This window comes from Nuphar pumila, chromosome 14 (genome assembly GCF_984573655.1).
Source record: "Nuphar pumila chromosome 14, dmNupPumi1.hap1.1, whole genome shotgun sequence".
Taxonomy (NCBI): Eukaryota; Viridiplantae; Streptophyta; class Magnoliopsida; order Nymphaeales; family Nymphaeaceae; genus Nuphar; species Nuphar pumila.
Window position 1 is genome coordinate 47,815,774 of NC_143262.1, and position 72,089 is coordinate 47,887,862.

Consider the following 72,089-nt stretch of genomic DNA (forward strand, 5'->3'; position numbering starts at 1 on the left):
GACTCAATCATGCATATATGTTTTCTAACATTGTCAAAAAGAATTCATACTGATTCAATAATTCATATATGTATCCTAAGGGTATAAAAAAAAAATTCAACGTGATTCAATCCTTCATATATGTGTCCTAAGGATGTAAAATAAATTCATAGTGATTCAATCATGCATATATGTGTTCTAAGGCTGTCAAAAAAATTTCATAAAGGCATAATCCTACATATATGTGTCCTAATTTTGTCAAAAAAAATTTATAGTGATTCTATCATACATATATGAGTTCTAAGGCTATCAAAAAAATGTCATAGTGATTTAGATGTGTTCTAAGGCGGTCAAAAAAATTTAATAGAGACTCAATCTTGCATATATGTGTTGTAACGTTGTCAAAAAAAATTTATAGTGATTCAATCATGGGTATATGTGCTCTAAGGTGTCAAAAAAATTTATATTGATTCAATCATGCATATTTGTGTTCTAAGGTTGCAAAAAAAAATTTAATCATGCTTATATGTGTTCTAAGTGCTTCAAAAAAAAATTAGTGATCCAATCATGCATATATGTGTTCTAAGGCTGTCAAAAAAATTTCTTAGTGGTTGAATCATGCATTTTTGTGTAATAAGTTTGTCAAAATTTTTTATAGAGATTCAATCAAGGAAACATGTGTTCTAAGGCTGTCAAAATAATTTCATAGTGACTCAATCATGCATATATGTGTTCTAACGTTGTCAAAAAAAATTACATCATGCATGAATATGTTCTAAGGATGTAAAAAAAAATTCATAATGATTCATTCAGGCATATATGATGAGGTCAAAAGTTGTTAAAAATTTCATAGTGATTTAATCGTGTATATATGTGTTCTAATGTTGTCAAAAAAGTTTCAGTGTGATTCAATCATGCACATATGTGTTCTAAGACTGTTAAAAAAAAATCAGACTGATTCAATCCAACATATATGTGTTCTAAGGATCTCAAAAAAATATTGTAGTGACTCAATCATTCATATATGTGTTCTAATGTTGTAAAAAAAAAATTCATACTGATTCAATCATGCTTATATGGGTTCTGAGGATGTTAAAAAAATTTCATAGTGATTCAATCATGTGTATGTGTTCTAAGGCTGTAAAAAAAAAATTAGAGTGACTCAATCATGCATATATGTATTCTATTATTGTAAAAAAAAATTCATAGTGATTCAATCCTTCATATATGAGTTCTAAGGCTGTTAAAAAAAATTCATAGGGATTCAATCATGCATATATATGTTCTAAAGCTCTCAAAAAAATTTAAATCATGCATACATTTGTTCTATGGCTGTAAAAAAAAATTCATAGTGATTCAATCATGCATATATGTTCTAAGGCTGTCAAAAAAAAATTATAGTGACTCAATCCAGCATATATATGTTCAAACGATGTCAAGAAAAAGTCATTGTGATTAAATCATGCATATATGTCTTCTAAGGCTGTAAAAAAAAAATCATAGTGATTCAATCATGCACATATGTGTTCTAAGGCTGTCAAAAAATTTGTATACTGACTCAATAATCCATATATGTATTGTAATATTGTAAAAAAAAAATCATACTGACACAATCATGCATATTAGTTCTCAGGCTGTTAAAAAAATTTCACAGTGATTCAATCATGCATATATGTGTTCTAAGGCAGTCAAAAAAATTTCAATCATTCATATATATATATATATATATATCTATGCATGTGTGTGTTCTAAGGTTTTCAAAGAAATTTCATAGTGATTCAATCGTACATATATGTGTTTCATGGCTGCCAAAAAAAAATCATAGTGATTCAATCATGCATATATGTATTCTAAGGCTATCAAAAAAGTTTCATGGAGATTCAATCATGCATACATGTATTCTAAGGCCGTTAAAAAAAATTCATAATGACTCAATCATGAATATATGTGTTCTCACATTGTCAAAAAAACTTCAATCATGCTTATATATGTTCTAAGGCTGTCAAAGAAATTTGATTGTGATTCAATCATGCATATATATGTTCTAAGGCTGTCCAAAAAATTTCATAGTGGTTCAATCATTTGTATATGTGCTCAAAGGTTGTCAAAAAAAAATCATAGTGATTCAATCATGTATATATGTGTTCTAAGTCTGTCAAAAAAATTCATAGAGACTCAATCATGCATATATGTGTTCCAACGTTGTCAAAACATTTGATAGGGATTCAATCATGCAGATATGTGTTCTAAGGTTGTTAAAAAAAATCAAAGTGATTCAATCATGCATATATGTGTTCTAATGCTGTCCAAAAAAATTTAATCATCCCTATGTGTTTTAAGGTTGTCAAAAAGTTCAATAGTGATTCAATCATGCATATATGTGTTCTATGTCAGTCAAAAAAATTTCATCATGGTTCAATCATGCATGTACATGTCCTAAGGCTGTCAAAAAAATTTGATAGTGACTCAAACCTACATATATGTGTTCTAAGGATGCCAAAAAAAATTAATGGTGACTCAATCATGCATATATATGTGTTAAGGTTGTCAAAATTTTTTTATAGAGATTCAATAATATGCATATATGTGTTCTAAGCCTGTCAAAAAGATTACATAGTGATTCAATCATGCATATATGTGTTCTAAGGCTGTCAGAAAAAAATCATAATTACTCAATCTTGCATATACGTGTTCTAATGTTGTCAAAAACTTTCTATAGGGATTCAATCGTGCATATATGTGTTCTAAGGTTGTCAAAAAGAATTCAATCATGCATATATATATGTGTTCTAAGGCTGTCAAAAAATTTCATAGTGAGTCAATCGTGCAAATATGTGTTGTAAGGCTGTCAAACAAATTTCATAGTGATTCAATCGTGCAAATATATGTTCTAAGGTTGTCCAAAAAAATTCTTAGTGATTCAATCTTGCAGACTGTCAAAATTTTTTTATAGTGATTCAAACATGGGTATATGTCTTCTTAGGTTGTCAAAAAAATCTCATAGTTACTCAATCATGCATATATGTGTTCTAAGGCTGTCATAAAAAATATATAGTGACTCAATCACCCATATATGTGTTCTAACGTTGTAAAAAAATATCATAATGATTCAATCATGCTTTACATGTGTTCGAAAGCTGTCAAAATTTTTTTAATCATGCATATATATATGTTATAAGGCTGTCAAAAAAAATTCATAGTGATTCAATCATGCATATATGTGTTCTAAGGCTGTCAAAAAAAATCATAGTGATTCAATCATGCATATATGTGTAATAAGGCTATCAAAAAAAAATTATAGAGATTCAATCATGCATACATGTTTTCTAAGGCTGTCAAAAAAATTTCATAGTGACTCAATCATGCATAGATGTGTTCTAACTTTGTCAAAAAAAATCAATCATAAATATATATTTTCTAAGGCTATATAAAAAAATTCATAATCATTCAATCATGCGTATATGTGTTCAATGGTTTTAAAAAAAAATAATAGTGATTCAATCATGCATATATGTGTTCTAAGGCAGTCAAATTTTTTTTATAGTGACTTAATCATGTATAGTTGACACTGATTCAATGATGCATATACGTGTTGTATGGCTGCTAAAAAAATCATACTGATTTAATCACGCATATGTGTTCAAAGGCTCTCAAAAAAATTTTATAGTGACTCAATCATGCATATATGCGTTCTAATGTTGTCAAAAAAATTTATAGTGATTCAATCATGCATATATGTGTTCTAAGGCTTTTAATAAAATTTCATACTTATTCAATCATGCACATATATGTTCTAACGCTGTCAAAAAAAAATCATAGTGACTCAATCATGCATATATGTGTTCTGATGTTGTAAAAAAAAATTCATAGTGATTCAATCATGCATATATGTGCTCTAAGGCTGTCAAAAAAATTTCATAGTGATTCAATCATGCATATATGTGCTCTAAGGCTCTCAAAAAAAATTCAATCATGCATATATGTGTTCTAAAGCTATCAAAAAAATTCCATGGTGATTCAATCATGTGTATATGTGTTCTAAGGCTTTCAAAAAAAAATTATAGTGACTCAATCATGCATATATGTGTTCAAAAGATGTCAAAAAAAATTCATAGTGATTCAATCATGCATATTTGTGTTCTATGGCTATCAAAATTTTTTTATAGTGATTCAATCATGCATATATGTGTTGTAAGGCTGTGAAAAAAATTTATAGTGACTCAATCACGCATATATGTATTCTAATGTTGTCAAAAAAAATTCATAGAGACTCAATCATGCATATATGTTCTAAGGCTGCACAAAAATTTCACAGTGATTCAATCATGTATATATGTGTTCTAAGGCTTTCAAAAAAAAATCAATCATGCATATATATAGATATAGATATAGATATAGATATATTTGTTTTAAGGCTGTCAAAAAAATTTCATAGTGATTCAATCATGCATATATGTGTTCTAAGGCTGTCAAAACAATTTCATAGTGATTTAATCATGCATATGTGTCGTAAGGCTGTAAAAAAAATTTCATAGTTACTCAATCATGCGTATATGTTTTCTAAGGCTGTCAAAAAGTGTTCATAGTGACTCAATCATGCATATATGCGTTCTAACGTTGTAAAAAAAAATTCAAAGTGATTTAATCATGAATATATGTGTTCTAAGGCTGTCAAAAAAAATTCAGTCATTGAATCATGCATATATGTCTTCAAAGACTGTAAAAAAAAATTTAATAAAGAATATATGTATTCTAAGGCTGTCAAAAAAAATTCATAGTGACTCAATAACTTTGTCAAAAAAAAAATCATAGTTATTCAATAATGCATATATGTGTTCTAGGGACATTAAAAAAAATCTTAGTTATTCAATCATGCATATATGTATTGTAAGCCTGTTATGAAAATTCTAATCATGCATATATGTGTTCTAATTCTATCAAAAAGATTCCAATCATGCATATATGTTTTTTAAGGGTGTCAAAAAAATTTACAGTGATTCAATCATGCATACATGTGTTTTAAGGCTGTAAAAAAAAATCATAGTGACTCAATCATTTGTATATAGTTTCTAATATTGTACAAAAAAATTCACAATGACTCAATCATTCATATATGTGTTCTAAGGCTGTCAAAAAAAATTCATAGTGATTCAATCATGCAAATGTGTTCTAAGGCTGTCAAAAAAAATTCATAGTGACTCAATCCTGCTAATAAGTGTTTTAATGTTGTAAAAAAAAAATCATAGTGACTCAATCATGCATATGTGTCTTCTAACGTTGTTAAAAAAAATTCAAAGTGACTCAATCATGCATATATGTGTTCTAAGGCTCTTAAAAAAAAATTCAGAGTGATTCAATCATGCATATATGTGTTCTAAGGCTATAAAAAAAAATTTATAATGAATTAACCCTACATATATGTGTTCGAATGTTGTAAAAAAAAATCATAGTGATTTAATCATGCATATATGTGTTCTAAAGTCGTCAAAAAAAATTCAATCTTGCATATATGTGTTCTATGGCTATAAAAAAAATTCAAAGTGGTTCACTCATGCATATATGTGTTCTAAGGTTGTCAAAAAAATTTCACATTGATCCAATCATGCATATATGTGTTCTAAGGCTGTAAAAAAAATTTCATAGTGATTCAATCTTGCATATTTGTGTTCTAAGGTTGTTAAAAAAAATTCATAGTGACTCAATCATTCATATATGTGTTCTAAGTCATTCTAAAAAATTTTATACTGATTCAATCGTGCATACATGTGCTCAAAGGCTACCAAAAAAATTTCATAGTGACTCAATCCTTGATATATGAGTTCTAACGTTGTCAAATTTTTTTTAAAGTGACTCAATCATGTGTATCTGTTTTGTAACATTGGTAAAAACATTTTATAGTGATTTTATCATTTATATATGTGTTCTAGGGCTGTAAAAAAAAATCGTAGTGATTTAATCAGGCATATGTGTGTTCTAAGGCTATAAAAAAAAATTCATAGTGATTCAATCATAAATATATGTGTTCTATGGCTGTCAAAAAAAAATTATAGTGATTCAATCATGCATACCTGTGTTCTAAGGCTGTAAAAAAAATTCATAGTGACCAAATCCTGCATATTTGTGTTCAAACGTTGTAAAAAAAAATTCATAATGACTTAATCATTCATATATGTGTTCTAACATTGTCAAAAAAAATTCATAGTGACTCAATCCTTCATATATGTGTTCTATTGTTGTAAAAAAAAATTCATTGTGACTTAATCATGCCTATATTTGTTCTAAGGTTGTCTAAAATGTTTTAATCATGAATATATGTGTCCTAAGGTTGTCAAAATTTTTTTATAGTGATTCAATCATAAATATATTTGATATAAGGCTGTCAAAAAAAATTCATAGTGATTCAATCATAAATATAAGTCTTCTAAGGCTTTCAAAAAAAAATTATAGAAACTCAATCTTGCATATATGTGTTCTAACATTGTAAAAAAAAATTCATAGTGATTCAATCATGCATATACATGTTATAAAGCTGTAAAAAAAAATTTATAGTGATTTAATCATGCATATGTGTATTTTGATGCAGTCAAAAAATTTAATCATGCATATATATGTTCTTAGGGTGTCAAAAAAAATTCATAGTGACTCAATCCTTCATATATGTGTTCTAACATTGTCAAAAAAAATCATAGTGATTTAATCCAGCATATATGTCTTGTAAGGATGTCAAAAAAAATTCAATCATGCATATATGTGTTCTAAGGCTGTGAAAGAATTTTTATAGTGATTCAATCATGCACATATGTGTTCTAAGGCTGTCAAAAAAAATTCATAGTAACTTAATCACGTATATATGTGTTCTAACGGTGTAAAAAAAAATCATAGTGATTCAATCTAGCATATATGTGTTCTAAGGATGTCAAAAAAATTTGAAACATGCTTATATATTCTAAGGCTGTCAAAAATATTTCATAGTGACTCAATCCAGCATATGTGTTCTAACTTTGTCACAAAAATTTTATAGTGATTCAATCATACATATATGTGTTTTAAGGCTATCAAAAAAATCTCACATTGATCCAATCATGCATATATCTATTCTAAGGCTGTCAAAAAAATTACAATCATGCATATATGTGTTCAAAGGTTGTAAAAAAAAAATCATAGTGATTCAATCATGCATACATGTCTTTTAAGGCTGTCAAAAAAATTTCATAGTGACTCAAACATACATATATGTGTTCTAACATTGTCAAAAAAAAATTCATAGCGATTCAATCATGCATATATGTTTTCAATGACTGTTAAAAGAAATTCATAGTCAATCAATCATTCATATATATGTTCTAAGGTTGTCAAAAAAACTTCTTAGTGATTTAATCTTGCATATATGTGTGCTAACATTGTCAAAAAAATGACATAGTGATTGAATCAAGCATATATGTGTTTGAAGGATGTTAAAAAATTTTCATTATGCTTTAATCATGCATATATGTGTTCAAAGGCTGTAAAAAAAGCTTCATAGTGGCTCAATCTTGCGTATATGTGTTCTATCAATGTAAAAAAAAAATCATAGTGATTTAATCATTCATATATGTGTTCTAAGCCTGTCAAAAAAATTTCAATCATGAATATGTGTATTTTAAGGTTGTCAATTTTTTTTTATAGTGATTCAATCTTGCATATATGTGTTCTAAGGCAGTCAAAAAAAATCATAGTGACTCAATCATGCATATATGTGTTCTAACATTGTCAAAAAAAATTTAATCATGAATATATGTGTTCTAAGGCTATCAAAAAAAATTCATAGTGACTCAATCATGCATGTGTGTTCTAACGTAGTAAAAAAAAAATCATAGTGATTTAATCATGCATGTATGTGTTCTAAGGTTGTCAAAAAAAAAATCATAGTGATTAAATCAAGCATACATGTGTTCTAAAGCGGTAAAAAAAATTATAGTGACTCAATCATGCATATATGTGTTCAAAAGTTATCAAAAAAAATTCAAACTCATTCAATCATTCATATATGTGTTCTAAGGTTGTCAAAAAAACTTCATAATGATTCAATCTTGCATATATAAGTTCTAAGGCTGTCAAAAAAAATTCAACCATGCATATATGTGTTCTAACGCTGTCAAAAAAATTTCTTAGTGAGTCAATCATTCCAATATATGTTCTAAGGGTGTCAAAAAAATTTCATAGTGACTCAATCCAGCATGTATGAGTTTTAACGCTGTCAAAAAAAATCATAGTGATTCAATCATGTATATATGTTTTCTAAGGCTCTCAACAAAATTTCAATCTTGCATATATGTCTTCTAAGGCTGTTAAAAAAAAATTATTGCGATTCAATCAAGCATATATGCGTTCTAAGGCTGTCAAAAAAAATTCATAGAGACTTAATCATGCTTATATGCATTCTAACGTTGTCAAAAAAAAATTTATAGTGATTCAATAAAGCATATTTGTTTTCTAAGGCAGTCAAAAAAATTTCAATCACGCATATATGTGTTCTATGTGTGTCAAAAAAAATTATAGTGATTCAATCATGCATATATGTATTCTAAGTTTGTTAAAAAAATTCCAATCAAGCATATATGTGTTCTAAGGAAGTCAAAAAAAAATTATAGTGATTTAATCTTGTATATATGTGTTCTAAGGCTGTCAAAAAAACTTCATAGTGATTCAATCATAAATATGTGTTCTAAGGCTGTCAAAAATTTTTTATAGTCGCTCAATCTTGCATATATGTTTATAACATTGTCAAAAAAATTTATAGTGATTCAATCATGCATATATGTGTTCTAAGGTGGTCAAAAAAAATTAATCATGCAGATATGTGTTCTAAGGCTGTCAAAAAAATTTTATAGTGATCCAATCATGCATATATGTTTACTAAGGCAGTCAAAAATATTTTATTGTGACTCAATCATGAATATGTGTTGTAACATTGTCAAAAAAATGTCATTATTATTCAATCATTCATATATGTGTTGTAAGGCTATCAAAAAATTTTAATATTGACTCAATCATGCATATATGTGTTACCTTTTAAAAAAAAAAATCATTGTGATTCAATCATGCATATATGTGTTATAAGGCTGTTAAAAAATTTTCAATCATGCATATTTGTGTTCTATGGTTGTCAAAAAAATTTGAATCATGCATATATGTGTTCTAAAAGTGTCAAAATTTTTTTATAGTGATTCAATCATTCATATATGTGTTCTAAGGCTGTCAAAAAAAAATTATAGTGATTCAATCATGCAGATTTGTATTCTAAGGCTGTCAAAAAAATTTTATAGTGATTCAATCATAAATATATGTGTTCTAAGGCTATCAAAAAAAATCATAGTGATTCAATTATAAATATATGTGTTCTAAGCCTGTCAAAAAAAATTTATAGTGACTCATTCTTTCATATATGTGTTCTAATGTTGTCAAAAAAAATTCATAGTAATTCAATCATGCACAAATGTTTTCTCAGGCTTTCAAAAATTTCACAGTGATTCAATCATGCATATATGTTTTCTAATGCTGTCAAAAAAATTTCATTGTGACTCAATCATGAATATGTGTTATAACATTTTCCATAAAATGTTATTATTCTTCAATCATTCATATATGTGTTCTAAGGCTCTCAAAAAGATTACATAGTGACTCAATCATGCATACATGTGTTTTAAGGCTGTCAAAAAAATTTCATATTGACTCAATCATGCATATATGTGTTCAAATGTTGTCTAAAATATTATATAGTGTTTCAATCATGCATATATGTGTTCTAAGACAATAAAAAACATTTCATAGTGATTCAATCATGCATACATTTGTGCTAAGGCTGTCAAAAAAATTACACACTGACTCAATCATGAATATATATGTTCTAATGTTCTCAAAAAAATTTCATCGTGATTCAATCATATATATAGGTGTTTTAGGGCTGTTAAAAAATTTTCATAGAGCTTCAATCATGCATATATGTGTTCTAAGGCTGTTAAATTTTTTTTACAGTGATTCATTCAAGCATACATGTGTTTTAAGGCTGTCAAAAAAAATCATAGTGACTCAATCATGCATATATGTTTTCTAACATTGTCAAAAAGAATTCATACTGATTCAATAATTCATATATGTATCCTAAGGCTATAAAAAAAATTCAGCGTGATTCAATCCTTCATATATGTGTCCTAAGGATGTAAAATAAATTCATAGTGATTCAATCATGCATATATGTGTTCTAAGGCTGTCAAAAAAATTTCATAAAGGCATAATCCTACATATATGTGTCCTAATTTTGTCAAAAAAAATTTATAGTGATTCTATCATACATATATGAGTTATAAGGCTATCAAAAAAATGTCATAGTGATTTAGATGTGTTCTAAGGCGGTCAAAAAAATTTAATAGAGACTTAATCTTGCATATATGTGTTGTAACGTTGTTAAAAAAAATTTATAGTGATTCAATCATGGGTATATGTGCTCTAAGGTGTCAAAAAAATTTATATTGATTCAATCATGCATATTTGTGTTCTAAGGTTGCAAAAAAAAATTCAATCATGCTTATATGTGTTCTAAGTGATTCAAAAAAAATTAGTGATCCAATCATGCATATATGTGTTCTAAGGCTGTCAAAAAAATTTCTTAGTGGTTGAATCATGCATTTTTGTGTAATAAGTTTGTCAAAAATTTTTATAGAGATTCAATCAAGGAAACATGTGTTTTAAGGCTGTCAAAATAATTTCATAGTGACTCAATCATGCATATATGTGTTCTAACATTGTCAAAAAAAATTACATCATGCATAAATATGTTCTAAGGATGTAAAAAAAAATTCATAATGATTCATTCAGGCATATATGATGAGGTCAAAAGTTGTTAAAAATTTCATAGTGATTTAATCGTGTATATATGTGTTCTAATGTTGTCAAAAAAGTTTCAGTGTGATTCAATCATGCACATATGTGTTCTAAGACTGTTAAAAAAAAATCAGACTGATTCAATCGAACATATATGTGTTCTAAGGATCTCAAAAAAATATTATAGTGACTCAATCATTCATATATGTGTTCTAATGTTGTAAAAAAAAAATTCATACTGATTCAATCATGCATATATGGGTTCTGAGGATGTTAAAAAAAATTCATAGTGATTCAATCATGTGTATGTGTTCTAAGGCTGTAAAAAAAAAATTAGAGTGACTCAATCATGCATATATGTATTCCATTATTGTAAAAAAAAATTCATAGTGATTCAATCCTGCATATATGAGTTCTAAGGCTGTTAAAAAAAATTCATAGGGATTCAATCATGCATATATATGTTCTAAAGCTCTCAAAAAAATTTAAATCATGCATATATTTGTTCTATGGCTGTAAAAAAAAATTCATAGTGATTCAATCATGCATATATGTTCTAAGACTGTCAAAAAAAATTATAGTGACTCAATCCTGCATATATATGTTCAAACGATGTCAAGAAAAAGTCATTGTGATTAAATCATGCATATATGTCTTCTAAGGCTGTCAAAAAAAATTCATAGTGATTCAATCATGCACATATGTGTTCTAAGGCTGTCAAAAAATTTGTATACTGACTCAATAATCCATATATGTATTGTAATATTGTCAAAAAAAAATCATACTGACACAATCATGCATATTAGTTCTCAGGCTGTTAAACAAATTTCACAGTGATTCAATCATGCATATATGTGTTCTAAGGCAGTCAAAAAAATTTCAATCATGCATATATATATATATATATATATATATATGTGTGTGTGTGTGTGTGTGTGTGTGTGTTCTAAGGTTTTCAAAAAAAATTCATAGTGATTCAATCGTCCATATATGTGTTTCATGGCTGCCAAAAAAAAATCATAGTGATTCAATCATACATATATGTATTCTAAGGCTGTCAAAAAAGTTTCATGGAGATTCAATCATGCATACATGTATTCTAAGGCCGTCAAAAAAAATTCATAATGACTCAATCATGAATATATGTGTTCTAACATTGTCAAAAAAACTTCAATCATGCTTATATATGTTCTAAGGCTGTCAAAAAAATTTGATTGTGATTCAATCATGCATATATATGTTCTAAGGCTGTCAAAAAAATTTCATAGTGGTTCAATCATTTGTATATGTGCTCAAAGGCTGTCAAAAAAAAATCATAGTGATTCAATCATGTATATATGTGTTCTAAGTCTGTCAAAAAAATTCATAGAGACTCAATCATGCATATATGTGTTCCAACGTTGTCAAAACATTTGATAGGGATTCAATCATGCAGATATGTGTTCTAAGGTTGTTAAAAAAAATCAAAGTGATTCAATCATGCATATATGTGTTCTAATGCTGTCCAAAAAAATTTAATCATCCCTATATGTTTTAAGGTTGTCAAAAAGTTCAATAGTGATTCAATCATGCATATATGTGTTCTATGGCAATCAAAAAAATTTCATCATGGTTCAATCATGCATGTACATGTCCTAAGGCTGTCAAAAAAATTTGATAGTGACTCAATCCTACATATATGTGTTCTAAGGATGCCAAAAAAAATTAATGGTGACTCAATCATGCATATATATGTGTTAAGGTTGTCAAATTTTTTTTATAGAGATTCAATAATATGCATATATGTGTTCTAAGCCTGTCAAAAAAATTACATAGTGATTCAATCATGCATATATGTGTTCTAAGGCTGTAAGAAAAAAATCATAATTACTCAATCTTGCATATACGTGTTCTAATGTTGTCAAAAACTTTCTATAGGGATTCAATCGTGCATATATGTGTTCTAAGGTTGTCAAAAAAAATTCAATCATGCATATATATGTGTTCTAAGGCTGTCAAAAAATTTCATAGTGAGTCAATCGTGCAAATATGTGTTGTAAGGCTGTCAAAAAAATTTCATAGTGATTCAATCGTGCAAATATATGTTCTAAGGTTGTCCAAAAAAATTCTTAGTGATTCAATCTTGCAGACTGTCAAAAATTTTTTATAGTGATTCAAACATGCGTATATGTCTTCTTAGGTTGTCAAAAAAATCTCATAGTTACTCAATCATGCATATATGTGTTCTAAGGCTGCCAAAAAAATATATAGTGACTCAATCACCCATATATGTGTTCTAACGTTGTAAAAAAATATCATAATGATTCAATCATGCTATACATGTGTTCGAAAGCTGTCAAAATTTTTTTAATCATGTATATATATGTTATAAGGCTGTCAAAAAAAATTCATAGTGATTCAATCATGCATATATGTGTTCTAAGGCTGTCAAAAAAAATCATAGTGATTCAATCATGCATATATGTGTAATAAGGCTATCAAAAAAAATTTATAGAGATTCAATCATGCATACATGTGTTCTAAGGCTGTCAAAAAAATTTCATAGTGACTCAATCATGCATATATGTGTTCTAACTTTGTCAAAAAAAAATCAATCATAAATATATATTTTCTAAGGCTATAAAAAAAATTCATAATCATTCAATCATGTGTATATGTGTTCAATGGTTTTAAAAAAAAAATAATAGTGATTCAATCATGCATATAAGTGTTCTAAGGCAGCCAAATTTTTTTTATAGTGACTCAATCATGTATATTTGACCCTGATTCAATGATGCATATATGTGTTGTATGGCTGCTAAAAAAATCATACTGATTTAATCACGCATATGTGTTCAAAGGCTCTCAAAAAATTTTTATAGTGACTCAATCATGCATATATGCGTTCTAATGTTGTCAAAAAAATTTTATAGTGATTCAATCATGCATATATGTGTTCTAAGGCTTTTAATAAAATTTCATACTTATTCAATCATGCACATATATGTTCTAACACTGTCAAAAAAAAAATCATAGTGACTCAATCATGCATATATGTGTTCTAATGTTGTAAAAAAAAATTCATAGTGATTCAATCATGCATATATGGGCTCTAAGGCTGTCAAAAAAATTTCATAGTGATTCAATCATGCATATATGTGCTCTAAGGCTCTAAAAAAAAATTCAATCATGCATATATGTGTTCTAAAGCTATCAAAAAAATTCCATGGTGATTTAATCATGTGTATATGTGTTCTAAGGCTTTCAAAAAAAAATTATAGTGACTCAATCATGCATATATGTGTTCAAAAGATGTCAAAAAAAATTCATAGTGATTCAATCATGCATATTTGTGTTCTATGGCTATCAAAAAAACTTTATAGTGATTCAATCACGCATATATGTGTTGTAAGGCTCTGAAAAAAATTTATAGTGACTCAATCATGCATATATGTATTCTAATGTTGTCAAAAAAATTTCATAGTGACTCAATCATGCATATATGTTCTAAGGCTGCACAAAAATTTCACAGTGATTCAATCATGTATATATGTGTTCTAAGGCTTTCAAAAAAAATCAATCATGCATATATATAGATATAGATATAGATATAGATATATTTGTTTTAAGGCTGTCAAAAAAATTTCATAGTGATTCAATCATGCATATATGTGTTCTAAGGCTGTCAAAACAATTTCATAGTGATTTAATCATGCATATGTGTCGTAAGGCTGTCAAAAAAATTTCATAGTTACTCAATCATGCGTATATGTTTTCTAAGGCTGTCAAAAAATGTTCATAGTGACTCAATCATGCATATATGTGTTCTAACGTTGTAAACAAAAATTCAAAGTGATTCAATCATGAATATATGTGTTCTAAGGCTGTCAAAAAAATTTCATAGTCATTGAATCATGCATATATGTCTTCAAAGACTGTAAAAAAAAACTTAATAAAGAATATATGTATTCTAAGGCTGTCAAAAAAAAATTCATAGTGACTCAACAACTTTGTCAAAAAAAATCATAGTGATTAAATCATGCATATATGTGTTCTAAGGCTGTTAAAAAAATTTCAAAGTGATTCAATCATGCATATATGTGTTCTAAGGCTGTCAAAAAAATTTCAATCAAGCATATATGTGTTATAAGGCTGTCAAAAAACTTTCATTGTGATTCAATCATGCATATATGTGTTCTAAGGCTGTCAAAAAAATTTCATAATGACTCAATCCAGCATATGTATGTTCTGACGATGCCGAAAAAAATTCATGGTGATTCAATCAAACTTATATGTGTTCTAAGGTTGTCAAAAAAAATTCAAAGTGATTCAATCATGCATATATGTGTTCTAAGGCTGTAGAAAATTTTTTATAGTGATTCAATCATGAATATATGTGTTCTAAGGCTGTAAAAAAAAATCATAGTGACTCAATCATGCTTATACCTGTTCTAACGTTGTAAAAAAAAATCATAATGATTCAATTATGCGTACATGTGTTGTAAGGCTATCAAAAAAATTTCATAGTAACTCAATTGTCCATATATGTTTTCTAAAATTGTCAAAAAGATTTCATAGTGACTCATTCATGCATATTTGTGTTCTAAGTCTTAAAAAAATTTCATAGTGACTCAATCCCGTATATATTTGTAGTAAGGCTGTAAAAAAAAGTTATAGTGACTCAAGCATGCATATATGTGTTCTAACGATGTCAAACAAAACTCATAGTGATTCAATCATCCAAATATGTATTCTAAGGTTGTTAAACAAACTCCATAGTGATTCAATCTTCCATATATGTGTTCTAAGGCTGTCAAAAAAAGTTCATAGTGATTCAATCATGCATATATGTCTTCTAAGACTGCCAAAAAAATCATAGTTACTCAATCATGTATCTATGTGTTCTAACCTTGTAAAAAAAATTTCAATCTTGCATATATATGTACTAAGGCTGTCAAAAAAATTTCATTGTGATTCAATCATGCATATATGTGTTCCAATGCTATACAAAAAATTCATAGTGGTTCAATCATGCATATATGATGTCAAAGAAATTTCATTGAGATTAAATCATGCATACAGGTGTACTAAGGCTGTCAAAAAAATTTCATAGTGATTCAATCATGCATATACGTGTTCTAAGGCTGTAAAAAAACATCATAGTGACTCAAACATACATATATGTCTTCTAACCTTGTCAAAAAAATTTCATAGTGATTCAAACATGCATATATGTTTTCTAAGGCTATTAAAAATATTTCAAAATGAATCATGTATATATGTGCTCTAAAGCTCTCAAAAAAAAATTAATCATGCATATATGTGTTCTAAGGCTTTCCAAAAAACACCATAGTGATTCAATAATGCATATATGTGTTCTAAGGCTATCAAAAAAATTTCATAGTGACTCAATCCTTTTTATATGTGTTCTAACGATGTAAAAAAAAAATCATGGTGATTCAATCATGCATATATATGCTCTTAACTTGTAAAAAAAAAAAATCATAGTGATTCAATCATCATATATATGTTCTAAGGCGGTAAAAAAAAATATTCATAGTGACTCAATCATGCATATATGTGTTTTAAGGCTGTCAAAAAAAATTCTAAGTTACTCAACCATGCATATATGTGTTCTAATGTTGTCATAAACAAATCCATAGTGATTCAATCATGCATGCATGTGTCTAAGGCTGTCAAAAAAAAATCATAGTTACTCAATCATGCATATATGTGTTCTGATATTGTTAAAAAGATTTGATAGTGATTCAATCATGCGTATGTGGGTTCTAAGGCTATCAAAAAAATGCCATATTGATTCAATCATGTAAATATGTGTTCTAAGGATGTCAAAAAAGTTTCTTAGTGACTCAATCCTTTTTATAAATGTTTTAACGATGTCAAAAAAATTTCTTGGTGATTCAATCATGCATATATGTGTCCTAAGGTTGTCAAAAAAAATTCATAGTGATTCAATCATTCATATATAAGTTCTAAGGCTGTAAAAAAAAATTCATAGTGATTCAATCATGCATATATGTGTTTTAACGCTGTCAAAAAAAATTTATAGTTACTCAATCATGCTTATATGTGTTCTAACATTGTCAAAAAATATCCATAGCGATTCAATCATGCATACATGTGTTCTAAGGCTGTCAAAAAAACTTCATAGTGACTCAATCATGCATATATGTGTTCAAACGTTGTTAAAAAGATTTCATAGTGATTCAATCATGCATATATGTGTTCTAAGGCTGTTAAAAAAAATCATAGTGATTCAATCATGCATATAATTTACTAAGGCTGTAAAAAAAAAATTATAGTGACTCAAGAATACATATATGTGTTCTAACGATGTCAAAAAAAATTATAGTGATTTAATCATGCATATATGTGTTCTAGGACGGTAAAAAAAAATTTATAATATTCAATGACGCATATATGTGTTCTAAGGCTGTCCAAAAAATTTCATAGTTACTCAATCATGCAATAATGTGTTTTAACCTTGTCAAAAAAAATTCATTATGATTCAATCTTGTGTATATGTGTTCTAAGGCTGTCAAAAAATGTTCATAATGATTCAATCATGCGTATATGTGTCTAAAGGATCTTAAAAAAAATTCAAAGTGATTCAACCATGCATATGTGTTCTAAGGCTGTCAAAAAAAATTTATAGTGACACAATCATGCATATATGAGTTCTAATGTTGTCAAAAAAAAATTATAGTGATTCAATCATGCATATATATGTTCTAATGTTGTCAAAAAAAAATTATAGTGATTCAATGATGCATATATGTGTTCTAAGGCGGTTATTAAATTTCGTACTGATTCAATCATGCATATATGTGTTCTAAGGCTCTCAAAAGAAATTCAATCATGTATATATGTTTTCTAAGTCTGTCAAAAAAATTCTATAGTGATTCAATCATGCATATATGTGTTCTACCGATGTAAAAAAATCATAGTGATTCAATCATGCAATTCATTCAATCATATATATGTTCTAAGGCTGTAAAAAAAATTCATAGTCACTCAGTCATGCATACATGTGTTCTATGGATGTCAAAAAAATTTCACAGTGACTGAATCATGCATATATATGTTCTAACATTGTAAAAAAAAAATCACAGTGATTCAATCATGCATATTTGTGCTCTAAGGCTCTAAAAAACATTTCATAGTGATTCAATCATGCATACATGTGCTCTAAGTTTTTCAAAAAAAAAATAGTGACAAAATTGTGAATATAAATATTCTAACATTGTCCAAAAAAATTCATAGTGAATTAATCATGCATATATGTGTTCTATGGCTATTAAAAAAATTTCATAGTGATTCAATCATGCATATATATATATATATATATATATATATATATATATATATATATATATATATATATATTCTAAGGCAATTAAAAATTTCCAATAATGCATATATGTGTTCTAAGGCTATAAAAAAAAATTCAATCATGCATATATGTCATCTAAGTCAATAAAAAAAAATTCATAGTGACTCAATCCTGCATATTTGTGTTCTAAGTTTGTCAAAAAAAAATCATAGTGATTCAATCATACATATATGTGTTCTAAGTCAATCAAAAAAATTTCATACTGATTCAATCAAGCATAAATGTGTTTTAACTTTGTAAAAAAAAAATCATAGTGATTCAATCATGCATATATGTGTCCTAAGGCCGTTAAAAAAAAAATCATAGTGATTCAATCATTCATATGTGTTCTAAGGCTGTCAAAATTTTTTTATAGTAATTCAATCGTGCATACATGTGTTCTAAGGCTGTCAAAAAATTTTTATAGTTACTCAATCCCGCATATATATGTTCTAACATTCTAAAAAAAATTCATAGTGACACAATCAGGAATATATGTTTTCTAACTTTGTCAAAAAATTTCATAGTGATTCAATCATGCATATATGTGTTCAAAGGCTAGTAAAAAAATTTCATAGTGATTCAATGATGCATATATGTGTTCAAAGGCTATCAATTTTTTTTTATACTGATTCAATCACTCATGTATGTGTCCTAAGACTGTCAAAAAAAATTCATAGTGATTCAATCATGCTTACATGTGCTCTAAGGCTGTCAAAAAAGTTTCATAGTGACTCAATCCTGCATATATGTGTTCCAATGTTGTCAAAAAATATTTATAGTGACTCAATCATGTATATCTATTTTCTAACGTCGGCAAAAAAATTTTATAGTGATTCAATCATGCATATTTTGGTTCTAAGACTATAAAAAAAATTCATAGTGATTCAATCATTCATATATGTGTTCTATGGTTGTAAAAAAAAAATCATAGTGACTCATCATGCATACCTATGTTATAAGGCTGTCAAAACAATTTTAATGTGACTCAATCATGAATATATGTGTTCTAACATTGTCAAAAAAAAAGGCATAGCGATTCATTCATTCATATATGTGTTCTATGGCTGTCAAAAATTTTTCTTAGTGACTGAGTCATGCATACATGTGTTCTAAGGCTGTCAAAAAAAACTCATAGTTACTGAATCATGCATATATGTGTTCTAACATTGTAAAAAAAAATCACAGTGATTCAATCATGCATATATGTGTTCTAAGGCTGTAAAAAACATTTCATTGTGATTCAATCAAGCACATATGTGTGCTAAGTTTTTTAAAAAAAATAATAGTGACTAAATTATGAATATAAATATTCTAACATTGTAAAAAAAAATTCATAGTGAATTAATCATGCATATATGTGTTCTAGGGCTGTTAAAAAATTTTCCTAATGATTCAATCATGCATATATATGTTCTAAGGCTGTTAAAAAAAATTCAATAATGTATATATGTGTTGTAAGGCTGTCAAAAAAATTTCAATCATGCATATATGTCTTTTAAGGCAATAAAAAAAAATTCATAGTGACTCAATCATGCATATATGTGTTCTAAGTTTGTCAAAAAAAAATTCAATCCTGCATATATGTGTTCTAAGGCTGTCAAAAAAATATTATATTGATTCAATCAAGCATACTTGTGCTTTAAGGCTGTCAAAAAAAATTTATAGTGACTCAATCATGCATATTTGTGTTCTAACATAGTAAAAAAAAAATCATAGTGATTTAATCACATATATATGTGTTTAAGGGCAATTAAAAAAATTCATAGTGATTCAATCATGCATATATGTGTTCTAAGGCTGTTAAAAAAAAATTCAGTGTGATTCAATCATTCATATGTGTTCTAAATCTGTAAAAAAAAATTTAAAGTGATTCAATCGTGCATACATGTGTTCAAAGACAGTAAAAAAAAATTCATAGTGACTCAATCTTGCATATATGTGTTCTAACATTGTAAAAAAAAAATCATAGTGACTCAATCATGCATATACGTTTTGTAACATTGTCAAAAAAATTCATAGTGATTCAATCATGCAGATATGTGTTCTAAGGCAGTCAATAAAATTTCATAGTGATTCAATCATGCATACATGTGCCCTAAGGCTATAAAAAAAAATTATAGTGACTCAATCCTGCATATATGTGTTCTAATATTGTCAAAAAATATTTATAGTGACTCAATCATGCATATCTATTTTCTAACATTTTCAAAAAAAATTTATAGTGATTCAATCTTGCATATATGTGTTCTAGCAGTAAAAAAAAAATTATAGTGATTCAATCATGCATATATGTGTTCTAAGACTATAAAAAAAAAATTCATAGTGATTCAATCATTCATATATGTGTTCTATGGCTGTCAAAAAAATTCATAGTGACTCAATCATGCATACCTGTGTTCTAAGGCTGTCAAAAAAAATTCATAGTGACTCAATCTTGCATATATGTGTTGTAATGTTGTAAAAAAAAATTCATGATGATTCAATCATGCATATATGTGTTCTAAGGCTATTAAAAAATTTTACAGTGATTGAATCATGCATATATGTGTTCTAAGGGTATAAAAAAAATTTATAGTGATTCAACCCTACATATATGTGTTCTCACATTGTCAAAAACATTTCAAAGTGATTTAATCATGCATATATTTTTACTAAGGTTGTCAAAAAACTTTCAATCTTGCATATAGGTGTTCTAAGGCTGGAAAAATTATTTTATAGTGACTGAATCATGCATATATGTGTTTTAACGTTGTCCAAAAAATTTTATAGTGATTCAATCATGCATATATGTGTTTTAAGGTTGTCAAAAAACTTTCACAATGTTCCAATCATGCATATATGTGTTCTAAGGTTGTTAAAAAAAAATCATAGTGATTCAATCATGAATATATGTGTTCTAAGGCTGTTAAAAAAATATCATAGTGACTCAATTATTCATATATGTGTTCTAAGGCAGTCAAAAAAATTTCATAGTGATTTAATCGTGCATACAGGTGCTCTAAGGCAGTAAAAAAAAATTCATAGTGACTCAATCCTGCATATATGAGTTCTAACATTGTCAAAAAAACATTATAGTGACTCAATCATGCATATCTATTTTCGAACATTGGCAAAAAAAAATTCATAGTGATTCAATCATGCATATATGTGTTCTAAGGCTGTCAAAAAAATTTCATAGTGATTCAATCATGCATATATGTGTTCTAAGACTATAAAAAAAAATCATAGTGATTCAATCATGCATATATGTGTTCTAAGGCTGTCAAAAAAATTTCATAGTGAGTCAATCATGGATATATGTGTTCTAGGACTATAAAAAAAAAACATAGTGACTCAATCATTCATTTATGTGTTCTATGGTTGTCAAAACAAATCATAGTGATTCAATCATGCATACCTGTGTTCTAAAGCTCTCAAAAAAATTCATGGTGACTCAATTCTGCATATATGTGTTCTAACGTTGTCAAAAAATTCATAGTAATTCAATCATCCATATATGTGTTCTAAGGCTGTCAAAAATATTTCATAGTTACTCAATTATGCATATATATTTGTTCTAACTTTGTCACAAAAATTTCATAGTGATTCAATCATACATATATGTGTTTTAAGCTATAAAAAAAATTACACATTGAACCAATCATGCATATATGTGTTCTAAGGCTTTAAAAAAAAAATCCATAGTGATTCAATCATGCATATATATGTTCTGACGCTGTCAAAGAATTTTTATAGTGATTCAATCATGCATATATGTGTCCTAAGGCTATCAAAAAAATTTCATAGTGACTTAATCATGCATATATGTGTTCTAAGGTTGTTAAAAAAAAATATAGTGATTCAATCATGCATATATGTGTTCTAAGGCGGTCAAAAAATTTGTAATCATGCATATGTATGTTCTAAGGCTATAAAAAAAAATTATAGTGACTCAATCATGAATATATATTTTCTAACATTGTAAAAAAAAAATCATATTGATTCCATCCTTCATATATGTGTTCTAAGGCTGTCAAAAAAAATTCATAGTGACTCAATCATACATACATCTGTTCTAAGGCTACCAAAAAAAAATTATAGTGACTCAATCATGCATAGATGTGTTCTAACATTGTCAAAAAAAAATTATAGTGACTCATTCATGCATATATGTGTTCTAAGGCTGTAAAAAAATTTCATGGTGATTCAATCTTGCATACATGTGTTCTAAGGCTGTCAAAAAAAATTTATAGTGACTCATTGTGAACACCCCAAATTTTTCAAAGTTTTGTAAAAATATCCTTTTTGCCCCTGACTCCATCTTCTGAGAAAACCAAAGCTAAAATTCAGTCATTCTGAATTAAATTCCATATTGATATATTCAAATTCAATCCTGAATCCGAATCCAGTGCTTTAAATCTATATTTCTTCAAAATCTAGATTCAAACCCATTTTCTGAAGAAATTTTCTCAAAAATCGCTTTGAGTTCTCAAAAAAACTCCCCTGTGTAAATATTTTACAAAAACACAAAAAAAAATTAGTTTTAATCTTTGTTTTCCCGTAAGATTTTAAGATTCTATTCCAAAAGATACAAAAAATGGAAAATAAACACAAAAACCCAAAAAACAAATTTGGAAAAATTACGAAGAAAACAAATGGTTTTGAAACTTTTTAAATTGACTTTTCTAAAAACCTCACTTTCTAACCATTTTACAAAAATTTCCTAAAAAGGGGACCTCCTTTTTGAAAAAGGGAATATTTTCAACGACTCCTTCCCGCGCGCCTCTCTCCTCCTCTCTCCATCATCCAATCCTTAACAAACCTTCTCCTCTCCACCCTTAATCTTCAACCATTTCCTCTCCCGAAGCCTCTACGATCCCTTTAAGACGAGACATCGATCCTCTGTTGAGGATCATCTATTTTTTTTCTCTGGTGCCGATCATCCATCTCTTCGGTAACGATCCATTACAATCCACCTTCATTCGAGCTCTCTCCTTCAAAAAGCTCTGCAAAACAGGCATCAGCCATTGAGTAGCGGACATCATCTCCTCTTTCACGATTACCTGAACCTAAGAGCAACCACCATCCATTTTTTTTCTTAACACCTCATACAACGATCATCCATCTTCACACAGCAAACCTCCCTCGCAAGATTCAGTAGAAAGGAGAAAAAGCCATTTCCCTTCCTTCAGAAATCCTGCGAACAGGAAGGTCGATCTACCTTCCCCTCTCAATCAGAAAAGGGACTAAGAAAGACTCTTCCTGATTCCTGCAAGCAATCGGGTAAGCCATCTATACCCTCCATCTCCGTTGTTTTACCTGAAATTCTTGTTTAGCTTCTTTTACCTTTTTTTTTATTTCATTTTTAACGCACCCTTGGCAGTGTTGATGTGCTCAGGCAACATCAACCTACCTTTGTGCCATAATAACGGGACATTTGTTCCTACAATTTCTTCTCATGTTTATTGATTTCTCTCTCATTTTAGTCGCAATATCTGTTTATACTCAGCTCCTTATTGGCATTGCAATTTCTTCTTTTTTTTATGCTCATTTCGATTAGGGGATTTACATTGGATCCTTATACTCTGAGTTCAGCATGCGTTGCATTGTCCATCTATATTTTACCTTTGGATTTTTTTTTTGTTTTTTTTATAACATCCGATCTGATTTAGTATCAGATCGAATTCCTTTTATAAAAGCTTCAAATCAATCTCATATTCCTTATAGCTATTTCCTCTGCTAATGGCATGGTTTAAAATTTTACCAGTCTGGCTCGTCTGTTGGTTCTCAATTTTATTTTCGTTTCGATCCTTGTTTTGTGATATTTGGTTTCCTGCTTCCGCCCTCATCAAGAACCTCACAGCCATTGAGGATGGAATCAGGTAGATCTTTAGGATTTTGATTTCGTATGTCTGAAGATTGAAATGGCGATTTGGGTAAGAGGATTCCGAAATTGGGATTCGAACTATGACATCATAATAATCTTTGTATCTTCATCCTTATAAGTGCTCTGCATTCATATCACAATATCTGTCAACATTCTTTATTTAAAATTTTTGATATATACATTCATTATCATCCCAGTGCATATGCTCTCTTTCCCTTGTTATGTTTTCGCCATGGATCATCACTGAATATGGTTTGAGGGCAGGTATTTTGCATCATTAATCCCCTGTTATGTGTTAGCACCCATGGAATTAAAATTTTGAAATATGTTGTCATTTTTATCTGTAGAAGAGGAGTTGTGACTGACACACTCTTTTATCATGCCTTTACTTGTTGGTCTTGCACATATATTTCCATATTCAGTTAAACTATGTCTGCATCTTCATAGTTGTATATCTTTCATACCTTTATCATCCGTGTGTTAAATATTGCATCATCATTTTCATGAGCTGGCTTTTAATATATATATCTATGTCCTTATGCCTTCATAATTCACCTTAACTCTGAGTTTCAAGGAAAAGATTCAGCGAAATGGCCTTTGGATTGACTGGTGGGAGATCAGCCGGTCACCTCACCTTGGCGCCATTGATAGTAAGTGTTGTTGGTAAAGATTGGGCAGGGGTCTGAGGAAAATTCAAACGCAGTGCTGATCCCAGCTAGAATAATTTTCTGGTTATTAAGATTCAAATCTTCGTTACATTTATAAGAGGGTCCATTTGAGCAAGACATTTTGGATTTTACTCATTCAGTCCAGCGTCCCTCTTTCTGAGGTAAGAAGGATCAAAAGATGATCCTCCAGCCCCTGTCTATCAGTTGGGGCTTCACTCGCATCCACTCACTTTTGCACATATATTCACTCATTCCCTGTATTTACCTACTGTAGTATATATAGTCACACCATTTACCTCACGTCAGCCCACCTTTTTGCATTATTTCATACCAGTGTGTGCTTCTGTAATTAAATCTATAGCATTTTTTTTTATGCTCACAACAAAACACTCCTGTAATGAACCCCAATCTTATTATCAGTTTAATATCTTGATTCCATAGGATTCCCTTATCCCCATAGGTTAATGTTTTATATCTCTGAGTTTCCTGTATACATCATCATATATCAGTCCAGGGCATAACACCCTGTATCCATATACTGATTATCTACACAGCATGGTATATCTCGTGTTAGGGTCATTTTTTTTTCCTTTCCCATCTCTGTCCGACGTGATATATCATCCTGTCTCAATCACATATAACCTGTAGATTTACCTGTAAGGCTGCTTGATTCATCTCCAATGAAGACACGATTATATTAATATCTGAGAGGAATCTGAGTCATGAGAGTAGAACCTTGTACAAAAGATTAATTATCTAAAAAAAAAGAAAATAAGGTAAGCATGATGATCTAATTTCTGAGATACTAATCATGATGTGATCATACATATATTTCAGGGTTATTTTATATAAAAAATATGCATGATTTTATAAAATAATGTTTCAAAAACCCAATTTTATGTTAGTTTTCGAGTAAATGTGCTAAAATGATTTAAAAATAGAAATGCATGAAAAATAGTTTTATTTTACATTTTTATGCCTATTTTAGTTTTTGTTATAGTCATAGTAGTTTAGTTTTAGTTTTTATTAAAAATAAAAATAAAAAATAAAAAAAAATGAAGAAAAATAGTTTTATATTTTAAGTGTTTGTTTTTTTTTTTTTTAGAAAAGAAAAAATATATAGTTAGAATAGTATTTGAGTTTCTTTATAAATAAATAGTTTTGTTTTTTTTAACTTTTGAAAATTTTCATAATAAACAGATTTATACGGTTTTCTTGACTTTTAAAAATGAAAAAAAAAAATCTGTAACAAACCGGTTTACACGGTTTGTTTTTTTTTTTTTAAACTAAAAAAAAAATAATAAGCAAACTGGCTTGAACCGGTTTGCATTTTTTCAAACTGAAAAAGTCTGTTTCAAACTGGTTCCAGCCGGTTTGGATTCTGTTAAAAAAACAAACAAACAGCAAACTGGTTCAAAACCGGTTTGCTTGTTTTTAAAACCCAAAAAAACGAAAAAGGGGGCGTCTTCACCCTGTACGCCAAACCCAATTCCTCTTTTTCCTCCCTTTTTCCACCGGATTTCCCCTTCCCTCTCTTTTTCTTTCTTTTCCCTTGCCTTTCCCTTCTTCCTCCTTATCTTCTTCCTCAGTCCGGTGGAGGTGCTTCAATCTGGCGGCGGCGTGTAGGTGGATGGCCATTCTTCCCTAATCCTTCCGGCTACGGTAAGTCAATCTTCTTCTTCTTCTTATTCTAATTCTGATCTTCTTCTTCTTCTACCGATTTGCATTTTGTTTAAAACTGAAAATCTTCTTTTTCTGGTTCGATTAATGAAGTTAGGTTATGTTCTGTATAATGAAAAATGAAAAAATGAAAAAAAAGAAAGAAAAGAAACTCGATTAGTGCTGTTTCTGATTTTTTTCCATCTGATGATCAATTTTGTGTTTGATGCTTTTGTTAGATGAAAATTGATTTTAAATTTTAGTTTACATTTTTGAATTCCATAGTTCCTGTGTTTAAAAATTTGTCGTCGGAATCCAATACATTTTTTTAAAATATCTGATCGATTATCTGAATCGATTTTTGATCTTGTCTTTGGATACAGATTTTCATTTTGATCATTAGACGTGTGATTTGTGAATATGAGCACTGATCGATATTTTGATCGATTGTCTGAGTTTTAGGATTAATTGATTACCGAATTACTGAGTTTCCAGTCTGGTTGGTTGATATATATTGATTTCTATGGTGAATAGTGATCGACTGATCTCAGTTTTATTGATTTCGGGTTTTATTGATTTCTATGGTTGATATATAATGGTTGGTTTGAGTAGCAGGATACTGATTTTCGGATCAGTTTTATTGATTGATCAACTAATCTCAGGAGTTCTGGATCAGGTTTGAGATCAAGATCTTAGTGAGTGATTCACTATTGGATTTCTAGGCATTATGCAATTTCCGATTTCATGTTTTTTTTTATAAAAAAATTCTTCCTGTTTTGCCTCATTCAATATTCTTTACAAATTAGTGGAAAACTTCGTGATCCTAAGTAACTGAAAACAGATACAAGTTGAAATGTTTGACTCTCATGTTATAAAGGTGAATGGAGTCACTTTTATGTCTTAGTTGATATCTTTTGGTATGTATTGAAAAAGTATAGAAGATATTGACATTGCACAAGGCATAAAAGCAGACCACACGCAAGCTATAAGAGAAGAATAAGTGCGCAAAAAGAAAAAGCGTGAAAAAAATGAAAAAATCGAGAAAAGAGCTGAAAAAGAGAGAAAAGTTCAGTGCTTGAGAAAACCTGTGCAGAAAACATATGAGTGAGGATAAGTAAATAATAACTTGTTTTTATTGGATTTTCTAAGAATAAAACATAAATAATTATGATATTTAGAAAAGTGAAAGAAATTTGTTTCTGTGGTGGTATATAAAAGACTCTAATTATGTTTTGATTTTGAAATAACAGGAAATATTTATGAAAATAAAGTCTTTGATTACCTACTGATTGTGAGGATGTGTAATATTATGCATACATGACAGAGATGTTTGTGGGTAGCATCACTGCAAACCCTCACGAGACCTTACTCGTCCACTGGGGTAACCCAGGGGTTGAAAGGGCTTGTTGCATGAGCTAAATGCAACCGTGATTCCTACGAAAGTGAGTTAGGTGATAGTTTGATTTCTTGCATTTTTCTAGTTTGCTCGAGGACTAGCAAAACATAAGCATGGGGGTATTTGATCATGCATATAATTCAGGGTTATTTTATATAAAAAATATGCATGATTTTATAAAATAATGTTTCAAAAACCCAATTTTATGTTAGTTTTCGAGTAAATGTGCTAAAATGATTTAAAAATAGAAAATGTATGAAAAAAAGTTTTATTTTACATTTTTATGCCTATTTTAGTTTTTGTTATAGTCATAGTAGTTTAGTTTTAGTTTTTATTAAAAATAAAAATAAAAAAATAAAAAAAAATGGAGAAAAATAGTTTTATATTTTAAGTGTTTTTTTTTTAGAAAAGAAAAAATATATAGTTAGAATAGTATTTGAGTTTCTTTATAAATAAATAGTTTTGTTTTTTTTAACTTTTGAAAATTTTCATAATAAACCGATTTATACAGTTTTCTTGACTTTTAAAAATGAAAAAAAAAAATCTGTAACAAACCGATTTACACAGTTTGTTTTTTTGAAAAAACTAAAAAAAAAATAATAAGCAAACCGGCTTGAACCGGTTTGCATTTTTTCAAACTGAAAAAGTCTGTTTCAAACCGGTTCCAGCCGGTTTGGATTCTGTTAAAAAAACAAACAAACAACAAACCGGTTCAAAACCGGTTTGCTAGTTTTTAAAACCCAGAAAAACGAAAAACGGGGCGTCTTCACCCTGTGCGCCAAACCCAATTCCTCTTTCCCCTCTGTTTATTCTCTTTTTCCTCCCTTTTTCCACCGGATTTCCCCTTCCCTCTCTTTTTCTTTCTTTTCCCTTGCCTTTCCCTTCTTCCTCCTTATCTTCTTCCTCAGTCCGGTGGAGGTGCTTCAGTCCGGCGGCGGCGTGTAGGTGGATGGCCATTCTTCCCTAATCCTTCCGGCTACGGTAAGTCAATCTTCTTCTTCTTATTATTCTAATTCTGATCTTCTTCTTCTTCTACCGATTTGCATTTTGTTTAAAACTGAAAATCTTCTTTTTCTGGTTCGATTAATGAAGTTAGGTTATGTTTTGTATAATGAAAAATGAAAAAATGAAAAAAAAGAAAGAAAAGAAACTCGATTAGTGTTGTTTTTGATTTTTTTCCATCTGATGATCAATTTTGTGTTTGATGCTTTAGTTAGATGAAAATTGATTTTAAATTTTAGTTTACATTTTTGAATTCCATAGTTTCTGTGTTTAAAAATTTGTCGTCGGAATCCAATACATTTTTTTCAAATATTTGATCGATTATCTGAATCGATTTTTGATCTTGTCTTTGGATACAGATTTTCATTTTGATCATTAGACGTGTGATTTGTGAATATGAGCACTGATTGATATTTTGATTGATTGTCTGAGTTTTAGGATTAATTGATTACCGAATTACTGAGTTTCCAGTCTGGTTGGTTGATATATATTGATTTATATGGTGAATAGTTATCGACTAATCTCAGTTTTATTGATTTCGGGTTTTATTGATTTCTATGGTTGATATATAATGGTTGGTTTGAGTAGCAGGATACTGATTTTCGGATCAGTTTTATTGATTGATCAACTAATCTCAGGAGTTTTGGATCAGGTTTGAGATCAAGATCTTAGTGAGTGATTCACTATTGGATTTCTAGGCATTATGCAATTTCCGATTTCATGTTTTTTTTTATAAAAAAATTCTTCCTGTTTTGCCTCATTCAATATTCTTTACAAATTAGTTTTTCCTTTGTCATTCTATGTAATTTTTCAGTTTGTTTGTTTTACATGTTTTTCTTATTGTTTTCAATACCTGAATTTCTGATTCTTCATTAGTCATTTCTTGATTTTTACAATTCTTGATTTTACTACTTTCAATTTTTTTAGTATTGTGTTTTTCAATAGTGTATGTTCATAGTTTGTTAATGAAGTGTTAGTGAATTGAAAGTTAGTTAATTCTGTTAGTTAATGTAGTTTTAATTGGCATTCGATTCTTTTGTTAATATCCTTCAGTGTTTTTAGCATTTAGCTATAGGTTTCTATTTCTATCTCTGGTACTGCTCGTGTTCATTTGATTTGTGCAGGATAGCACTAGACTGGAGCGGAAGCGATTACGTGACACGAAGTACGATGAATAAAGCTTCTTTTTACTTTTCAGTTTAGAATTAGGAATTTGATTTTTGGGTTTGTAATTATTGCACTTTACGCCCTCTGCGAAGGGTATTCTTTTGTTGTAATAGTTAGTTGTTTTTACCTTTCTTGAATATTTTACATTTTAATAATTCGGCAATAAAGATTAGTTTAGAATTGTGTGTTTGAATATGAAATATTCCCGTTCCCTGAGTTCGACCCGGTCTCATCCACTAGTGAGAACCGGTTTTTATTATTTGATGTCTGGTTTTCACATGTTTTACATATAAAAATCTTTTTGAAATTACAACGATTTAAAAGAAGACATCATGATGTTGTTAATAGCTTACAAAGTCTGGGATGACCCAGTTCTGCCTTCTTTTGGCAACAGGTTGCTGGAGCAACTATTGCCGATCAGCATGAATCCGAAGGAAGTTCTGATGTCATTTTCAAGGCATAGTCATGATACTGTTAATAGTTTATGAAGTCTGGAATGCTCCAGCTCTGCCTTTCTTTTTTTAATCTTGCAACAGGTTGTTGAGGACAACTATTGTCAATAAGCATGAGTATGAAGGAGGTTCCGATATCATCTTCAAGGCAAAATTAGGACACTGTGAACAGAACTGGGTCAAAAGCCCCATTACTAACAGTAATTTTTTTTTCTGTTCTGAGAATGTCTTTGCATAGATGTGTCTGATTTGTTGGCTGGCCTGCATTTTACATATAACATCTCTTGTACCCCTTCCATATTACTAGCTTCAAACATAGGGATAACCTCCATTTGCATCCCTACAATTGGTTAACATTCCATCTGCACCTATTGACACAACTTCACATTGCTGTATTCACTTCCTGTATCTTTGTATTCGTTTGTCACACCCCACACTCATCCTCACCCACAGCAGTGCTTGGCACTGCTGTAGCTTTTCATAGACTTACATCAGTGTTGATGCACCACTGTGATATCTCCCTTTGTATCTACGGCAGTGTCGAACACTGTTATAGCTTCTAAACATGCCCACAACAGTACCAAGGCACTGCTGTGGTTTATTTTTCAGATCTACTATACATCAGTTATCCTTATAACAGTTACTCTTTTAGCAAATTTTTGCACAAAATGCACAGTCTACCATCCTTTTATCTTTCAAAGTCTTGTATATACTTTCTTATATATGGATTTTTCGTTTGCTTATAGTATTTGCTTATATATACATGTATATATATATATATATATGTATACATCTATATGTATATATATATACATATGTATATATATATATATATATATATATGCATATATATACATATATATATGTATGTATACGTATATATATACATATGTACGTTTTCTCATAAAATATACAATGTGCCTCTTTTAGCTTGATGTAACATTTTAAGCTAGAATTAGCATAAACCATCTATATTTGCATTCACAGCCTAATTTCTATGGTCTTCTTTCTTGGCTTGGTACTAAATCCTTCTTTCTTGCATGAATCTCTAAAAATGTTGATGTCCTTCTCAGATTAGGATTTCAAATTCAGTTTAAATCATTGTAATAGTTAGATATAATGAGAATTCCTTATATTTCCAGTTTTAGATAGAATGAATGAGCATTGTAAACATCATGAATTGCTTGTTTTCATGCATTTTTTGCCTTTATTTCTCAAATTCTCACAAATGGCAACACGAATGGCACGTGCACCATTTCGTAAGAGGTAATTAATCCTAAGTTGATGATTTACATCAATGGCCATAGTCAGGATGTAAACAAGACTTAGCATTTTTATCTTTTATAAAATAACACTGGATCCACACTGGATCCTTTTCAAAATTCATCATATTTTCTTAAATATTTTCCTCTTTTATCAGAATTTAATTTAAAATTAATTCAATATATATATACCAATGGCCATAGTCAGGGTATACTGAGAGTTAATTTTATTTTAAATTCTTTAAAAGCACCAAAATGTATTTTATTCTTCACTTGAATTTAAATGTGGTTATTATATAATATATTCAATGACCATAGTCAGGGATATATTATATCTTCAATCTCATTTTTAATTCATTTAAAGAATGGTATAGCTTTTCAAAATCCAATTTCAAACCTTTTAAACTCATTCATCATTTAGGATAGAATTGCATCATATTTTAAAAAATTTCTTTTTCAAAATCCAAGTGATTGTGAATATCTTTTCTTCAATTTTTATTTCAATTTATCAATTCTATCTCATTTTCAAAGTCCAAATTTTGACTTTAAAATCAAATTCAAAGTTTCATTCAACTTAATTTACTCCAAAATTTCAACTCAAATTCAAAATTCCATTTCAAAGTTTAATTTAAACTTTGAAGTTTCTGATTCATTCTCAAAATCAAAATCAAGTTCATCTTATTATCTTAAAAAATCACAGTTTGAGGTTGATCTTAAAACTTGACTCTTCTTAAATTTTAAATTCAATCTGGGTTTTTAAAACCCAGATCTATCTTTAAAGGTCCTATTTGGACTCTTCAGAATCCAAATCCAAAGTTTGATCCTAATCCAAACTTGGATCCAGATTTCCAAGTACAATATCCACTTTTGGATCTCAGACTTCAGATCCAAATTCCATTTAGGATCCAGAATCCAACTTCACCTTGGATCTCAGACTTCAGATCCAAATTCCATTTAGGATCCCGAATCCAATTCCATATTGGATCTCAGACTTCAGATCCAAAATCCATTCTAGGATCCAGAAACCAACTTCACCTTGGATCTCAGACTTCATATTCAAAACTCATTTTAGGATCCAGAACCCAATTCCATCTTGGATCTCACATTCAAATCCAAAACCCATTTTAGGATCCAGAATCCAATTCCATTTTGGATCTCAAACTTCAGATCCAAATTCCATTCCAAATTTCAGATCCAATTCCACCTTGGATCTCAAACTTCAGATCCAAATTCCATCTTGGATCCAATTCCATTTAAAATTCAGAATTCAACATTATCATTGGATCTCAAATCTCATATTAAATTCCTATTTAGGATTCTAAAATTCAATTTCATCTTGGATTTCAACTCTATTGAGAATCCAAACCTTTGATTCAAATTCCATTCTGAACTCCAAATTTCAAATCAAATTCTATCTCCCAACCTAAATTCCATTTCAAGTTTATCTTGAATCCAAAAACCAACTCTATTTTTCAATTCTATTCAGATTTCCCAAATCCCCTTATGATTTCAAAACCAATGTTCAACCCCATTTCAGACATTCATCCAAGTTCAAAATTCTAAATTCAAAGTTCATTTATGACTTTGAAATTTCCTTTCTTCTCCCTTTCTCAAAGTCTAGATTATTTTCCCAAGCTCTGATTATTTCAAAAACTTAGAACTTTCAAATCTTAAGTTCTGAGTTAAAAAACCATCTCTTCACCCTATTTTTATCAGAAATACTTGGAGATTCCCAAAATCATTTTTCAAAAAGAGCATACATCCTTGCATTGCACAAGCAGGATTCTTTGTGCATTTAGACTTAGAATAAGTTCTTAGATGATTTCTTAGCAAAGCAAAAGGCATAAATTCGACCCTTGGTTCAATTACCTCTAGTAAAGGCGCTAGGAACGGTCGAACCTCGTACCGACGAGCGGATCCCGTCTCCCAGTTTTCCCGCAAATATTTTAAAATGGAGGCGAGTTATTTTCTCAAATATTTTCAAATTAAGGTCAAGTGAGACCCCGCAAAAGAGTTCATATTTCTCTTCTTTTCTTCTTCTTTTCTCTTCTCTCTTCTTTTTATGTCTTTTATTTTTCTTCCTTCAAAAAGGAGGAAAATAAGAGGTTAGAAAGGAAAAGAGAAGGAAGAGAGAGAATATACGAGAGGAAAAATTTTGCGATGATCACAGTTCTGGCGACTGTGATGGGACATGTCTTCGTCCGGTCGAATTTAATGCCTTTTCTTTTTTGCTTTGATATTATCTAAGTCTTTATTCTTCAAATGTCAGCTTCATTTTCATGCAAACCTTAGAAGCCTAGACTCTGTCCTAAGTTGGCATCATTTCATATAGGATTTAAGTATGGTTTGATAGGACCATATTGAGGAGATTATTCCATGTTCACATTAGACTTAGGTTTGAAATACAACTCTCCTCAATTCTAGGGAATGAATGCAAACAATGTGTGCAAGTGTATGCTTCTCTTTATTTTAATCTATCTCTTTAGGACTTGCATTAGAAACATCTGATTTATTGCATGTTGAACATATTTTTGAAAACATCTCTACCTATATTTTTCAGGTCTTCACGTTGCTGGGCTGTCTCACTAAACCATAGTTTGGGAGAGAGCGTCACAACTGGACCACTTATTTGGGTTCGTTCCCCCCTACCACGTACCTAACGGCCATAGTCCGAGGTATATCGGTAGGTGCTCAAGGATGTTGGGAAGCCATTACCTTAGAACCGGAGAAATATTTCTATGCCACGTACTTCGAGCTTTGGCTTGGGTATATCGGCATATCTTGATTGAAATCAGATGATATGGACCTTAGAGTTAGGATTAAGGTCCTACAAGCCATTTCAAATATTGCATTTAGAGTCAGCCTTTAGGGAGTGTTGTGTGTGCATCCTTGTTTATGCAACTTTGGTTGTGTGATATTTCTCTTATTCTCTCATATATATGTATCAAACTTTTTTCAAAAACCCTGGGTGTATTATTCAAAATTCCCCTTATTTTCGAAAACCCCAGGTGTGTATTTTTCTTTACCTACATTTCTTTTCTCCTTTTAGATCAGATTTTTCTCAAAACCCTGGAAAATTCCTTAAAATTTCCCCAATTTTTCAAAATTTCCAGGTTTGTATCTTCGAGAGTCTATCCATAAGTCCTGCATTCTATCTAATTTCCCTCATTCTTCTTTTCCCCAGTATCATTTTCAATGGCGTTTGATTCCCTCGATGTTGTCTTCCCTCGAGATCATGTCTTCTACCAGATACAGGATGGATCCCCGGATTATCGGGTCATCCAGTCTCGCCCTTTCTTCCCTCGGTGGTATTATTCTTGGTTCGCCACCTTCTCACGTATGTTCCCAGACCACTTGGATGACTGTGGGTTGGAGATGGCATCGGCAGTAGGCAAGCGAACTATCAACGGGGCTCTAATTCAGGCTATGGCAGAACGGTGGAATCCACGTACCTGCACATTCTGGTTTCCTTGGGGAGAGATGACTCTACTGATGGACGAATTCAATGATATTATGGGATTGCCCGAACCAGCTGGCCAACCAGATGATCCTGTCGAGCAACAGTTCTTGATCAACATCAAAGGGGTAGATGTTCGAGAAGCCTTGGCCAGAGCAACAGGGAGCAGATCCTGGCCTCTTACTGAAATCAATGGGAATCAATTCATCGACCTGTTCGGACTCTATCGCAAGTACGGAGCTTATGAAGAGGTTGACACTCTGTCTTGAGCAGCAAAAGACAGAATTCAACATGCCATGATCCTGTGCATAGTGGGATTAACTTTCTTCCAAGATGGCTAGAATTTCATAGATATCAGAGTTGCCCAGCTCTTTCGAAGATGGGAAAGCGAGCAGACCCGTCAGCTATCAGTTTCTATGGCAGCCTTAACTTTTCTTTACAAAGGCTTGGCTCGATTTGCTCTTGGGGAGACCATTCTGGTAGAAGGATGCACTTACGCCCTGCAGTCGTGGTTCCTGCGACACATTCCCTCGAAGGCCAGTTCTTTCAGGTTCAACAGTAAGCAGCCGAAGATAGTCATTCAGTGCCGAGCTTTGGTCGAGAAACTACATCAGGAGGAGATTGTTTGGGACTTCTTCGACAGAAGAGAGACCATTCCTCAATACACCTATGCTCGCAGCAAGCACTACAGATTGCTTGGCCCTTTCTTTTATGTTGATTACCAACCGGAACGATGTCTCAGGCAATTTTCGCAGCGGCAGGTTCGTGCCAACACCCGCTTCCCGACAGGCAACATGCCAGAATTCAACCTACAGTCGGATCAGTGGTCTGGGGCATACCATGTCACTAAATATACCTGGGACTCCTTTGTTTCTCTGTCTGTATTTCCTGGGCCAAATGTATCTTCTGAATATCAAGAGTGGTGGAAAACTGTTTGCCCACCCTCTCTTTGTCTTTGAATGATAACTATCAATAAAAATTACTTTTTGGCCAAAATTTTATTTCTTGTATTTTGTTTATAGCACAAATGGTCACAATTTTAGTGACGACCTCATCCCGGGTAAAAGGGATATTCCTTCCGCATTTCTTCAATATATTTTATCATGGTTGACAATCTCTCCTAGGTAACAAAGCACATTTCTCTATTATCATCAAATGGTAACACAATTATCACAAATCTTGTGATGACCCAATCCCGGGTAATGGGATAATCTCTTGAAATTGTCTGCCAAAATCCTTCATTCTTTTTTCCTCAAAAAGTTATGGTTTTCAAAAAGCTTCTCCATACTCTAACCATTCCTGTATCCTGCGGAAAAACTTTGGCATCCAAAGATGGTTCAGACAAGGCACAGTAAGCAGGCTGCTCAACGACACAGTGACAGCGAGCCAGAAGAAAGGAGATCTCCCAGATCATCTAAGAAGCATGACTCAGGGGACGAGAGTGATGTTGATCCGGCCATGTACCGGGTCTTTCAAAAGATGATGACCAAAATGATGGCCAAGCAGGCTAAAGCTGGTTCCAAGAAGGCGGCTTCTAAGAGCAAAGTTAAGAAGAAGCCCATGAAAAAGCCCGTCAAGATCAACAAACAAAAGGTACAGCGTGACAGTACTTTTGAGGATTCCGGGTCAGCATAAGAAGTCTCTGAAGAAGAAGAGCAGCTGATTTACATCCCAAAACATTTGCGGCAATCCAAGAGGCCAGTGGAAGAGCCATTGTCAGTGAACAAGCCCAAGTACGGGGCCCTCGCAGAGGATTCGATCCAAGCCTTGACCAAGATAGTCAAAGACCTGCAAATTCGTGACAAAGGAAAGAGGTCATACACCAGGCAAGATTTCTATCTCGGCTTGGAAGGGGATAACAATCTAGAGAACCTCCCCGAGAAATTCATTAAGTTTGATGGATTCGGCGATCCTAAGGCCCATCTTGCCATGTTTTTCGCAGAATGTGCCTGGTTCAGTGAAGATAATCGCGCCCTTTTCCTCTGTTTTCCCCGCAGCCTGGACGGGATAGCGGCCAAGTGGTACACTGAGCATGTCAATCCCATCGAATTGAGGGATTTTGATAAAGTTGTCAGCATGTTTGTTGAGTGCTTCCTGTTCAATACAGAAGCATTACCCACGCTCAATCATCTGTATAACCTCAAACAGGAGCCCAATGAGAAAGCCAGGGATTTCATCCATAAGTGGAGGAGCATTTGTAACAAGATGAGGAATCTCATTTCTGAGGAGCATGCCCTCCAAGTCATTCTCAACAACTTCTGTCAGCCCCTGAAAAGCCTCATTTTCCCATATCCCTCCAAATCATTTATCTAACTGACAGAACGAGCAGAATGGCTCGAGATGGGGGTAGAAAACAGAATGTACGAAGGTGTTGCTTTGGCCAAGAATATCCCGGACCCAAAAAAAAAGGCCCATTTTACCTACTCAGCTGATGTTTCCAAAGATAATCAGGGCTGTAGCAACAAAAATGACAGTGGCAGTGGCACGAAGCCTGAGCAGAATAGAGGTAGAAAGGGAAAGTTCTTTAAGAACAGTGATAAGCCTCTCCTCAGCAGTCCTCAACAAAAAGGGGACTTTCAGGAAAGACCTAAGCACATCAATTGGAGTAGGGATCGAAAATTCACTCCTTTGAACCAGCCTCTGGAAAAGGTGCTGGAATACCTATTGTCCCACGGGATGGTGAAACTGCCCAAAATCGCAGATCCTCCAGTAATCATGGGAAAGTACAGAGAGCAGTATTGCAAATTCCATAGAGCCATGGAGCATGATACAGAGCATTGCTTCGTCTTGAAGCACTTAGTCCAGGACTGTATCGACAAAAGCATTCTTGTAGAAGATGAAGAGGAAGGCAAACTGGAAATTTTATCTGCTCCATTCCCAAAACATTCCACATCAACCATTTCAGAACATTCATTCCTCCCACAAATCCATATACATCCATGCTCTAGTGAGGAACTAAATCTCCAACATCAGGTAATGGTTCTACATCAGGATCAGCCTGTATCTCAAAAGATGGATATCTTCTCGCTGCTTAACCAAGTGAGTATACCAGTTGAGAACGGAAGAACTCAAATTTTCCCAAGAAGATTCCTTAAGAAAGAAGCCTGCGCAGAGGAAGCAGAAACCTCTAAGGCAGCAGAAGAGCGGGCCGATGATTTCCAGAAGCCAATTACAGCGCTCTCCAACAATTTCATCTTTGAATTAACTCATGATTCTCCTAAGCATCAAGAAAATTTAGATGACTTACTGAAAAAAATTAAGGTGAAGCTGGGTACTACGCCAGAAGACATGGCGTAGATCGTAAATAAGGCGATGACAAATGCGCCTATCACCTTTTCTGATGAGGACTTGCCAAAACCTCATTCATTCCACAACAATGCACTATACATTGTGGTAAGGACCAGGGGCATGACTGTCCCGCATGTGCTTATTGATGGAGGCAGTAGCCTCAACATTTGCCCAGAGATGACAGCAAAGGCCTTGGGATTAAAGGAAGAAGAATACGTGCCTGATCCCATTACCATCTATGGCTTTGATAATCACGGGCAGACTGCAAAGGGCAAGATCTTCCTGGAAATTTTGATCAACTATTCAGTGCACACGGTTCTATTCCATGTCGTCAATGTGCCGCCAACTTATAATCTTTTGTTGGGACGAACATGGATCCATAACGCCAATGTCGTTTCATCAACTCTCCACCAGTGCATCAAGTGGTCCAAGGGTAGAATGATTACTACCATTTTGAGCGAAGACCCTGAAGAAAGGCTGCCACAGCCTATGATTCCCCGTCTAACATTTACAGTTGATATTCCAAGCATCCGAGAAGCGGATGAAATCAATCTCAGTGACAGCTTAGAGATGTTAAAGTTAAAAGATGTCATGGATGAAGAAAATATTACAGCTACGGTCCAATGGCAGGGACCTTGTTTCTTCAAGCTAGGAGGATGCATCAATTACACCTTCTTCAAAGATCATCCCTTATTTCCTCAGTTTTCTAAAACCAGAAAGGGATTCGATCTGTTGATAAAACATGGATATCAGCCATCCCAAGGCATGGGGAAAAATGAAGACGGCATGATAGAGCCCATCATTCCAATTCAGCATGCAGACAGTTTAGGGTTAGGGTTCACCGGCCAGGATTCTAGCAAAAAGACCATTTTTGTCAGAGGAAGCCAATGAAAAGATGATGCCTCGGTTTTCCTGCTTTTCTGTTCTCATTTCTTTTTTTAAATCTTGTAGGGACAACACAGTCCCATCTTTTGTCAGTATCTTGTAAATATTATATTTCAATCAATGAAAGATCAATCTTCTCTTCATATTCAGGCATCTATCATTCTTTTCTTATATTTTGTCTGTGTCATTATTCTTTGCTTTGTACAAAAGACTTGTTTTTTTACTTTCCCTTAAAAACCTCTTCTTGACATTTTCAGGACCATTAACTCCTGAATCAATGACAAAACTTGTTATCAATCCCAAGTATCTAAAATTAGCAAGGTTTCTTGAGATTAAAGACAGAGCAGAGGTCAGCCAGGCAGCAGAGCAGATCGAAGAGCTAGCAGAATTTGATTCCATCATTCAGGAATTGCCAGAATTTGCTCACACTCAGAAGCAGGATGAACCCTCATCTCTGGTTTAAAATCCAACTGAGGATATCAACATTGGGTCGGAAGATGATCCGAAAATTCTCAAAATCGGGTCGGGTCTAAGCGAAGTTGAAAAAGCCAGACTCATTAAATTCCTTAAGAAGCATCAAGAAGTATTTGCCTGGAGTTACGAAGATATGCCAGGATTAGATCCCAAGCTGGTTGAGCATCGACTCAAGTTGAAACCATAAGCCAGACCAATCAAGCAGAAACTGAGGAAGTTAGACCCTCGAATTGAGCAGCAAGTCAAGGAAGGACTTGAAGATTTGTTAAAAGCAGGCTTCATCTGGGCCATTGATTATCCAGACTGGTTAGTAAATATCGTAGCAGTCCCTAAAAAGAATGGAAAAGTTCAGATCTGCATTGATTTCAGGGATCTCAACAAAGCAACCCCGAAAGATGATTATCCACTTCCCAATATTGACCTGTTGATCGATAGCACAGCAGGTTATGCCATGTTTTCTTTCATGGATGGATATTCAGGCTATAATCAGATCAAGCTGGTCGTTCGTGATCAGTCCAAGACTTCATTTACTACCCCATGAGGAACCTTTTGCTACACTGTTATGCCATTTGGGCTAAAAAATGTTGGGGCAACTTATCAGAGGGCAATGGCCGTTATTTTCCATGATCAAATGCACAAGAATATGGATGCATATGTGGATGACATTTTGGTTAAGTCTAAAGAAGAAGAGGATCACCTTGATGCTCTTAGTCAAGTTTTTGAAAGACTTATCCTCTATAAGTTAAGACTTAATCCTCAAAAATGTGTTTTTGGAGTTGAGTCTGGCAAATTGCTCGGCTTCATTATCAGCAAGAAAGAAATCGAGGTGGATCCAGCCAAGGCAAAAGCCATTATTGATATGCCGCCTCCAACTAATCTCAGGAAACTGCGAAGCCTTCAAGGGCGTATTCAGTCTATTCACAGGTTCATCTCTAATTTGGCCATGAGATGTGAACCTTTTAATCAATTGCTAAGAAAAGGAGTTAAATTTGAATGGAGACCAGAATGTCAGCTCTCGTTTGAGCGCATCAAGCAGTATCTCCTTAATCCACTAGTTTTGAAGCCGCCAAAATTGGGGAAGCCTCTCCTACTATACATTTCTGTCAATCAGAATGCCTGCGGTGGATTCCTCGCACAGTATGAAGAAGGCAGCCTGATAGAGCACGCCATCTACTATGTGAGCAAAACTTTCATTGATTATGAGAAGAAGTATTCTCTGATGGAGAAAACTTGTCTAGCTCTGGTTTGGATGTGCCAGAAATTAAGACATTACTTATTGGCTTCTGAAATCAAGTTTCTATCAAAACTTAATCCTCTCAGATACATTTTGGAACAACCGTTTCTCACTGGACGGATTGCGAAGTGGCAAGTCCTTCTAATGCAATATGACTTAGAGTATGTTTCTCAAAAGTCGATTAAAGGCGAAGCGATCACAGATCAGTTGGCAAATTTTCCTTTGACAGAAGAAATTAAAGCAGAGGATGATTTTCCTGATGAGCACATATGCAATATCCAACAGCCCCCAGTTTGGAACTTGTTCTTCGATGGCTCTAAAAACATGTTTGGCATAGGGATTGGAGTCTTGTTAATCACTCCAGAAAAAAAAATGATCCCTTATTCTCTCAAGCTTGGTTTCCAATGCACTCACAATATGGCCGAGTATGAAGCTCTAATACAAGGCCTCAAAATTCTGCAAAATTTCAATGTCAAGAGAGTGCATGCCTTTGGCGATTCACTACTTGTTATCAGTCAAGTTAACACTGAATGGCAAGTGAAAGATTCCAAACTGATTCTGTATCAGAAGATCGTCTTAGCTCTTGTAGATGGCTTCAAAGAATTCCAGCTCAATCACATAAGAAGAGAGCACAATCAGATAGATGATGGCTTAGCCAGCTTGGGCTCCATTTTATCCTTCAAAGGCAGTGAATCATGTCGTTCTTTTGAAGTTGGCAGACTCGAGAAACCTGCTTTTATTTCAAATATACAAGTAAATCAGGTCAATTAGAAGGAGAAACCTTGGTATCAAAATATCAAAAATTTCATTAAGACTGGTGAATTTCTACCAGAAATGCCAAAAAGGGAGCAACGTGCAATTCAGCGTATGTCTACCCATTATTTCATTTTGGCCAATGTCCTCTACCGCTGTGGGTTCAGTTCTGAGTATGCAAGATGCTTAGACAAAGAAGAGGCTATGGAAATCATCCAAGAGGCACATGAGGGAATCTGTGGTGGCCATGTCGGCTATCAAACTCTCGTCAAGCAGATCGTTCGAGCAGGGTACTATTGGAATACCATGCAGCAGGACTGTCATCGATTTGTGAGGAAATGCGTCAAGTGTCAGATGCACGCACCTTCCATTCATGCACCGGCCATATATTTACAATCAGTTGTTTCTCCTTGGCCATTTTCTATGTGGGCATTCGACGTCGTAGGCCCGATTACTCCTTCTGCTTCCAACGGCCACAAGTACTTTCAGGCTGCGACAGAGTATTTCACCAAATGGGTTGAAGCTGTTACTCTACGCACAGTAGAAGGCTGCCATGTGGTTTCTTTCATTCACAAGAACATTCTTTGTTGCTTCGGCATACCACATGATATTGTCTCAGACAATGGAACTCATTTTAAAAATGAGAGGATGAAAACCTTTTGTTCTAAATTCAGAATTTTCTATTGTTACGACAATGAAGCCATACATGATACTTCAAGTACAAGGTGTTGATGATGAGCAAGTAGAATCAACTGCATTTTAGCTAAGGCTATGAAGAAATTGAAGAATTCGATAAAGAATCTTTGAAGACTAGTGTGCAAATGTTTAATTCATTAAAAGTCTTAGATTCTTGTAAGATCCTTACTTAGAGTGCATATTTAGGTTGCATTTCACCTTAAAAGTCTTTAGAAAAACTTTTCTAAAAGAAACACTCTTGAAAATCTTTTCAGAAAACTCTTTTCTTAAATTTTCATGTTTATTAGTCGACCAATAGACTTACCAGTCGACTAATCCTTTCGCGCCATATTTTCTAAAAAGTCATTCTTGTCAAATTAGTCGACCGAAGGTTTTATCAGTCGACTGGACAGAATGTCTGTTTTCTGGTAAATTAGCAGCAGTCGATTAATGATTTTATCAGTCGACTGAACAGAACATGTGTTTTCTGAAAATTTAGCAGTAGTCGACTAATGCTTTTTATCAGTCGACCGAACAGAATGTTTGTTTTTCTGAAGATTTTAGCAGCAGTCGACTAAAAGGTTTTTCAGTCTACTGATGACATTATCAGTCGACTAATTTTTCTCAAGTCGACTAAGTTTCAAAAGTTCAGATTTTCAAACGGCTCGATTAACAGATCAGTCGACCGACGATAACTGTCAGTCTACTAATAACTAACTATTAGTCGACTAACTGGTGTTTCAGTCGACTAATTTTGTCGTTTTCCTGAAACTTCAAAAAGGCGTGTCTTTTCATTTTTCAAACGTTTTGATTGTTCAAAATGGATAGTTTTGACACCCTTTCATACTCACAACGTATGAAAAACTTTAACTATAAATATGAGTGCATTTTACACTAAAAAACAACAGGAATTCAATCGATTTGAATCATTTACTTATTGCTTTTCACTCCTATTCATTCAAGTATTTGTTTTCTCACTCACTTGATATTTTCACTTCAGTTTTTCACTCAAATCACTTTGAGAGATAGTGAATTCATGAGTAGAGTATTTCAACAACCTCAAAAGTCAATTGCATCTCATTCGCATTCAAAAGAAAGGCTCATAGGTTGTATTGTAAGTTGTTACTTATTTTCTGTAAAAAGGACTCCTTGGTGTAAAGGAGTTGTTTGCTTTCAGTAGGATTGTTACTGAAAGTGGGACCGGTTTTGGTCTGTGTGATATTGTAGTTTACAAGGTTAATAGTGGAAATCTCAAGCGGGTTTTGCTTGGGGACTGGATGTAGGTCGGGATAGACCGAACCAGGATAAAATCTTGTGTTCTTTGTGTATTTTGCTTTTCAATTTGCAAAATCCTTCAATATTCCACATAAATTTTTAAAAGCACTATTCACTCCCCCTCTAGTGCTCGTTGCCTCGATCCTAGTGCACTTTTATTTGGTATCAGAGCAAGGTTAGCTATTACTTTGATTTGACCATCATCTAGCATGGCAACTACAACATCTCTGCACAAAGAAGAAAGCTCCTCTGTTCGTCCTCCTCTCTTCGACGGAACAAACTATGGTTACTGGAAAGTAAGAATGACAATATTCTTGCAATCCATGGATCTAGATATTTGGAGAGTTGTTTCAGAAAAGTACCAAACTCCATCAACTGATTTAAGCCGATGGACCGATGAAGAAAAGAAGACTGCTTCACTTAATGCCAAGGCAATGAATGCATTATATTGTAGCGTTGACAAGGTAGAGCTCAATCGCATCTCTCAATGCTCTACAGCTAATGAAATCTGGCATACTCTTCTCGTGACACACGAAGGTACGTCAAAGGTAAAGGAATCTAAAATTGCTTCTTTAGTTCATAAATTTGAATTGTTCAAAATAAAGCAAAATGAATCTATATCGGACATGGTAACTAGAATGATCGATATAACTAATACTTTGAAATCACTTGGAAAAGAATATTCACAAGTGGATTTAGTCAGAAAGATTCTAAGGTGTTTAACTCCTGAATGGGAGAGAAAAACCACTGCTATTGAAGAAGCAAATGATCTCAATACTCTTACTTGGGAAGATTTAGTTGGCAACTTAATGGCATATGAGGTCCAACTTCAAGACAGACAAGAAGAAGAGCCTAAGAAGAAATCTCTTGCTTTTAAGGCTACTTCTGACTTAGAAAATTCAGAAGAAGATGAAGATGAAGATATTGCCCTCATCACAAGGCAATTCAGAAGATTCATCAAAAATGAAAGATTTCAAAGAAAGGTAAAGAAAGCAGATTCTTCCAATCTCAATGAAGTCAAGTGCTTTAACTGCAAAAAGGCAGGACATATCAAGAAAGATTGTCCTCTCCTCAAAATCAAGCCCAAGGACCAATTCAAGAAGAAAAAGGCTTTTCAAGCATGTTGAGATGATAGTGATTCCTCTTCCGATGAAGAATCAAATGAAGAAGTCGCCAACATGTGTTTTGTATCACAAGAAAATTCGGTAAGCCAATTTGACTATGATGAGTTATTTGAAGCATTTAATGATTTATATGCTAAATTTAAGAGTCTTAGTTCTAAAAATAAAGAGTTAAACACTGAAAATTTAACTCTTGACTCTCAAAATAAAGTGTTACTTCAAGAGATAGAAGATCTCAAGAAGGAAAACTCTTGTCAAGCATTAGAGATAAAAGAAATTGGAGTTAGAACCAATCTCTTACAAAAAGAAATATCTAGTCTTAAAGAAAAGTCAAATGATCTTCTTTCTATAGTGACCAAATTCACAAATGGTCAAGAAAATCTAGAAAAACTTCTTGGTTCTCAAAGATGCTCGGTTAATAAAACCGGATTGAGATATAGCTTCTTTGATACTCAAAATAGACCAAACCATGTGGTGAAAATCAAAGACATTATTCTCAACCTTTTGTTCATAGATCAAATAGAAATGCATCTAATCATGGAAACTATAATGCTTATAAGCCTAGACATTATTCTAGACATGATTATTCTAGACATGATAAATCCTTTTATAGAAAGAATATTTATTATCAAAGGAAACCAAAATCCAAATGGATATGGGTTCCTAAGACTAACTCTCATGGACCCGAAAATAGAAAGGGGTCAAATGCTCTGTTTTCTGATTTTGTTATAGGTACACAACATAAGGAGCAAATGGCTATTGGACAACGACTGTTCCAAACATATGACTGGAAGGCCGGAATTATTTTCCACCCTCCAAAATAAGGATGGAGGAACCGTCACCTTTGGTGACAATAACAAGGAAAAAGTGATAGGTATTGGTAATATTGGTAATCCAAAATTTCCCTTGATAGAAAATGTTCTTTTAGTAGATGGTTTAATGCATAATTTAATATCTATTAGTCAATTATGTGATAAAGTTTTCATGTTTCTTTTGAAAATGATTTATGCTTAATTTCTGATTTTCAATCTAAAAAGATCATTTTTAAAGGTAAAAGAAGGAACAATGTGTATGAACTATATCTAGATGAATTACCCACTTTTAATGAAAAATGTCTTATTGTTTCAAATGAAATTCAATGGTTATGGCACAAGAGACTTGGACATGTTAACTTTAAAATTATTTCAAAGTTATCCAAGAATGATCTTGTAAGAGGCCTACCTAGAATACCATATAAGAAAGATCACCTATGTGATGCTTGCCAAAGGGGTAAACAAATCAAGAATTCTTTTAAAGCAAAAGATATAGTTTCAACAAAACGTCGTCTTGAACTTTTACATTTAGATCTATTTGGACCATCTAGAATTCAAAGTTTGAATGGTAGCAAGTATGCTTTTGTTATAGTAGATGATTATTCTCGTTTTACATGGGTAATTTTTCTAAAAAGCAAAAATGATGCTTTTTCGGAATTTTCTAAACTTTGTAGAAGAATTACAAATGAAAAATCTACATCTATTATTAAAATTCATAGTGATCATGGTGGTGAATTTGAAAATGAATCTTTTCTAAAGTTTTGTGATTTACATGGTATATCTCACAACTTTGCTTTTCCTAGAGCGGCTCTACAAAATGGAGTTGTTGAAAGAAAGAATAGAACTTTGCAAGAATGTGCTAGAACCATGCTTCAAGATAAAAATTTACCAAAATACTTTTTGGGTTGAAGCAATTAATACAACATGTTATGTTCTAAATCGTGTTCTTATTCGACCAATTTTACATAAAACATGTTTTGAATTGTATTATGATCGAATACCAAAGATCTCATATTTCAAAATTTTTGGTAGTAAATGTTATTTGTTAAATACCAAAGATAATCTTGATAAGTTTGATTCAAAATCAGATGAATCAATATTTCTTGGATATTCTTCTAGAAGTAAAGCATATCGTATTTTCAATAAAAGAACATCTTGTATTGAAGAATCTTTAGATGTTGCATTTGATGAGAATTGTGAGCAGGTTATACCTCTAAGCGAAGGAGAAGAAGTAATACTTCAAGAAGAACCCTTGATAGAGAGTACTTCCCAACAAAATATTCCTCTTCAACCTGTTTGGAAAGAAGTTCCTAATCATCCACATGAACAAGTTATTGGAGAAATAAAGAGTGGTGTCCAAACCAGAAGGCAATTAGAAAAATATATTGCAAATGTTGCTTTCATATCTAAATTAGAACCAAAGAATATCAATGAGGCTTGTGATGATGAATTTTGGCTTTTGGCCATGTCTGAAGAACTTAACCAATTTACTAGGAATGATGTTTGGGATCTAGTTGATAGACCTAAGGATCATCCAGTAATTGGAACAAGATGGGTCTTCCAAAATAAGCTGGATGAAAATGGTGAAGTCATTCGTAACAAAGCAAGGCTAGTGGCACAAGGCTATAATCAAGAAGGCATAGATTTTGATGAAACCTATGCACCAGTGGCTCGATTAGAGTCAATTCGAATGATGCTTGCTTTTGCTAGTTACATGAACTTCAAGTTATATCAAATTGATGTTAAGAGTGCATTCTTAAATGGACACATCAATGAAGAAGTTTATGTAGAGCAACCTCCAGGCTTTGAAAATGAGAAATATCCAGAAAAAGTCTACAAATTGAAAAGAGCTTTGTATGGACTCAAACAAGCACCAAGAGCGTGGTATGAAAGACTACGAAATTTTCTAGAACAATCTGGTTTTTCCATTGGTCGGGTAGACTCCACTTTATTTATTAAAAATCTTAATTCAGATATTCTTATTGTGCAAATTTATGTTGATGACATAATATTTGGTTCTACTAATGATTCTCTTTGTAAAGAATTTGCTAAAGCTATGCAGGAAGAGTTTGAAATGAGCTTGATGGGCGAATTAAACTACTTTCTTGGACTTCAAATAAAGCAAAATGAAGAAGGAATCTTCATCAATCAGGCTAAGTATACAAAAGAACTTCTCAAGAGATTTGGGATGGACTCATCTAAATCAAGAAGGAATCCTATGAGTACAACTACTTTTCTTGATAAAGATGAAAATGGTAAAAGTGTAGATACTAAGTTCTACAGAGGTATGATCGGATCTCTATTATACTTAACTGCTAGTCGACCTGACATTATGTTTAGTGTTTGTATGTGTGCAAGATTTGAAGCTAATCCAAAGGAATCTTATTTAATTGCAGTAAAACAAATTCTTCGTTATTTGAAAGATACTTCAGATTTCGGTTTGTTTTACCCAAAATCATCTTCTTTTGATTTAGTTTCATATAGTGATGCAGATTTTGCAGGAAGTAAATCTGATCGCAAGAGTACTAGTGGAACTTGTCATTTTTTAGGAAATTCCTTAGTCTCTTGGTTTAGTAAAAAGCAAAATTCAGTGTCACTCTCAACAACTGAAGCAGAATATATAGCGGCTAGTTTAGCATGTTCACAAGTACTATGGATGAAACAGAACTTAAAATTTTGGTTTGAATTACTCCACAACAACTATTTATTGTGATAACACTAGTGCTATAAATCTTTCTAAAAATCCTGTTCAGCACTCAAGAACTAAGCATATTGAAGTTAGACATCATTTTTTAAGAGATCATGTGTTAAAAGGAGATATTGCATTAAATTTTATTTCCACTAAAGAACAACATGCCGATATCTTCACTAAACCTCTTAAAAATGAAGATTTTATAAGAATTAGGAGAGAACTAGGTATTTGCTCATTTTTGGATTTGTAAAAATGTTGATTTTTGAACAAAATCTCAAAATCGCACTATATTAGTCGACCGATAAAATTCTAGTCGACTGATGTTTTAAAATTTTAGAATGAATCGCACCATATTAGTTGACCAATATATTTCTAGTCGACTGATGATATTTTTAGAATGAGTCACACTTTTTTAGTCGACCGATAAAGTTTTAGTCGACTAAATTTTTTTAAAATTTAAATGAAGGGACTCGATACCCCTTGAATTTTTTTTAACACTCATTTTTTTTAAAAAAAGGCATCGTTTCACTTCATTTTCGTACCTTTTCGTTTTTCTTAAAAACGAAACCCTTAAACCGAAAACCCTCTTTCTCTTTTGCCTCTCTCTCTTCCGAAAAACCCTCGGAGTGCCGTTCGATTCCATCTTCGCCGGGATTTTCTTGCCATAACAAGGAGACGCCGGAGTCTTCTGGCCGTGATCTTGAAACGCCAGAATCCTCTTGCAGTAACTGGCGCATCTTCAAAACACGCTGGAACTCTCTTGCCGTGACAGTGTATTTTCCGCCATTGCCGGAATCCCATTGTGGCCGACCTCTCACTCACCGTTAGCCATCGTATCCTCCTCTGTTTCTGTTTCACATCACCGGACAACATTTTCCTCTGCCGGAAATCGTTTGGAAGCCGACATTTTTTTTGGTAACTATATTTTTAACCATGCCTCGTACGAAGTCTGCATCTGCAAAAGGTTCAGGTTCTCCTCCTCCTACACCTACTTCAAGACATGGTTTTTCACTCAGATTACTCCAAAATCCTCTTTTGTATGATACTTTTGGATCAATTTCTGCACTACCTATTTTACAAGGCTGAAATGTTCTATTTCACTTATTTTCTCGTTACAACATAAGAGAATTATTTCCTGGAATTTCACATCTCTTTGATTCTTGTGCAGATACTCTTCACTATCCTTTTCTTATTCACTTCTTTTGCACAAATCTACAAATGGATCATGAAACCGGAATTTTGTCCTCTCTTGTTCGTGATGTTGAAATCGAGTTTGATTCGAAACTACTTGGAGAAATTCTTGAAATTCCACCTTCAGACACTCTTTTCAACACTATTGAATTAAATGATGAAAGAGTTTTTGAACAAATTCTTCTTCCAGGCGCACCTCACTGCCCTCCTTTCAAAAATACAAATCTTCAAACTCGTGCATGCATTGCTGGACGAATCCTTGCCCATAATGTTCTACCTAAAATTGGTTCTTTTGATTATTATTCCACAGATCTTTCTACGGCTCTTTATGTTTTTTTTGGAAATATTTCTATAAATTTGGCCAATGTGTATTTTATAAATTTATGGAAAAAAAAATCATTTCTTCCTTATGGTTGTCTTTTAACTCGTATTTTTAGACATTTCAAAGTTCCTTTAACAAATGAGAAATACATTGAGCAAAAAGAGTTCTTTGATCAAACAATTTTTAAAAGAATGAAAATTAAATATCTGCCTCCTTTAAATGTTGATCAAATTGAACCATCTGATCGTACTGAACCATCTATTTCTGAACCTTCACCTTCTGCGACACCTTCATCTCATGCAAAAAGAAAGAAATTTTTGACAAATCAAGACCATGATGAAGTTATGCAGAGACTTAAAGCTTTGGAGCTGCATCAACACACTTTTCGTGAAGATGTGACTCAACAACTTGCTTCAATTCAGAAGGATGTAACTGCCATTAAGGATTTGCTAAACTCTCTTTTCTGATCTTTGTTGTCTAAACTTTCATACTCTATGGGTTGTAATATTTTAAACTTGTATCTCTATTTTGCTATTTCTGCCCTTACTCTTTTTTATTCTGACAAAGGGGGAGAAAAGGATAAAGATAGCATTACATTGCAATTGCAGGAGATCTTGATCTTGCATGAGAAATGCAAAATTAAGAGTAAAAGAAAGCTTTGAATGAATGCATGAAGTAATGATGAATGGAAATGCAAACCAATCAATATGTGATATATGTGCTTTAAATGTGCTAACTTTTATTGTTTTGCAGCATATTGATAGGGGGAGTAAAATCTCCATCTATGCATCTAAATGTTTCATCTTTGATTAAGTTTGTCATCATAAAAAAGGAGGAGATTGTTACGACAATGAAGCCATACATGATACTTCAAGTACAAGGTTTTGATGATGAGCAAGTAGAATCAACTGCATTTCAGCTAAGGCTATAAAGAAATTGAAGAATTCGATGAAGAATCTTTGAAGACTAGTGTGCAAATGTTTAATTCATTAAAAGTCTTAGATTCTTGTAAGAGCCTTACTTAGAGTGCATATTTAGGTTGCATTTCACCTTAAAAGTCTTTAGAAAAACTTTTCTAAAAGAAACACTCTTGAAAATCTTTTCAGAAAACACTTTTCTTAAATTTTCATGTTTATTAGTCGACCAATAGACTTACCAGTCGACTAATCCTTTCGCGCCATATTTTCTAAAAAGTCATTCTTGTCAAATTAGTTGACCGAAGGTTTTATCAGTCGACTGGACAGAATGTCTGTTTTCTGGTAAATTAGCACCAGTCGACTAATGATTTTATCAGTCGACTGAACAGAACATGTGTTTTCTGAAAATTTAGCAGCAGTCGACTAATGCTTTTTATCAATCGACCGAACAGAATGTTTGTTTTTCTGAAGATTTTAGCAGCAGTCGACTAAAAGGTTTTTCAGTCTACTGATGACATTATCAGTCGACTAATTTTTCTCAAGTCGACTAAGTTTCAAAAGTTCAGATTTTCAAACGGCTCGATTAACAGATCAGTCGACCGACGATAACTGTCAGTCTACTAATAACTAACTTTTAGTCGACTAACTGATGTTTCAGTCGACTAATTTTGCCATTTTCCTGAAACTTCAAAAAGGCGTGTCTTTTCATTTTTCAAACGTTTTAATCGTTCAAAATGGACAGTTTTGACACCCTTTCATACTCTCAACGTATGGAAAACTTTAACTATAAATATGAGTGCATTTTACACTAGAAAACAACAAGAATTCAATCGATTTGAATCGTTTACTTATTGCTTTTCACTCTTATTCATTCAAGTATTTGTTTTCTCACTCACTTGATATTTTCACTTCAGTTTTTCACTCAAATCACTTTAAGAGATAGTGAATTCGTGAGTAGAGTATTTCAACAACCTCAAAAGCCAATTGCATCTCATTCGCATTCAAAAGAAAGGCTCATATGTTGTATTGTAAGTTGTTACTTATTTTCTGTAAAAAGGACTCCTTGGTGTAAAGGAGTTGTTTGCTTTCAGTAGGATTGTTACTAAAAGTGGGACCGGTTTTTGTCTGTGTGATCTTGTAGTTTACAAGGTTGATAGTGGAAATCTCAAGCCGGTTTTGCTTGGGGACTGAATGTAGGTCGGGATAGACCGAACCAGGATAAAATCTTGTGTTCTTTATGTATTTTGCTTTTCAATTTGCAAAATCCTTCAATACTCCGCAGAAATTTTTAAAAGCACTATTCACCCCCCCTCTAGTGCTCGTTGACTCGATCCTAGTGCACTTTCACCCATCATTTCTCAACTCCTTATTATCCTCAAGAGAACGACCAAGCAGAAGCCACCAATAAAATCTTGATCTGTATTCTGGAAAGGACTGTGAAAACAAGTCGAGACTGGCATGAGAAAATTCATGATGCACTCTGGGCGTACCAAACCACCATTCAGACTCCAACTAATGCCACTTCTTCAGAACTTGTTTACGGAACTGAAGTGGTGTTACCTCTCCATGTCCAGAAGCCCGCTCTCAAATTTGCTTCCCTTATAGAATTGTCACTTGATCAGTATCAGCAGCAGAGATTTGTGCAGCTAAATTTACTGGATGAAAAAAGGCTCAAGACAGCATAGCACACTCAAGCTTATCGACAAAGGATAGCTCGACACTATGCCAAGTCTGTCATTGAGAGAAAATTTTGAGTTAACGATTTGGTGCTCAGATCGACAACCCATCTCAAGCATCAACCACGGGGCAAGTGGTCACCCAATTGGGAAGGCCCTTATGTGGTTAAGGAAGCATTGACTCGCAATTCGTATCGTTTGATCAATGCAGACGGGGTGGAAATGCTAGATCCCATCAATGCTCTGCATTTGAAGAAGTTTTATACCTGAAATGTTCATTCTAAAACCTTTGTACTCTTCAAAGAGCCATTTCAATAAAATAATAATCTTCTATCAATTCTTACATTCTTCTCTATCATAATGGGGCATTTTTATTTTGATCTATAATCATCTTCTTTCATCATATGCAGGCAGGATCAGACGAAAGCTTTTTTTCTCAAAATTTAATTAATTCTTAATTGATCTTGTGATCTTTATTTCATTTGATTCACTTTTGGTTTGATTAAATTTTCTTCAAGCTATTGCTCATTGCTGTCAAGTTTTAACAAATTTTCAATCTTATTAAAATTTCATCTACCTTTATCTTTAAAATTTACCCTTTCAGGTTAAGGGATAAACCTGATGCCTCCTATCAATGAAGTATTCTCTTTGTTATTTCCCCCGTTCAGGACAAGGGGACGAAATCCTGAAAGTCGACCACATACAATTAAACTATGATGGTCCATTAATTTTTACCAAGAATCTTTATTTTCTAAAAAAATTCACTTTGTTTAGCTCATCTTTACAACCCAGTTCTCGCACTAGGGTATTTCTCAAAATCTTCAATCATATATTGAGCTCATTTGGAGGATCCGATCCTCGCACCAATAACTTTCTACATTCAATCTTTTGATCAAAATCTTTTCTTCTACAAAATTCAAGTTCTGACTTAAATCTCTCAAAATTTGATGTATTTCAAAAGATCCAACACTCGTTGGTCATGTATTTCAAAACGTTCCAGCTTTTTGCTGGTCAGGTATTTCAAACGTTCCAGCTTTGGCTGGTCAGGTATTTCAAAAAGATCCAACACTCGTTGGGCATGTATTTCAAATGTTCCAACCTTTTGCTGGTCAGGTATTTCAAACGTTCCAGCCTTTTGCTGGTCAAGTGTTTCCAAAAAGTTCCAACACTCGTTGGTTATGTATTTCAAACGTTCCAGCTTCTTGCTGGTCAGGTATTTCAAACGTTCCAGCTTTTGCTGGTCAGGTATTTCAAAAAGATCCAACACTCGTTGGGCATGTATTTCAAACGTTCCAGCTTCTTGCTAGTCAGGTATTTCAAACGTTCCAGCTTTTGCTGGTCAGGTATTTCAAAAAGATCCAACACTCGTTGGGCATGTATTTCAAACGTTCCAGCTTTTTGCTGGTCAGGTATTTCAAACGTTCCAGCTTTTTGCTGGTCAGGTATTTCCAAAAAAAGATCCAACACTCGTTGGTCATGTATTTCAAACGTTTCAGCTTCTTGCTGGTCAGGTATTTCAAATGTTCCAGCTTTTGCTGGTCAGGTATTTCAAAAGATCCAACACTCATTGGACATGTATTTCAAATGTTCCAACTATTGCTGGTCAAGTATTTCAAACGTTCCAGCTTTTCTCTGGTCATGCATTTCAAACGGTCCAGCTTTTGTTGGTCATGTATTTCCAAAAAACCCAGCTCTCGTTGGTCATATATCTTAAGAAGTCCCAACTCATAATTGTCGAGCTCCCAAATCAACCTATTCCATAAATCAAACCTTCAGGGTGCAATTTCTCCATTCTCTCATTTCCAAATCTTCGGGTTTCAATCTCTCAATTCTATCATTTTCAAACCTTCATATCTCCAAATCTCTCAATTTTATCAATTCTCCAACCTCCGGGTGCAATGTTTTCAAAATTTCATCATTTTTTCAACCCTCGGGTTATAATCTCCCAATTTCGATCATTCTCAAAACCTTCAGAACCTTTTTTATTAAAACCTAGTTTTTCATAACCAGTCATGTATTTCCCAAAAGATCCAACACTCGTTGGTCATGTATTTCAAACGTTTCAGCTTTCGCTGGTCAGATATTTCAAAAGATCTCAACATCTATTGGTCATGTATTTCAAAGGTTCCAGCTTTCGCTGGTCGTGTATTTCAAAAGGGTTCTAGCTTCTGCTAATTATGTATTTCAAAGGTTCCAGCCTTCGTTGGTCATGTATTTCAAAGGTTCCAGCTTTTGCTGGTCATGTATTTCCGAAATCAAAGATAGAGCTTGGGGTCGCATCAAAATTCATATTGAATGATTATTTCACAAAAAAATTCTGGAATGTTATGCCAATTTGCTAAAAACAGTTGTTGATTCCAATATTCTTACTACACAAAAGGATTTCCTCAGATTACCTCCAATATTTCTTTCTAAAAAGGTGAAACTTTTTGCGAAAAAGAGGTAAAATTCAAATCTTTTCCTGTTGATCAACCAAAAGGATGTAAGAAATGTCCTCGATATGATCAATGAAAGAAATCTTCAATGATGTTGAAAAGACAAAAGCGAATTGATATTGATCTTGGCTATGGAGCATGTTTAAAAAAAATGACTATATGGCAATTAGGCAGTTGAAATATCCTGAGCTATAAAAGAATCCACTCAATCCATATCTCCTTATCCATTTTTTAAGCTGCAATCAAATATCTGCAAAAGGGATCTCTCAATTGTCGTCGAGATAAAGACAAATAGGCGAACTAGACCCCCGGGGCCAAAGAAGATTTGGATCATCTCCGAGATGAAGGAGCTTGTGAAAGATCCTTCCAGGGAAAGTTCAGATCACCGTCGAGATGAAGGCGAGTGTGATGAACCTACCGACAAACCCTAAAAAGATATTTGATTTCTGCTATCATCTAAAGACCTTTTGAGCCAATATCATCAATAGAATCCTTGAGATAAAAAAGGATCGGAACATCTCCAAGATGAAGGAGTTTGTGACGTACCTTTCCTTGAAAAAAAGAGAAAAGTCAGGACATCTCCAAAATGAAGGATGATGAAAAAGCCCGAGAAAGTGCAATGACTCAAAAAGAGTGCAAAAGGATCATCATGGGAAAACACCCAGATATCAAACTGCCAAAGTTGACAGAAGTCATCTTTTCTCGTGCGAAATTCCTTTATCAGTATCTCTTCACTACTTGCTTTTATGAAATTAAGAATATTTCTTCTATTCTCATATCAGAGAAATGGACAGCTTCCTTGAAGAAAATCATCAGTGCTAAAATTTTGAATTTGACTCTTAGAACTGAGGAGTTAACCTCATTGGAGACAATACTCTAGGTAAAAGAGGGAATATCTTCGCACATACATGCATATTTTCAAGCATTTGAATCAGCTATAATTTTATCTTATTGGCAAAATTTTCTAGCTATTCCAAGAATGAAATAAATATTCAATATCCATTTTGATGCAACCTAGAGTTGTTTATATCTTTCAGAAGAGTTGCCTCATTCAGTTGATGTATTTCTTCCTGTCCCATCGCGGTTTCTTCAGTCAAGGATTCCATATGGTGGTTCCCACTCAGGTTAAGGGTCAAAATCTGAATTTTCTGCAAGAGGTCATTGATTTCAAAAAGTTATTTTAGTCTCAACAATGAGATGCCCAAAATCATCCCTTTTTCCAAGCTTTAGGGAACCCTATATTTCTCCTTTCGCAAAACCCCTTTCGGATTTGTTCGTCCAAGTTCCAAAGGTCCCATTATGGTTTCTCTGTTTGAAAAAACCCGTATGGTAGATTTCCTATTTTGGCTAAGAGTTAACCCGGAACCTCGCTTCACGAGGTATCTTTCTTTCAGGTTTGGGTTAAACTTGAGTCTCGTTCCAACAAAATTCTCTGTTTTGACAAGATGTTTTCTCCCAGTCCCATCATGGCTCTTCCCATTGAGGAATCCATGCTTTGTATATCCATCCAAGAAAGGATTTTACCTGAGCCGCATCTCACGAGGCATTTTTTAAAAATATCCCATCAAGGTCCTCATGTATTCCTTTTCTCATTTCAAATTCATCTTGATATATTTTCGCCCCATCCAGGTTAAGGGCTAAACCTGAATCATTCCAAAAAGTGTATCTTACCTGATCAAAATCTTTATTTCCACCATTTCAGGATTTTCACCCAAAGTCCCATCACGATTTCCTTATTTGTTGCTCAATCATATCATCTTAAAGGATTTCGTCTCTCTGTAAACACCCCAAATTTTTCAAAATCTTTTAAATATTCCCTTCTTGCCCCTAAATTCATTTTTTAGCAAAATGAGTCATTTTTAAATCTAAATTCCAGTTCATTTCTCAAATTTTACTGAAATTAAATTCATTTTATATGTCTAAATGGATTTTAGATCTGGATCCATTATCCAGACCCAAATCTAAGTCTCGTTGTCCAATTTTAAATTAAAATTACAGAAAATATCAAAAGTAGTTTGTAAATAGCTCAAACAGTCCATCCGACATCCATTTGAATCCATTGCGTTGTATTCCTCGATTCGAGTTTTAAAACTCAAACATTTTCTCAAAAACTTGGGTCCAAACCCACTTTCTGAAGAAATTTCCCCAAAATAGTCTGAAATTGTCGGAAAAACACTCTTTGTAAATATTTCTCAGAAAAATACAAAAATTTAGTATTTAAACTTTGTTTTTTTTATAAAATCTTAGTTTTCTATTACAAAAATACAAAAAAATGAAAAAAAAAACGATACAAAAATCAAAAAATTGAGGAAAACAAATGGTTTTAAAACTTGAAAAATTGAATTTTTGCCAAAAACCTCCTTTTGAACCATTTTTTTATAAAACTTCTTTCAAGGGGGCCTTCTTTTGGAAAATTGGAAAAGAGGCAACAGCCTCTTTCCCGTGCACTTCCCCTCTCAGCCCTACCCTCCGTCTTCAAACAAACTTCTTCTCCCTCAACCCCTGATCTTCAACCAACAACCTCTCTCGAATGCTCCTCTTCCCCTTTAAAAGGAGAGTACGCAGAAGGGAGAGGGGATCCGTCTTCTACCTCCCCATTAGCCATCCATTACACTTTGTCTTCACCCCTCTTGGCTTAGGCATTATCTGATCTTCATCCTCTAACCCATTCTTCATCCACTATCCTCTGCAAGCAAACCTGGGGGTCAATTTTCCTCTGGCGCCTCCTCTATAAGATCATCCCTCTCTTCGTTTCGAATCTTCTTCCCCAGCCAGTTGAAGAGGGTAGGTCATCCCTGCAGTCGGAAAGCGCCAGACTCCCCTTTCATCTAAGACCTTTGTAGAGCTGCAGGTAAGTGTCCAATCTCCCTCCTCTTTCCTTTATTTTGATGGATATTCCTTGTTGTTAGATTCTCTTTCTTTTTTTAATTTTTACAGCATTATGGAAGGGATCGACCTGCATATAGCAGGATCGACCCTCCATTGCTATAGCAAGTGGAAATCCACCTTCCAACATACTTTCCTGCATTCTTTTACTTTTTATTTTGTTTTATTTTTTTTATTTTTTATTTTTTTTGGTTTGGTGTTCTGTTTTTCCTTTCCCCTTCGTTTCTGAATAAAAATTTAATCTACAATGGATTTTTCCTTGGCTGTGTTTAATCTCCTGATTTGTTTTTAAATTTTTGTTTATATCCCAAGTGATAATGTTGGAATCGAAAGATCATAAGGGGCTGTCTAAAATAGTAATAAGATTATTAGATTTGAGATCTTCAAGTTCTGTTATTGGATTATTTTTTTTATATAGCAAATTTACTTTTCCTATATTTTTCTGAATGGGAGGGAAGGATAGATGGATGTTTCATTATTTTATAAACTTTGATCCATGCCATGCCATTGGTAGCGTCTCCTTTCCCAGCATTTCAGTTGTGCTCTGAATTGTTTGTTGGATCTAGATCCCTGTTCATCAATCCTACTGAAAGTTATTTGCTAAGTCTGATTCTAACGTTAGCTGTGATCATGAGAATGGATGTTAATTGGAGTCGGTGAGCCTGCTAAGAATCGATCAGCAGAGTCGATCTGCTGGGAGTCTGAGCAACAAATCTGAGATCCATGATAGTTGCGTTAATGGTCTTCTACTACAAAACCATCAGGCCAGATCATTAAGGAAAGATCTGTTATACCTCTGCAACGCCATCCCTTGTGACCCATTACAGTAGGATTAGGCCTGTTGCCATTTACATTTTACTACAGCACACCCAGGGTCATCACTTCTTGAGGATATGCTTCCTCGGTCATGGATATATCTGTTAATGGTTGCAGCAAAAATTTGGAGGAAACAAAGTGGATTTACAAATCCTTGTAATAATGTTGTGCAAAAAAAATAATTTTGATGTCCATTATAGGAATTACAACCGCTGTGCTCTAGTCTTCTTGTTGTTTACATTTAAAATGTATGCTTATCTTGCTATGTGAATCTATTAATAGAGGTACTTATCAGCATGTTTCGATATTTGAAAAAATTTGCATCATAATTAGCCTTTATTTACCTGTAGGATGTCAGGTTCAGTTTCTGCAACATGATTGCCCATCACATACTATCCCAACAATATCAACAATCCCTTATGCTTGTTTGTAGTGGATACTTCAGATTTCATTTCTTTTTATATATGTATATCAGATTTTGGGGTAGTTGTGTAACATAGCTGACTATGTGAATGGTAATTCTGATAAGCATGATACATTTGCTTATGAGATTCTATGTATATGGGTATTTTTTTTTTTGGAAAGAGAAAACTCTTGTGTATATATTCAGTGTACAATTTTTCCTGCTCCTTTTGAGTGGACAGTCAATGTAGGGGAATAGGTTATCTAGATTTCTGCAACAAGGGCAATGGTAACCAGGAGATCAACTGAACCACTACAGGAAAACTTGTACAAGTCCCACTTCTGTATTACTAATTGAGTGGTTGTTAATTTTTTCTTTGTTCTTCAATAACTTCCTCTCCTATGCAATGATAGAATTTATTAAAAAAAAAAAAAAGGTTTGGTTTGCAAAACCCCATGTTTGTTATAGGTTTAACCATATCATAGGGTATAAGGCATTGGATTTCTATAGACAGCCAATTTGTCATCCCCTCATTGTTTTGTTGCTGGATTCACAAGAAACTTTCTGATATACACAGAATGTGTGAGGACTGCTTTGTCTTCTCTGCCACCGAAAAGGAATCAAGTGCAGGAAAATATCGGTTGCTGATTTGGAAAATGGGAATAGGCTTTAGATTCCGGAGAGGGCATCAAAATAATACACCTATGAAAGATTTAAGCATTCGCTCCTACAATGAGACAGATGCCAATGTTGAAAAACTGTGAGATCATATTCCAAGTTATGAGTTTTCATTGGGGTCGAGGGTATGAGATACTGTACCCATTATGGCATGCCCATCAAAATTAGTCTAAATTCAATTAGCATATTCAATATCAGTTCCAAAAAAAAAAAGGGGTTTGGCATGTTTGGCATTTCTTACTCTTACTCTGTACTGTGTCATCACCATGATTTTTGGAGTGAGAAAAGTGTAAAGTCATCTGCAAAGAAGCACAAGCATGAGCTTTTAGCTCATTTTGGGTACTAAAAAAAAAAAAACTCAATTCCTTTGATTCAAAGCCCGAAGAATCTCTGTCAGAAAATCCTGACAGTGTCACCAACAAAGCTGGAAAGCCTGGGGGTTTCCACAAGCAGATTGAATCTCAACAGTCTGGGAAGAAGGTCTGATGTGAAGTAAGAAAAGAGAGTTTTTCCGACAAATATGATGAAAGCAGGTGAGCGTGAACATGCTTCAACTTCAGCACCTTCTGTCACTTTCGGTAGAGCCTTGGTCAACTGAATTGGTAAGAGGTCTCAAAAATACAACAGGGTATCTTAACCCCAGCACTCATTTGTATTACCATACTTCCCATCACAGCCTTCACTTACCTATACCCTGTTACACCCTTCTTCATTGCATCATACCCATGATATTTTCTGTGCAGACCCTACAACAGCTTCTTACTGCACCGCTTCCTTGTAGCTTATCACAATCATGTGATAACTTGGAACTACTTCATCACCTACACAGTCTCACCATGTTGTACCTATTAGATTCCTGCACTATTCCACCAACATTGGTACACCCACTCCATGCACGCACTTCATTTCTTGTGTATCCACCTGTCAAAAGCACTAATGCACTCATTCACAACCCTTGTGCATGCATGAGCACAACAGCTCAATGGTTGTTGTAGCTCATAACATCCCCAGTCACCCCTCTCTGTAGCACCATACAGCTACACCCCTTTCAATTGGCCATGACTCCTACCCATAACATCTATGTCACCATGCCTTCCCACCATCTTCTTCACACTCTCACACACCTTCAGCCATTTCAGTTTCATTAATACCTTGACACCTACACACTTAAGTATGTCACATGTACTGCATTCACCCGTTATTTGCAGCACTTTTACTCAGCACTCATCTATACATCACAATACTCCTACATGTTCACCTGCATAACAGCTCACATCAGTATTATTCATACCCTCACACTCACATCACAGCTTGTACCCTCACCTTTATGTCCCATCTTTGGGGAAATCCTGTCCCTACAAATGGTGCCAAGCACCTATCTTTCCCAAGTTTTCCAACAGCCAGTTCAGCTTTGTGCTCCATATATATGCTGCACCTTCATTCAATGCCTTCTTTAACACAGCCCCACAACCTTTTTCACTTCCACTAATATCATTTGCCTTCTCCATTTGTCAAATTTTTTTTTGTGCCCTCCACAACTCTTCATTTATCCTGTTATATTCTTTTGCACTTTCTTTACACAGTACATCCGTCTACAGCCCCTTTCATTACCTCTTTACATCAATATTTTTCACTACGTCTCCATCCTTCATTAGTTCGCAAGCATACTTCCACTACACAAACCACGACCACCAGTTCTCACTGCCAATCAATTCCAGCTATTCCCCTTTACTGCTGCAACTACCAGCAGTAGTTACACTCATTCCCAGTCACATCTGGCATCTTCATATATCACAGTATAGCTGCAGTCTCACTAACCTTCAATGTTATTTTCAATAGAAGGCTTCATTTGTATACCAGTTTGCATAAACCCTGTTATATTTCCTTCCCCCTTTTCTTTTTACAGCATATACACACCCAGTGAGTGCAATAGCTGCCTACATCCCCTACCATTTCTTAGACATTTAATTATATTATGTGCATGGTTGGCATGTTTCATCTACATGGTATATGGGCCATATGTATATATACTATATATATGCATATACACATATATACGTGTACATGTACGTATATACATATGTGCACAGAGGCATATATCACTTTCCATATGTTCATATGAACATCACATTTTGTATCTTTGAAATCAAGGTGACATTTTCTTCTGCTAACCAAGTGTTTTCGCAGGAAATGGGTGAAAAATATCATTATTTAGAGTTGTAAATTTAATTTCATGTATTGTATTAGCTAGATGTAATGAGAATTTACGTTTCCTGTTTTAGATAGAATGAATGAGCATTGTAAATATCATGAATTGCTTGTTTTCATGCATCTTTGTCTTTATTTCTTAAATTCTCACAAATGGCAACACGAATGGCACGTGCACCATTTCGTAAAAGGTAAATTAATCCTAAGTTGATGATTTACATCAACGGCCATAGTCGGGATGTAAACAAGACTTAGGATTGTTATCTTTTATAAAAAAACATTGGATCTACACTAGATCCTCTTCAAAAAATCATCATATCTTTCAAATATTTCCTTCTTTTATTAGAGTTAAACTTAAAATTGGCTCAAAATATATACCAATGGCCATAGTCAGGGTATATTGAGAGTTCATTTCATTTTAAATTCTATAAAAGCACCAAATGTATTTCATTTTTCTCTTGAATTTAAATATAGATTATTATATAATACATTCAATGACCATAGTCAAGGATGTATTATGTTTTCAATCTTATTTTAATTCATTTTAAGGATGAAATAGCTTTTCAAAATCCAAAATTCAAAAATTCAAATTCATTCATCATTTAGGATAGAAATGCATCATATTTTCAAAACTTCTTTTTCAAAAACTCCAAGTGATGTAAATATCTTCCTCAGACTATCTTCAATTCTTATAAAATCCAATTCATCCTTTCATTTTCAAATTCAATTTCATTTTCAATCTCAAAATTCAATTTAACTTTGAGATTTCAAAGTCATTTTTATATTCAAATTCAAATCAGATTTCAAAGTTCAATTTGACTTTGAAATTCCAAATTCATTTTATATTTAAAACTCTAATCAAACTCAAAGTTCAATTTTAACTTTGAGACTCTTGATTCATCTTCTAAATTCCAAATTCAAAAATTCAAGGTCTAATTTGACTTTGAAATTCGTTTGTATATTCAAAATTCAAAATTTTATTTTTTAAGTTCAATTTAAACTTGGAAGTTCTTGATTCATCTTCTGAATTTAACTCCAAATCCATTTTTAGGATCCAGGATTCAACACTCATATTGGATCTCAGACTTCAGATCCGATTCCTCTTTAGGATCCAGACTCCAATTTCACTTTGGATCTCAGACTTCAGATCCAATTCCTCTTTAGGATCCAGACTCCAATTTCACTTTGGATCTTAGACTTCAGATCCAATTCCTCTTTAGGACCCAGACTCCAATTTCACTTTGGATCTTAGACTTCAGATCCAATTCCTCTTTAGGATCCAGACTCCAATTTTACTTTGGATCTTAGACTTCAGATCCAATTTCCTTATAGGATCCAGAGTCCAACTCTACATTGGATCTCAGACTTCAGATCCAAATCCATCTTAGGATGCAGAGTCCAACTCTACATTTGGATCTCAGACTTTAGATCCACTTCATTTCAGGATCCAGAACCCAAAGTCCATCTTGGATTCCAAATCTCGGATCCCATTCTGTTTAGGATCCGGAATCCAATTCCAATTGTAGATTTCAATTCCATTTTCGGATCTAATCTGAATCTCTTAAATCCATTTCCATTTTTAAATACCATTTGATTTTCTCAGATCCATTCTAAGATTCAAATTCAATATCACTTTAAAATTTCATCTTCTTCTCCTAAATCCATGATTAAATTCAAAGTTCATTCCTGACTTTGGAACTTCATTTTCCTTTCATTTCAAGGCTTTAAATCATTCTTTCTCAAAGTCAAAAGATTTATTCTTCCAACTCTGATTTACTTCACAGACTTAGAACTTCTCTGATCTATCTCAAGTTCTAAGTTAGATTCAACCACTTCTTCACTCCCTTATCAAGTTCATCTCAGAATACTTGGAAATTTTCAAAACATCTTTTAAAAAGAGCATACATCCTTGCATTGCACAAGCATGATTCTTTGTGCATTTAGATCTTTAGGATAAATTCTTAGATGATATTTAGGCAAAGCAAAAGGCATAGATTCGATTCTTGGTTTGATTACCCCTGGTAAAGGCGTCAGGAACGGTCGAACCTCGTACCGACGAGCGAATCCTGTCTCTCCATTTTCCCGCAATATATTTCAAAACGGAGGCGAGTAATTTTCTAAATATTTTCAAATTAAGGTCAAGTGAGACTGCGCAAAATGGTTCCTCTTTTCTCTTCTCTCTTTCTTTTCTTTCTTTTATTTTACTCCCTTCAAAAAGGAGGAAAATAGAGGTTAGAAAAGGAAAAGAGAAGGAAGAGAGAGAAATACACAAGAGAGGAAAATTTTTGCGATGATCACAGTTTTGGCGACCGAGATGGGACCCGTCTTCGTCCGGTCGAATTATGCCTTTGCTTTGCTTTTATATAATCTAAGTCTTTATTCTAACATATGTCAGCTACATTTCCATGCAAACCTTAGGAGCCTAGACTCTGTCCTAAGCTGACATTATTTTCATATAGGATCTAAGTATGGTTTGGTAGGACCATATTGAGGAGATTATATCCATGTTCACATTAGACTTAGATCTTAAATACAACTCTCTTCAATTTTAGGGATTGAATGCAAAACAATGTATGCAAGTGTATGCTTCTCTTTATTTAAATCTATCTCTTTAGGACTTGCATTAAAGCCTTCAGATTTTATTGCATGTTGATCATATTTTGAAAACAACCTTACCTATATTTGTCCCGGTCTTCGGTTTGCTGGGCTGTCTCACTGAACCATAGTTCGGGAGAGAGCCTCACAACTGGACCACTTATTTGGGTTCACGCCCCCCTACCACGTACCTAAGGGCCATAGTCCGAGGTATATCGGTAGGTGCTCAAGGATGTTGGGAAGCCTTTACCTTAGAACCGAAGAGATATCTTTTCTGCCACGTACTTCAAGCTTCGGCTTGAGTATATCGGCATACCTTGATTGGAAACAGATGATATAAATCTTAGAGTTAGGATTAAGGTCCTACCAGCCATTTCAAATATTGCATATAGAGTCAGCTCTAGGGAGTGCTTGTTTGCACATCCTTGCTTGTATATCTGTGATTGTATGATATTTTATATCTTCCTTATATTTTCCAAAACCCTGGGTATATATTTCAAAATTTCCTTTTTTTATTTCTAAAAACCCAGGTGTATTTTCCTTTCTCTTCCTCTAAATTTCTTCAAAATTCTTCTGATCCTGCCTGCAAATTCTTCAAATTTTAAATCTTTATCATTTATTCTCAAATTCCATTTTTCCTCTTATTTTCTTCTGATTTTATATTCGTGTTTATATTTTCATAAAAATCTCTTTCCGTCAAGAGATATCCTTTTCAAAATGGTAATTTCTTTCATATTTTTAGTTGGTTACTCTCCCTCGTAGAGTAAAACAACGCAATTGTCATAAAATTTTGTGACGACTCAATCCCTAGTAATGGGATACAATTGTTTAGATTTCAACCTAAATCCTCCCTCTTGTCAAAACTTCTCCAAAAAAGTTTCTTTGGTCTAAAAACCTCCACTTTTCTTCCACAGAAGGAGCACTGATATTTCAAAAATGCTCACGACAAGAGCGGGAAAAGAAACAGTTCCTCAAATGAGCGATAGTGAGGCGGAAGAGATGAGCTCTCCTAAATCAGTCAGGGGACAAGGTCAGAACAAGAAAGATGACATCGACCTCGCTATGTATGATATGTTCCAAAAGATGATGTCGAGGATGATGTCGGAACAAGCCGAGGCCAAGCTGAAAGAGGCAGTTCCTAAAAGCAGGCTGAGAAAGAAGCCTGTGAAAAAGCAAATCCGAATCATCAGGAAGAAGGTACAGCCAGACACTACTTCTGAGGAATCAGAGTCAGTCGAGGAAGAGTCAGAAGAGGAAGAGCAGATTGTCTACAAACAGAATCTTCCACGGCAGTCCGTAAAGATAGCTGCAAAAAAGCCCGAATCCATCAACAAACCCAAGCCTGGGGCTCCAGCAGAGGACCTGATGAGCAAGCAGATGAAGGAAATGAATCGGGCTATCAAGGATATTCAGGCCAAAAGCAAGGACAAGCAGACCTACACTGGCAAAGATTTTTACGATGGTCTAGATGGGGATGATAATCTGGAGAACCTTCCTCATAAATTTCTCAAGTTTGATGGAACTGGCAACCCTAAAGCCCATTTAGCCACATTTTATGCAGAATGCAGCCGTTTCAGAAAAGACAACCGAGTGTTGTTCATTTGCTTTCCCCGCAGTCTGGAAGGTATAGCAGCCAAGTGGTATGCTGACCACATCAATCCTATCAAACTACGAGAGTTCGATAAGGTAGTCAATTTATTCATTGAGCGCTTCCTATTCAATACTGAGGTTTCAGCTACGCTCAATCACCTTTACAACCTAAAGTAGAATGAGACTGAAAGAGCAGGAGAGTTCATCCACAGGTGGAGAAGTACCTGCAACAAGATGAAAGTTCCCATTCCAGAGGAACATGCATTGCAAATAATCCTCAGCAATTTCTCTCAGCCCTTGAGAAGCCTCATTGCCACTTCTCCAGCAAAATCCTTTATCAAATTGATTGAGCGAGCCGAATGGCTCGAGGCAGAAATAGAAAGCGGGCTTTACGAGGGCATGCCTCTGACCAAAAATATCCAAGACCAAAAGAAGAAAGCGTAGTTCACTCATACAACTGATACCTCTAGCAATGATCTTGATAGCAGCAGAAGAAACAGAAATGACAGCAAGAATGGCCAGAACCACGGCGCAGCTCAAAGGGAGAAGTCTTCCAAGCAGAATAACAAGCCGTCTCAGTCTAACTTTCCGCAAAAAGAAAAGATAAAGCGCGAAGGTTGGAGTAATGATTGTGAATTCACTCCTCTGAAGCAAACGCTCGAAGAAGCCCTTGAATTCATGCTGGCAAAAGGATTGGTTAAACTCCCGAAAGTCGCGGATCCTCCCACGGTCATGGGAAGATTCACAAATCAGTTCTGTAAGTTCCATCGAGCAGTGGGGCATGACACCGATCACTGCTTCGTCTTCAAAAATATTATTCAGGATTGCGTCGACAAGAGTCTCTTTGTTGAAGACGAAGAGGAAGATGACCTAGCCGTCATGACCAAGTCTCTCCCGGGCTACTCAGAAAACTGAAGATGTCAGAATTCTCCTACTTTTCTCCCCTTTTGCCAGTCACCTTATAGGGGGCCAGTCAGCCCAGTCCTTTCATGACCTTTTGGTCAAAATACTTGTAAATATTTCAGTTCTTTGTTATCAGTTTTGCTCATCAATGAAATGGCAATTTTCCTTTATATCTCTGATATCACAATACTTTCTTCCTCTGCCACATAGGGGCATTTGCTTTTGAAAATCTATATTTCAAAAATCTCTTCATCGGCTTCTATTAAAACCACATTTAAATTCCTGTTCTTTTCATAATGTGGGACAATCTTGACATCATTCATGAGAGAAATGATATTACCTATGAGTTTTTTTTCAAAAATCATGAAATTTTGAAAGTCTTCATAAACAAAAAGCTCAAATATTCTTTTATCCAAGTTTTGCCAAAGATCAACCCACGTGTTGATCGTATTTTCCAAAAATAGGTTTTGAACCATTGCATTGAAAAATCAACCCTCGTGTTGATCATGTTTTCCAAAATAGGTTTTTGAACCATTGCATTGAAGGATCAACCCTTGTGTTGGCCTTATCTTCCAAAATAGGTCTCAAATCTTGTGTTGATCATATTTTCCAAAAGTGGTTTTTCAAAACGTTATATTCAGAGATCAATCCTGGCATTGGTCTCATCTTCCTAAAATTGATTTTAAATCATTATAGTCAAAGATCAACCCCTGTGTTGGTCTTGTCTTCCAAGATTGGTTTTTCAAATCGTCGTATTCAAAGATCAATCCTTGCATTGATCTTATCTTCCAAAATGGGTTATCAATCATCATATTCAAAGATCAATCCTTGCATTGGTCTTATCTTCCAAAAATGGGTTTTAAATCATTATATTCAAAGATCAACCCCTGTGTTGGTCTTATCTTCCAAGATTGATTTTTAAACATTATCTTCAAAGATCAACCCTTGTATTGATCTTATTATCAGTCTCAAACTGTTGTTTTAGAAATCAGATCTATTGTTGATCTTCTTTTTTCAAAAATATTTTCAAACCATTGCCTTCAAAAATTGACCCTCATGATGATCTCTTATGTTTGATTTGAAGGATCAGTTCTCGCACTGATCATTCTTTTTATGGTAGATTTTCTTCCCAAAAATGATTTCTCACCTATCTTTTAAATAAACATTTTTCTTTCAAGATCCCATATGCAGGCAAGATCAGAAAAACTCCTTTTTCTCAAATCTTATAAATTTTGGTATCTTTATCTGTTTCATTCATTTTATTCATATTTTTATCAAGTTTACATTAATATATTTTATCAAATCTTATATTACCCTTTCAGGTCAAGGGATAAACCTGATGCCTTTTTCCCATGAGGTATTTTTTTTATTCTTATTTTCCCCCTCAGGTTAAGGAATAAACCTGACCCTCGTTTTCCGAGGTGTTCCCATTCAGGATGAGGGATAATCCTGAAATCCCTCATAGGAGCGATAATGCTACCTATGAGGATTCTTTTGTAAAGACTATTTTTCAAATTTTCTCGATTTTTATCTATCAATTTCTCTTTATTAAATTTCCCCCCAAAATTCTATTCTTTCATATTTCCCTTTCAGGTTAAGGGATAAACCTGATGCCTCTTTCCCATGAGGTATTTCCTTTATTCTTACTTTCTGTGATCATCGCAAAATTTTTCCTCTCTCTGGTTGGTTTCTCTCTCTTCCTTCTCTTTTCCTTTTCTAACCTCTATTTTCCTCCTTTTTTGAAGGGAGGAAAAATAAAAAGAAAGAAAAGAGAAAGAGAAGAGAAAAGAAAGAAAGAGAGAGAGAAGAACTATTTTGCGGGTTTTCACTTGACCTTGATTTGAAAAGAATTTAGAAATTTAACTCGTCTCCATTTTTGAAAATATTGCGAGAAAATGGAGAGACGGGATTCGCTCGTCGGTACGAGGTTCGATCGTTCCTGGCGCCTTTACCAGGGGTAATCGAACCAAGGATCGAATCTATGCCTTTTGCTTTGCCTAAATATAATCTAAGAATTTATCCTAAGAATCTAAATGCACAAAGAATCATACTTGTGCAATGCAAGGATGTATGCTCTTTTGAAAAGAATGTTTTGAAAATTTCCAAGTATTCTGAGATGAACTTGGTAAGGGAGTGAAGAAATATTTGAATTTAACTTAGAACTTGAGATAGATCAGAGGAATTCTAAGTTCTTTGAAGTAAATCAGAATTGGAAGAATAAATGAGAAAGAATAACTTAAAGCTTTGAAATGAAAGGAAATGAAATTTCAAAGTCAAAATCGACTTTGAATTTTAGATTTGAATTTAGAAAAGGAAATGAATACTTGAGATGGAATTGAATTTGGATTTTTAAGTTTGAAATTAGAATGGATTGAGAAACTCAAATGGTATTTAAGAATAGAAATTGATTTAAGAGATTCAGATTAGATCCGAAAATGGAATTGAAATCTAAAATTGGAATTGGATTCTGGATCCTAATATGGATTTGGATCTGAAGTCTGAGATCCAATGTAGAGTTGGACTCTGGATCCTAAGATGGATTTGGATCTGAAATCTGAAATTGGAGTCTGGATCTAAAGAGCGATTGGATCTGAAGTCTGAGACCCAATGTAAAATTGGATTCTGGATCCTAAAGAGAAATTGGATCTGAAGTCTGAGATCCAATGTAAAATTGGATTCTGGATCCTAAAGGGAAATTTGGATCTGAAATCTAAGATCCAAATGTGAAATTAGGTCTTGGATCCTAAAGAGGAATTGGGTCTGAAGTCTAAGATCCGAAGTGAAATTGGAGTCTGGATCCTAAAGAGGAATTGGATCTGAAGTCTGAGATCCAATATGAGTGTTGGATTCTGGATCCTAACATGGATTTGGATCTGTGGTCTGAGATCCAATATGAGTGTTGAATCTTGGATCTTAAAATGGATTTGGAGTTTAAACTCAGAAGATGAATCAAGAATTTCTAAGTCTGATTTGAATTTGGGAAAAGGAATTTTGAATATACAGATGAATCCCAAAGTCAATTGGGACCTTGGATTTGAAGTTTGAATTTGAAAAATGAATCAAGAATCTCAAAGTTAAATTGAACTTTGAGTTTGATTAGAGCTTTTGAAAATGAATTTGAAATTTCAAAGTCAAATTGAACTTTGAAATCTGATTTAAATTTGAATATATAAAAATGAACTTGAAATCTCAAAGTTGAATTGAGCTTTGAGATTAAAAATAGAATTTCGAAAAATGAAAGGATGAATTGGATTTGAGAAGGATTGAAGATAGATTGAGGAAGATTTTTACATTACTTGGAGTTTTGAAAAAGGAATTTTGGAAAATATGATGCAATTTTATCCTAAATGATGAATGAATTTAAAGAATTTTGAAATTGGATTTTGAAAAAGCTATCTTATTCTTAAACTGAATTAAAATAAGATTGAAGATATAATACATCCTTGACTATGGTCATTGGATGTATTATATAATAATCTATATTTAGATTCAAGTGAAGAATAAAATACATTTTGGTGCTTTTATAGAGTTTAAAATGAAATTAACTCTCAATATACCCTGACTATGGCCATTGGTCTATATATTGAATTAATTCCAAGTTAAACTCTAATAAAAGAAGGAAATATTTGAAAATATGATGATTTTTGAAGAGGTTCCAGTGTGGATCCACTGTTATTTTATAAAAGATAAAAATCCTAAATCTTGTTTACATCCCGACTATGGCCGTTGATGTAAATCATCAACTTAGGACTAGTTTACCTCTTATGAAATGGTGCACGTGCCATTCGTGTTGCCATTTGTGAGAATTTTGAGAAATAAAGGAAAAATGCATGAAGAACAAGTAATTCATGATATTTACAATGCTCATTCATTCTATTAAAATCAAACTTATTACAACATATAAAACTAAATTTACAACTCCGAATAATGACATTTTCCTCATATTCCCTGCAAAACACTTGATTAGTATGAAAATGAAGAAAAATTGCATATATCATATGAATATTAACGGCAAAAATGTTCACATGCCAAGGTATTTAAGATCTAAAGTGTGGAAAAGATGATATATATCTATGTACATATATACATGCGTATATATATATATGAACATATATATATATATATATATATATGTATAAGTGGAATGGTGATATAGATGACATTTATGAAACTGATACCTAAAGGATGGGTATGATACTGTGCAACAGTGAAAACATATACAGGGGGTAACGGAAGGCAAAGGATGAAGTGCAAAAGATACTATATCTATATGTACGGACAACAATGTGCAAGTGATGCTGCAAGTGACACTACAAGTGTTATGCACAAATGTCACAAGCATGATGTGTATGAAATACTGCATTATAGTGTAATGGATGATATTGGCAGGTATAAATTTTGTTACAGGTGCAGTAATGAAGGTGTCATTTCAATTAATATCAGCAGCCAATAAATGAATGATGGTGAAAGGTACCGAACACTGCAAGTGACTCTACAGCAGGTGCTATGAATATAGAAGCTAAAGGGGTTGTGGATGTCAGCAAAGTGCAGAATTTGCTGCTGTAATAGAAGCAGATGGATGAAATGAAGGGTTGTTGGAACTAGCAGGGGTCTTGTGGCAAGTAAAGGTCCTGCTGCTATATAGGTGGCAGCAAGGTCTGGGAATGGTATGCTTGGTGGAAATGAAGTTGCTGAAGTAACTGAAGTATGCTTTCAGTAATGAGATTTGACGCAGCGTATCCATAGACGATATAGGTGCTGTGGTGATTTAGGGAAATGGTGAAAAGAGTGTTACAGTTGTAGGTAAATTGAATGTATGGATGTAGATGGTAGTGAGGTTGCTGTAGTGCCGGGAGTTAAATATGCTCATGAGTAGGTCGCCACTGTAGATGCAAGTGTTAGTATACTGTTGCTGTTAAAGCAGCAGGTGCAGTGGGTAGTGATGTGTAGGTATATAGTATATACAAGTGGGAGGTTGTAAGGCTAAGGTGCACAGGGGCTGTATGCTATGTAAAGGAAGATGAAGAGGTGGCTTGGTAAAAAAAATGAAGGATGCAACAACATAGGTTGTTTGTGAAGATGGTTACACAAGGGAGGATGTACGAATGAAATGAAGC